Raw genomic sequence first — 72,089 nt, 5'->3', positions numbered from 1 at the left:
AGAGATGGTGCCACATTTATGAAGCTAAAAAGATTGAATACTTTCTATTTCCTTCCCTAATATTCACTAAATCTTCCTCTATCATAACAGAAAATCAATAGGTAATGTCCAAAATCAATAAATCAAAAAATAACAGTTTAGCATACTCTTTATACATGGAGATAAATACCAGAAGAAAAGCCTAAATGAAGTGAAAGTGGGTGACTTGGGGAGTAAGATTAAAAGGCAGGGCAGGGTCTGCTGTTTTTAGTACGATTAGTGCTATTTTTTAAAATCTAAGGAGGGGACTTCCCTGGTGGCGCAGTGGTTGAGAGTCCGCCTGCCGATGCAGGGGACACGGGTTCATGCTCCGGTCCGGGAAGATCCCACATGCCACGGAGTGGCTGGGCCCGTGAGCCATGGCCGCTGGGCCTGCGCATCCGGAGCCTGTGCTCCACAACGGGAGAGGCCACAACAGTGAGAGGCCTGAATACCGCAAAAAAAAAAAAAAAAAAAAAAAAAAAGAGTAACTCTGAGAGCTACCATATGATCCAGTAATCCAACTCCTGGACATATATCCAGAGAAAACCATAATTCAGAAAGATACATGCACCCCAATGGTCACTGCAGCACTATTTACAATAGCCAGGACATGGAAGCAACCTAAGTGTCCATCAACAGAGGAGTGGATAAAGAAGATGTGGTACATATATACTATGGAATATTACTGAGCCATAAAAAAAGAATGAAATAATGCCATGGATGGACCTAGAGATTGTCATACTGAGTGAAGTAAGTCAGACAGAGAAAGACAAATATTATATGATATCACTTACATGTGGAATCTAAAAAAATGGTACAAATGAACTTATTTACAAAACAGAAATAGAGTCACAGATGTAGAAAATAGACTTGTAACAAGGGCGGAAAGTGGGGGGAGGGATAAATTGGGAGATTGGGATTGACGTATACACACTGTTATACATAGGTAACTAATAAGGACCTACTGTATAGCACAGGGAACTCTACTCAATTCTCTGTAATGACCTATATGGGAAAAGAATCTAAAAAAGAGTGGCTATATGTATATGTATAACTGATTCACTCTCCTGTATACCTAAAACTAACACAACATTGTAAATCAACTATACTCCAATAAAAATTTTTAAAAAAAAGAAAAAGTAGCTCTGTGGAGAGGCCATTGTGTAACTGCTGGGGAAACAAAGGAAGGGTTGACGGTGGAGGAGGAAGAGAGGGTGGATCCAGGGTTCCCACCTTGCCCAGTAAACTTGACCATCAGTGCCTGAGTTAGAGATGAGGAGGGGAAAGGCTGTTGTGCTGGCCTCCTGTTTTGTGTAATTTGAGGCCTTCCTTTTTCAAATCATTTGATCTAATGTATTAGGTAAATGATTCAAGAGACCAATTTATTGACATTCATGGTTAATGTATGAGCTCACATCCACTAATATTCATGGGCTGTTATGTAAGAGGTTCTTCATTGTGAGCCATTTGGATTTAAATCTTTTCTTTTTTTTTATAATGGCAAGTTTGATTTTAGTCTAATTTAGTTTTTGCAAGAAGGATTATTGTAATATCATTTTGGCACTTTTGCTAAGGAAAGAGAATACTGAAGGATTTCAAAGTCAACCGTGGTTTTCAGTAAGCTCAGATACCAAGGAACCTAGAAAAGAGGCTTGGGAAAAATGAGACGTAAAGTGAGGTTTGGCATAGAATTTGAATGATGGCTAGCAAAGGCAGACCTCTCATTCTAACACAGAGCAATTGCTAGCCAATGTACCAGGACAACAAGAGTGGTTTCCTTGGCTTTTTGTTTGTAAAAGTATTCTGGACATATCTTTGAATACTGACTGGAAAGTCTGTCTCATATTATTATTATTATTACCTTTATGACAACAATAACAATCATGATTATTTTACCTCCAATAATGTGCAATGCAGAATATAGACTAATACAAAAAGGAGAGAGACATTTCGGCAAATCTGTTTCTTAAGTTTTTGACTCATAAATTATAAAATGATACTCATCAAGCAAAAGCCCACTGGTCAAGATATAAAAAGATAATGGGTGTATGATCCAGCAATCCCACTCCCAGGCATATACCCAGACAAAACTATAATTCAAAAAGATACATACACCTCTATGTTCATAGCAGCACCATTTACAATAGCCAAGACTTAGAAACAACCTAAATGTCCATGGACAGATGAATGGATAAAGAAGATGTGGTACATACATACAATGGAATACTACTCAACCATCAAAAAGAATGAAATAATGCCATTTGCAGGAACATGGATATACCTAGAGATTATCATACTAAGGAAGTAAGTCAGAAAGAGAAAGATAAACACCATATGATATCACTTATATGTGGAATCTAAAATATGGTACAAATCAACATATCTATGAAACAAAAACAGACTTACAGATATAGAGAAGAGATTTGTGGCTGCCAAAGGGGAGGGCCGTAGGGGAGGGAAGGAAAGGAAGTTTGGGATTAGCAGAGACAAACTACTATATATAGGGTGGATAAACAGCAAGGTCCTACTGTATAGCACAGGGAACTGTACTCAATATTCTGTGCTAAACTGTAATGGAAAAGAATATGAAAAAGAAGATATATATGTATATGTATAACTGAGTTACTTTGCTGTACAGCAGGAATTAGCACATTGTAAATCAACTACACTTAAATAAAATTATAAAATAAAATAAAATAAAAAGATAATGGGTGGCAAGTACTTCAGAACCCTAAAAGGGCATCTAATCACCTTCTGTAAGAAACAGATTGCTAAAAGTAAACAATGAGCGTGTTCTCACTTCCCAGAAAGTCTCCTCATGCCATCTTTTGGGGAGGATACTGAAAGGAAGTAAAAGATCAAGAGCATGAGAAGGAAGTTACAACCTAAGCAAACCACTAAACTGTCCCAAATACAGGCAGTTGGTCTGTGAAAATTCCATTGTTATTTGATCATTTTTAAGGGCAATTTTCTTTTTATTTATTTATTTATTTATTTATTTATTTTTGGCTGCATTGGGTCTTTGTTGCTGTGCACGGGCTTTCTCTAGTTGTAGCAAGTGGGGGTTACTCTTTGTTGCGGTGCATGGGCTTCTCATTGCAGTGGCTTCTCTTTGTTGTGGGGCACAGGCTCTAGGCACGCGGGCCTCAGTAGTTGCGGCACATGGGCTCAGTAGTTGTGGCACGTGGGCTCAGTAGTTGTGGCACACAGGCTTAGTTGCTCCATGGCATGTGGGGTCTTCCCCAGTCCAGGGCTCAAACCTGTGTCCCCTGCATTGGCAGGCAGATTCTTAACCACTGCACCCAGGGAAATCCCAAGGGCAATTTTCTTCCTATTTTTTTTTTTTTTACTTAATTTTTTTCAAAGTCAGTTATCAACCTTTATCATGAAAAATTCCCTGAAATATAAATTTATTCCAAGCAACAGCATACACCAAGCCTCACTCATCATTGCCAGGTTTACATCTTAGATTCTGATCACAAGGAACAAATGAAAGGCTGGAGGCTCTTCTTGAACTCATTTTCCATCTGCAAAACCACTGTCTAGACAAATCTTTACCCAGAAAGAAAGCATCATCTTTGTTGCAAAAGCAAGATTGCCTAATAGTGTTACCAGAGCTCTCTGTACCTCAGGTTCCTCATCTGTACTTGCCATGCACAGTTGAATGAATGCCCTAGGGCTGGTGTTTAAAGTGTACTACAAATATTAAGATGAGTTCCAAATGAAACTTTTGGGAGAGTTGAGTAATACAACTTGTAGCTTCCCCTTTAAGAATTAATTTCCCTACAGAATCACTTAAAACCAAAAGGGCTCTACAGATTACCTCTGGGTTTAATCCTTTAAAGAAGCAAGAAACACCGGGATGAATTTAACTGAAACCCAACACTTAAGTACTTGCCTAAGTGCCTAAAATGGTTATAAGCCCTTCCCTGAGAGTTTTTAAGAAAAGAAATTCCTTTTCCTGAAATAGTTCAGGTTTCAAGTGAAGCTGCTACTCAGGAGAGTTAAATTAAATAACCTCTAAAAGTTTTTTCCAACCTTTGGGTTTTTTTTGTAATTCTCTTATGCTTTCCCCCTCTCTGTCTCCTAGGATAAGGTTATCATATTCAAGTCTTGCCAAAAATGTAAGAAAAGAAACTCCTCTTTGATTGGATCGAGAGGAACAATTATACTTCCTAAAATGAGCTTAAGCTAAGAAAATGAAAAGGTTTATAAATAAGAAGTTCAGTACTTCTTTTTTGGTCTCCTTTCATCACTGTGTGATTTACTTTAATAGTAGCCTGTCATTTCAAACTAGATGACTAGTGGCCTGGTCATGGGTTACAGGGCATTTCATCTGTGGTCCCCCATCTTACCCATGAAGAAATTAATATTTAGTCTACTTTTTTAACTCACTGACTATTATTCTCTACCGTAACCTCCTGACCCTTGCCCAATCAAAAAGATCGGTGTGGGCTTCCCTGGTGGCGCAGTGGTTGAGAATCTGCCTGCCAATGCAGGGGACACGGGTTCGAGCCCTGGTCTGGGAAGATCCCACATGCCGCGGAGCAACTGGGCCCGTGAGCCACAGCTACTGAGCCTGCGCGTCTGGAGCCTGTGCTCCTCAACAAGAGAGGCCGCGACAGTGAGAGGCCCACGCACCGCGATGAAGAGTGGCCCCCGCTCTCCACAACTAGAGAAAGCCCTCGCACAGAAACGAAGACCCAACACAGCCAAATAAATACATAAATAAATGTACCCAACAAACAAAAAGATCGGTGCTATTCTGCTTTTACCTACAGAGAAAGAAGAAGGAGAAGATAAAACAAGACCTTGCTATTAGGGGGTGCTGGTTCATTTCTGATGGTCAGACAGGAAAAGCTGTTTTGAACTTTGCCCCATCAGTTCCTAAAACTGCAGCATAGGAATTTATAATTGTAACTGCCCTTTATCTTCCAAGAATGAAACTGTTTTCTCCAGTTGAAATGTAAGGGAATGAATTAATTGGTGTTTCTGGCAGGGGTGCTCTATAATTCCAATTTTTTTTTTTTTTTTTTTTTGCATTACGCGGGCCTCTCACTGTTGTGGCCTCTCCCGTTGTGGAGCACAGGCTCCGGACGCGCAGACTCAGTGGCCATGGCTCACGGGCCCAACCGCTCCGCGGCATGTGGGATCTTCCCGGACCGGGGCATGAACCCGTGTCCCCTGCATCGGCAGGCGGACTCTCAACCACTGTGCCACCAGGGAAGCCCTTGCAAAGTATTTTGAGTATCACCATACAGTTTTTTCCTTAGATGGTCAATTAGGAGGAAGTATGACATTCCCAAAGCTATTCTCTAATTTGGTCAGCAGAGCCTACGAAGAATCTGATCCCCTCTCTGACCAGGTATAATCACAGTGAAAAGTGACTTTCAAGCTTATGCCCATACCATCCTAGATTTCTGATTTGCCCCAGGAGGTTCCCATCACAGTGTTCTGAGTGTTGGCCTTTGGGCCTGACTTCCCAGTGTGCTTGGATTTGAGACTTTCTGCCTGTCCTTTAACTTGTGATTTGCCCCACCTCATGTTTAACGAGGGTTTTTATTCGGAGTGTAGAATCTTAAAGTTTACCCCTGTTGGATTTCGTCTTGTTAGTATTGAAAGATTCCATAAGAAAATCTCAAGGCAAAAAGGGATCCTAATGGACCTTCAAGGAAAGGAAATAGGAAAGAAGTCCAGAGAAGCAAAGAGTTAACTAGGAAGCCTAGTTGAGTGACTTCTAAATTAAGAGGGAAGACTGAACCCTGCATTTACTTTTGCTGCCTCCTAAAACCCCAATAAGTCAACAAAACAGGGATTTTTGGTTTAAGGCACAAACTCGCAAAGATAAAGAGAATGGAGTGGCCATGACAGTAAGAAAATTTTGGCATCTGAAAAGCTGATGGACAAGTGGTAACTAAATTAGCACTTCAGAGAATGCTAGTCCCTAAGCCAGCAGTGGGGAAAGACACAATTCAATGCGCTCCCCCAAAGTCCTAAAAGCTTTAAGAACTGATGGCTTCAGGTTCTACTGAGAGTGAAGAGGAAGATGGGCTGAAACAGTTGATTGGATGAAGGTTGCTATTCAACCCCTGGAGCCCATTCCCTACCCTCTTAGTAGGAAGTGTATTATCTGGACAATAAGGCACCATCGAAGGTTGGCATACTGTTTTCAGAGGATTAAAGGGAATATTTTCAGCTCAGCATCATTCTTATAGACAAAGTGATAGTGGTTTATTCTGTACAGAATCCAACCAGTCCAACAGGAAAGAGCCAAGAACTGAGACTTCAGTGTTCCTCAAACACACACCTCAGCTGGGTCATCATCATAGGTGAAGTCCACAAACAAGCCCCACCCACACCCTCAGAGTTTCCAAACAACCTGCAAGGCTGCCTCTCTTAAATATAAGGAGACTTCTAAGGCTCACCATGCATCTGAGGAAAATCCCCAGTGTGAAAAACAGGTCACAACACACACACACACACACACACAAACTTGGAGGAAACAGAAACTGCAGAGATAAAACATCGCAAAACAATGACTAATAACCTCACAATGTTAAGAAGATGTTACATTCGTGAAATAAGAATATTTAGAAACCATTAGCAGAAATGAAAATCCCAGTAAAAGGTTTAGAAGAGTTGAAGAAATTTCCCTGAAAGTAGAGTAAAGTGACAAAAAGATGGGAAACAGGAGTGTGGAGATAAGAAAATAAAATGATCATTCAAGAATATCTAATATTTGAACAGTAAAATTTCTATAAAGAAAGAACAGAAAAAAATGGAGGAGAGGAAATCTTCAAAGAAGACAGGCCATATATAATCAGGAATCAGGACGTCTGGAAGACAGAAGAAAATGGAGCATTGCTTTCAAAATTTTGAGGGAAAATGATTTTTCAAACCAAAATTCTATCTCATATATCAATTAAGTATAAACATAAAATAAGACATTTTTAGATATGAATAGCCTCAAAATTTTCCCTCCTACGTACAGTTTCTCAGGAAGCTCCTGAAGTATGTACGCCACCAAAACAAGGAGTCAACAATGGGAGGGGAAGTTACAAGAAACAGAAGTTCCAAATCAGGAGGAAGGCAAAGGGTTTCTCTAGAATGATGGTGCAGAGATGTTCTGGGAAGACAGCCGTGCTGCAGGCACAGAGAGCAACCAAGTCAGACTGGAGCATGTTGGAAAGCTCAGGGAAAGATTTCCTCAAGAGGATGAAAATGATAGATGAGGTTGAAAGTGTTAAGAGGAGATTTAGACAATTGTGGAAAGTTTGTGGTTGATTTAATACAAGTATAAAGAAAACCAAGGAACAACAACAATTTTTTTTAAGACAATTATTAACCTCAGGGAAAATAAAAAGTTCTGCAAGAAAGGGTAATCATAGTGTGCTCCCTGGCTCATCTGTGAATAGTATTTACATAGTTATAATAATGAAAACATGGAATCATCCTCTAACCAAGATGGGATGGCATGATGGGAAGTGTGTGTGTGTGTGTGTGTGTATGTGTGTGTGTATATATATATATATATATGGTAGTGGAGGGCAGTGGTGAAAGAGAATTAAATCTTTACCTTTCATGGAAGGAAGTCAACAGATAACGTCTAAAATGGGAATACCAAGAAATAACAATATAAACAATATCTCTAAATGACAATATTTAGAGATAGGAAGATAAATATTAAAAGAAGCAGCTTAGGACTTCCCTGGTGGCGCAGTGATTAAGAATCCGCCTGCCAATACAGGGGACACGGGTTCGAGCCCTGGTGTGGGAAGATCCCACATGCCGTGGAGCAACTAAGCCCGTGTTCCACAACTGCTGAGCCTGTGCTCTAGAGCCTGCAAGCCACAACTACTGAGCCCATGTGCCACAACGACTGAGCCCATGTGCTGCAACTACTGAAGCCCACATGCCTAGAGCCCGTGCTCTGCAACAAGAGAAGCCACAGCAATGAGAAGCCTGCGCACCGCAATGACGAGTAGCCCCCACTCACCTCAACTAGAGAAAGCCCGCGCACAGCAACACAGCCAAAAAAACAAAACAACAACAAAAAAGAAGCAGCTTAAAGATTTGAACGTCGTTGCCTCTAAGGAAAGAAATAGGATTCAGAGGAAAGCAGTATTTTTTGTAACAAGTCTTGTAGAATTAACTCTTTAGGTGCACAAAAAATTGTAATAAAAATAAAAACTAATTTGAAACCAGAATGAATAAATGAAGGGAAAAAAAGGAATTGAGAAAGCCATTTAGCCTTGCTCAGAAAATGCTTTGATGATGAGTGAAGAGGGAATAGAACTCATCCAACACTTCAAAGCCAAGTGGAAAAGGGTCCAGAAATGAAGCAAAGGAATAAAGACCACCACTTGAACATATCATTGGATTTGGAAGAAAGAGGACATAAACCTGTCACCAAGGATGGTCAATTTCACTTTCTGGATGCTTCTTAATTTTATTCACTTTTTTTTCATCCGAGGGGCACTCTGAGAGAAGGCAACTTATTTTGCCCTTCTCATCCTCCTTATAGTATTTCAGGACAGCCAGCTTAACCTTCTTTCTCGCATGCTTGTTCTTCTTGGGAGCGGTGTAAGACTTCTTCTTCCTTTTCTAAGCACCACCACGAAGTCACAACACAAGATGAAGAGTGGACTCCTTTTGAATGTTGCAGTCAGACAATGTAGGTCCATCTTCCAGTTGCTTGCCAGCAAAGATCAGTCTTTGCTGGTCAGGAGGAATTCCTTCCTTATCCGGGATCTTGGCCTTTACATTTTCTATTGTATCCGAGGGTTTGACCTCGAGAGAGTGATGGTCTTGCCCGTCAGGGTCTTCATGAAAATCTGCATCTTGGCAGCAGTACCACTGCAGACAGTGGACCCAAAAGGTGATTTTATTCACTTTTATCCAACACCATCCCTGCTATCCAATTAAGGCAGCCTGCATCACTCTCCCAGGCTACAGCCTCCCTGCCTCCGGGTTCGTCCCTTCCAATCCACCCTCTACATAGCAGCTGGGTAGCCCTTTCTAAACTAGAAGTCTGATCAGATCATCCCCCTGATTACATGCTTTAATGAACTTTCATTGTTTTTAGCATAAGACCAAGTAATTCGACAGGAACTATATATTTTATATATATATATATTTTTTTTTTGGTTGTGCTGGGCCTTAGTTGCTGCATGTGGGCTCCTTAGTTGTGGCATGTGAACTGTTAGTTGCAGTATGCATGTGGGATCTGGTTCCCTGGCCAGGGATCAAACCCAGGCCCCTTGCATTGGGAGCACGGAGTCTTAGCCACTGCGTCACCAAGGGAGTCCCAGGAACTATATATTTTTAACGGTCTCTTCAGCTTCATTTCTCCCCACTACTCAACCATATGAAAATGGTATCTTTTCTCCATTTTACCCCACTCTCTCTCCACTGAGCTTTCACACTCTTGCCCCTCTTTACCTGCCTAATTCCTACACAATCCTTCAGGATGTAGCTGTGCAAAACATTCCCTGATCTCCTAAACTAGGGTGGTTTCCCCTACTGGGAGTTCCTCTAGGATCCCATTGCAGCATTCAGCACACGTATTCCAGTTTCTAGAACTCTCCCACTAGACAGTAAGCTCTACCAAAACTGAGGCAATGTCTGACTTCATGCCCCTGTTCGTCATGACTCAACTTGTTGCAGATGAGAGATTTCCAATTCCAAACAGCTAACACAAATGGGAATTTATTGCCTCATAAGTGTTCAGGAGTGCAGTAGGTCTCAACCATAGCTGGAGCACTCAGCTCTCATCCTCTACCTCTATCCATTCAGATTCTGTCTGTGAATTGGTCTTATTCTCTCCTACAACGGTCAGGCTTTCTCCATGTTGGGATTCAAAATAAGGGGGAAGTCTTCTCTACTGGCTCCACAGAAGAGTCCTGGGAAACACTCAGATTTTCCTTGGTTGGGTATATGCCAATCCCTGAACAACGAACAGAGTGCTCTGGCAGGCCTGAGTTATTGTGGCTAAAGAGACTGGGCAAGGCCTGGGTCTGTTATTAGAAGATGGAAAGGATAGGGACTTCCCTGGTGGCGCAGTGGTTGAGAATCCGCCTGCCAATGCAGGGAACATGGGTTCGAGCCCTGGTCCGGGAAGATCCCACATGCAGCGTAGCAACTAAGCCCGTGCGCCGCAACTGCTGAGCCTGTGCTCTAGAGCCCGCGAGCCACAACTACTGAGCCCGCGTGCCTAGAGTCTGTGCTCCGCAACAAGAGAAGCCACAGCAATGAGAACCCTTGCACCGCAACGAAGAGTAGCCCCCCACTTGCTGCAACTGGAGAAAGCCCGCACACAGCAACGAAGACCCAACACAGCCAAAAAATAAATTAAATAAATAAATTAATTAATTTTAGAAAAAGAAGATGGAAAGGATAACAGTGTTCTCAGAACAACACTTGCCACTGAACCTCTCTGTAGGTGCTCACATTGTGTCCCCTTTATGTGCAGTGTCCTGGTTCATCGGACCTATTCCATGGAGCAGCTTGAGCCATAATCAAGTGGCCAGTCGTGAAACTGAGCAGAGCCTAGACACTTAACAAGCTAGGACTGGGGGCAGCCAAAAATCCCAGCCTTGAGACACCCTAGTTCCAAGAACATTTGGGAGAATTTTTGATCACGGGGTAAGGGAACATGAAACCGTTCCTGAAGAGAAAGAGGAAAAATAAAGAAAAAATAAGGGCCAAAACCGAGAGTCAATGGCAAAACATAACAATTTCAATAACTGCCTAAGCCTAGAACCAACTCTTTCACTGGCTGACAATGCCACATCTCTTGACTTACCCCAAACTAGAATGATGGCTTGTTTTTGTGGCTTCCTTGTACCATAATTAGTTTTCTTTTTATTTGTTTGCTTGTGTGTTGTTTAGAACCTGGCTTATTCAAAAAAAGAAAAAATTTAGGTAGCATGCTACTATAATATGTTCAGAGAGAAACTGAACAGTCTGTGTGGTTTTCTTTACTTCTCATAAAAAGGGATTTCTACTGACTGGGGAAAAAAATTATCCAAGTGGGAAAGGAGTACCATATCCTAGTATGTTAAAGTAAGATTACAAAATTCTCTGCCTCAACAGAATGACATCCAAAGTACGCATTTCGAAGCCAACATTTTGCAGAGGAAAGAATATTATGCGCTATGTAAATACTTAGAGGAAGTTAGATATATTTTTTTAAGCTACAGAGATGAAGGTGGTACTGTTGGAGATACCTCTGTGGTATGATGATGGGCCAAGCTTTGCGACAGAAGCCATTCATTGCAAGAATTTAAAATGCAGCCATAAAATAACCCACAAATACGGAGCGCCTAGCCAGCGGTCATCTCTCGAAAATGCTAAGAACACATTATTTTTCACTGGAGAAGAAAAGGTGGTTATTTTTCTAGCCTGTTAAATAGATTGATGGCTTTTTTAGCAAAAGTTTATTACTGTGAATCTCCTTCACTTGAAAAGCTTATTTCTGACATTTCTCACCTCAACTCTTCGGAGAGATCATTATACTGATGGATTCTTAAGCTTGTGTTATAGGAAATGAAAGCCTAGGAAGATTAAGCCATTTTTCCTCGGTCACTGCTATAGGAACTGGCTGGAGCCATGTCCTTGGATGGCAGCAGCTCTTTGCTGCCACCTCAAATTTTGACCTTCAGTGACATTTCAGAAGGCCTGGGAAGTGTTTCAATGTAAATGGGAAGAAAAATACTTTAAGTTTTGGCATTCCCAAGCCTAGAGCAAGTCTTTCTGGATCCTCACAGAAATCTCAATTTTCAATATTTTGCTTTTGCTCAAAATAATGCTGCATATATTTCCAATAACCATGAGTATGAGTAATGTTTGGTAAATAATGAGCAGTCCCCCACCAACTTGTACAGGTGGAAATGGGCCTGAGGGTCACTCACCATTCTCAAATATTTATAGAACAACAACTGTGTACGTATCGCTATCAAATGCCAGCATCACAAAGTCCCAGCTAGAAAGGGTCCTTCAGGCCAGTGGGGAAATAAGACAATTACGTATGCAAAATGAAATAATAGTATAGGGCCATGAATCATTAAATGATAAATGAATGGATGGGCAGGAACTAGCTAGTAATTTCTGAGAAAGGAGGTACCCTTGAGAATGGGCAGGTATCGTCATCCAGTGGAACCCGGCCACCTGTGTTCAAATCCACTCCACCATCTGCCACCCCTACAACCTGAAGCAAATTATTTTACCTCTCTTTGCTTCAGTTTCCTGATCTGTAATGAGCCAAGATAGGGGTGGGGGATATGTAGAAGGAAAAACTGATACTTTGCCTCGTTTTCAACATGATTATGTTCTTTACAGTCCATAGTCAGATGAACAAAAACCACTTTGACTCCGAGATAAACCAAAAATGTCTGATTCTGTCCCCCCAAAATAAAGAAATCTTGAATATTTCCCATAAACTCCCTTAAAAAAGCAATTCTATCTATTTCATGCAACGTCGTCTGAAAATACATCATGACTTTTTTTGAATTTTTGCATTTTATTTTATTTATTTTTTATACAGACGTCATGACTTTTGAGAATATGATAATCACTCGAGAAGGTTGTTTTTTTACTGTGAACAGATATGTAACCTTGGCAGCTTGGTAGGTTTTATCTCTTTAAGTCCCTGTGTTTGGGTTTGCTGTGCCAGACCTTCTGAAGTTTGACTCTCCTGCATTCTTTGCAAGTAAACTTTTTCTTTCCTTTTTGAAATGCTCCTGTCTCTGAGCCTTCCTTTGACAGTAACAATAGTACCCACCTCTTAAAGCTATTATAAGGATTGAATTAATATTTACAAAGCACTTAGCACAGTGCTAGGCTTTTGTTCAATGATAAAGTGGTAGTAGTATGAGAAGGCTTCCCAGAGAGGAGCAGACTTTATCTGGTCCAGAAAAATGAGGAAGATTTAGATGGAATAGGGAAAGGCATGAGGGCAAAAATGTCACAGCCTGACTGAGGAACCCTGAGTAACCTTGTGGGAATGGAACAAAGGATTCGCTTTGAATGTGGCAAGAGAGACAACATGGCTGGGAGTATCAGTTGTGAATTACACATTGAAGGGCACGGTCTTACTGGTGAAGATAATAGAGTTAGTGATATTGTTTGTGGTCAGTGACATGACCACACTCTGCTGTAAGAAGTCCTTTTGTCCAATAATGCCTTTGGAAGCCAGAGCCCCTGTTAGTCCTGAATCGCTGTTTGAAGTTTAACTTGACTTTGCGAGCTGCCTTCTGCCTTTGCTGAAAATGAAGCAGACCGTTGCTTCTTACCCACTCCCTCCAACCCCGACAATGCCAAAGTCTGCTGTTTCCTGGCAACCTGCTCAGAAGTCAGAATCGAAGCTATTTTGTAAACCAATTAGAGAAGCCACAATTAGCTCCTTTATTATGTCCTAATAGCATTTTTTTCTGCCCATCTTATTTGAGGTCAAACCACTTCAGCTCATCATATAATTTCTGCTAGCGTGTTGAGAGCTGTGCAACATTCATTTCAGTACTGGTTCTAGAACTCCTCTGCCACTGATCATGACACTAATCAAGAAGCTGAATTCACGTATGGACCAGTCTAGAGAACATGACTAATACTCTGTGAACTATGAGTCTGAAGCTTAATTCCCTTTTGCTTCTACATTTTGTTTTCTAACCTCTGAAATTCTATGCTTCCTTCTTAATTTGATTTTCTAATTTTTTAAAAAATCACTGCATCATGTACTGGAAACAAAGAGCTTTTCCAATTTTCTGCCAGTTAAAATCTTTGCCTTTCAAAATCTTTGACCCTACCTGAATCTTCTCATCCTGGGAGTTTTTCTGTCTTGGCTAAGGAGCTCATAAGCTTTGTGAATGTACTTTAATGAATGTAACTATTTACCTATAGCAGTTTTAATTTACTTATTGGCTAGATTAAATAATTTAGTCAGCACGGTATTGGGAAAAGAGCACTGAGTTCTTGTCCTGACTTTGACACTGGCTCATCACATGCTCTCAAACAAGACACCTACACACACTAAGTCTGACTTTTCTCATCTGTAAAACAAGAGGGTTGAACTAGACTAGACAATACCTAACATCCTTTCCAGCATTAAAATTTCATAATCCATGATCTCATGTGCATCTAATCGATCAAGATGTTCTAAGGCAGATCACCTTACTCCGTGGGGCTACACTGACTGCGATCAAAAACTTCTGACAGGGCTTCCCTGGTGGCGCAGTGGTTGAGAGTCTGCCTGCCGATGCAGGGGACACGGGTTCATGCCCCGGTCCGGGAAGATCCCACATGTCGCGGAGCGGCTGGGCCCGTGAGCCATGGCCGCTGAGCCTGCGTGTGCGGAGCCTGTGCTCTGCAACGGGAGAGGCCACAACAGTGACAGGCCCGTGTACTGAAAAAAAAAAAAAAAAAAAAACTTCTGACAAGGCTGCCAATGTTCTCTGCCTCCTGGGGTTCACACCCTAATGCAATCCTCTTCTCTCCAGTGTGAGCTGAACCTCGTGACTCCTTCTATCCAACAGAATACAGCAAAAGTGATGGGACGTCATTTCATGATTAGGTGCAATACTGCAATGCAATCTGACACTAGCCGCCAGGAGTGACTACAGAGTCCACAGATTTAAGGGCACAGACCCCAACAAAATTGCCCACACTTTACATGCCAGCCACAAGTTTGGGCATCCCCAAGCCACTGACCCTTCTGAGCAGCTGGCTCCAGATCCAGGGATTCTCACTACCCTCTAGGGTTCAACAATCCATTAGAACAACTCACAGCACTCAGGAAAGTGCTATACTTAGAATTACAGTTTTATTGTAAAGGATACAAATGAAGGCACACAGAGCAAAGTTGAGGAGGGCCTCTGATGCAGAGTTTTCATGTCCTCTCCCTGTAAAATCAGGACACAGCAACCTCTTAGTACGTCAGTGCATTCGCAAGCCAGGAAGCTCACTGAGCTTCAGTTTCCAAAGTTTTTATTGCAGTTTCATTACTTGTCCTGGGTTGATTTAATCATTGGTTGAGCTCAGTCTCCAACCCCTTTTTCTCCCTGGAGGTTGAGCTAAAAATTCCAACCCTCTAATCTGACTTTGCATCCTTTTCATCTCATAAACTCAGGTATGGTCGAGGGTCCCACCATGAATAACAAAGACACTCCTATAACTCAGGAAATTCCAAGGATGTAGAGGTTATCTTCCAGGAACCAGGAGCAAAGATGAGAAACATTCTTTATTATACTTTAGGTTACAAAAGATGGTGACTTTCATCTTGCTAGCAGATCAAATCTATTATTGGTTTTGATGAAGCAAAAGGCAAGGTATTGAGGGAGGCCTCAGTCCAACAACCCTCAAAGAACTGAATCCAAATTATTAGAGAAATGCAAATCAAAACCACAATGAGGTATCACTTCATACTGGTCGGATTGGCCATTATCAAAAAGTCTACAAATAATAAATGCTGGAGAAGGTGCAGAGAAAAGGGAACCCTCCTACACTGTTAGTGGGAATGTAAATTGGTGCAGCCACTATGAATAACAGTATGGAGGTTCCTTAGAAAACTAAAAATAGAGTTACTGTATGACCAGCAATCCCACTCCTGGGCATATACCTGGAAAAGACTAAAACTCTAATTTGAAAAGATACATACTCTGCAATGTTCATAGCAGCACTGTGTACAATATCCAAGACATGGAAACAACCCTAGTGCCCATCAACATACGATTGGTTTAAGAAGATGTGGTATATATATACAATGGAATATTACTCAGCCATAAAAAAGGATGAAATAATGCCATTTGCAGCAACGTGGATGGACCTAGAGATTATCATACTAAGTGAAGCAAATCAGACAAAGACAAATATTACATGATATCACTTATATGTGAATTCCAAAAAATAATACAAACGAGCTTATTTACAAACAGAAACAGACTCACAGACATAGAAAGCAAACTTACGGTTACCAAAGGGGAAGGAGCGGGAGGGATAAATTAGGAGTATGGGATTGGCAGATACATACTACCATATATAAAACAGATAAACAACAAGGATTTACCATATAGCACAGGGAACTATATTCAATATCTTGTAATAACTTACAATGGAAAATAATTTTAAAAAAGAATATATATATCAGAATCACTTTGCTGTACACCTGAAACTAACACTATATTGTAAATCAACTATATTTCAATTTTTAAAGCCAAAAGGAACTGAATCCAGTCAACAACCATGTGTGTGAAGTTGGAAGCTAATCCCTCCCCAGCTGAGCCTTCAGGTAACACCCTGATTTCAGCCTTTTAGGAAATTATATATAAAATTTTTTTTTTTGACCACGCCGATGTGGGATCTTAGTTCCTGGCCCAGGGGTTGAACCTGTGCCCCCTGCAGTAGAAGCACGGAGTCTTAACCACTGGACAACCAGGGAAGTCCCAGCCTTATAAGAAATTCTGAAGCAGAGGACCCAGCTAAGCCCATCACAGATTTCTGACTCACAGTAACTATAAAATAATAAATATGTGTTGTTTTAATTCGCTAAAATTTTGGGATAATTTGTTACGTAAGAATACACATAACTAATATACTGACTACGTTGTGGCTAAAAGACAGTGATGTCCTGAACGCAGAGAACCTAGAAGGTTAAACCAAATAAATGGATTTCCTAAGTAATGCTAAGTAAATGAAAAAAATGAGATAGATCTGCTTAAGCAGAAAACTACTGGCATGGAGAGATTAAGTGACTTCCCTTAGATCAAACAGGAAGTAGTAAAGTGAAGATTTGAACCCCCAGTGGCCAGAGTCCAGAACCTGTACAATAAAAATTCAAACTGCAAAACCACAAGATAATGGCCCAGGTCCCTTACTATCAAGGCGTTTCTCCCCCATAAGTTCTTATTTATATGCCTTTGTTTCCAAAGAGGATACAGAGTGTCTCAGTAATCCTACAATACACTGTAATAAAATTAAAATAAAATCTAGTGAGGAAATCAGAATGAAGAGACTATCAGGATAGAAAAAATAGAAGGAAGCTAGGAGGGCTTATTCACTGGGTAGAGGTGGGAGCCACAAATTCTGAACTCTGAATATTCAGGATTCTAGAACAGAAGAAAAAAATATGATCAATTACATGATGCACGGTGCTCTCCGAAGTTTAAAGCAATTTGTTGCACAGGAAAAGAACAACTATTAAAATCAGAGAAAATTTTTTTCCTGCAGGCTCTCACAAAGGAAATAGTGTGTAATATAGTCCTCGACAGCCACAAAAACATCTATAGGGAACAAAAATAATGTTAGCCAGCTTCCTGCTGATGGCTCAACACATGCACAGATTTTAGAGTAACTAGAAAAACGGATGCAATGCCTAGCTTCTCTCTCTTTCATTTTTTTTTTCTTTCTCAGTATTTTTTTTTATTCCTCCTACTCTGATATCTGTTCTTTGGTAATTTGAGCATTAGAGAAAAAGCTGTGAAATCTTGGGCTGAAAATGAAAACCAAGTACAAAATCACTATGACCATTACTGTTATCATAAAGAGGAGGAGGAAGAGGAAGAAGAGGAGGATGTAGTTCCCTAAGTAAATCAACTGCTTCTTTCCTTTGGACAAACTAACCCTCCTCCATAGCTGTGTGCCCTGCATTCTGCCATCCCACTAGTCAAAATTTAAATGTGCTATTAGGACACATTAGATTCCAACACTTGTATGTTCTCCGTTTGCAGTTGCAGTATGATACTATTTGATTTCTTTGCTGTGAAAACTAAATCCTACAACAGCCCAGCTGGGAATGTCCTGCCTCTTGTAATGATTTGAAGTCTCTGGATAACCTATTTGAACACTCATTATTTCGTGGATCCCAATGACCCTATAAATGAAGCTATTATATGATTATGGAAGAACTATTAAAAATAATATCAGGAAGCCAAGGGATATAAAACAAAGACATGAGTAATTGCTTTGGCCTGTGATCATTAAATGTTTGGTTTCCATAAAAGGACAAGCACTTTAAATCGAGCTGGGAGAGGCAAAACGCTGTACAACTTCTTCCCAGAATGTCCTTTGGCAGATCAATGCCAATAGTTAGCCATTTAATTTCCATGTGATTGTTAGAATAGACGAGTGATGGGACTTCCCTGGCAGTCCAATGGTTAGGACTCTGCACTTTCACTGCCATGGCCCGGGTTCAATCCCAGGCTGGGGAACGAAGATCCCACAAGCCACCCCCTCGGACAAAAAAATAGACAAGTGATTTTCAGAGGTAAGGACCATCCCCCCACCCAAGATGGGGACTTCTCAGAATTTGGAGAAGTGAACTATGTAAGTTGAAATCACATTATAATGTTCTAATATTATTTTACATTGGAAAAAGCAAAGTGTACATTTTCGATATGAAAATGTCTGAAAGTAATTCTCAACAAGATCTTTGCTGCAGAGGACACAAAGAAGCACTGTTTCTCAAGGTCATAAGAAAGTAGGGGACATGGGGGCATGCCTCACTATGGACATACCCTATAAATCAGTACAGGATCTGAGATTTCTATCGTTATCAACGAGGACACAGACCTAAAAGTTGAGAAACGTGCCAGACAGTTGACCATGAATGATTCATCTTCCTCTCCCTGGCACTTATCATTCCATTTACACAAAACTCCAGGACAAAAAATCCAATCTGTGATTATAGAATGCATACCAGTGGTTGCCTGGAGCGAGAGGTATGAGGAGTGGGAATTGACTGGGAAGGAACGCGAGGGAATCTTTTGGGGTGATGAAAATGTTCAGTTTCGTTTTTACTTTAATTAAAAAATACGTCATTGGGCTTCCCTCGTGGCGCAGTGGTTGAGAGTCCGCCTGCTGATGCAGGGGACATGGGTTCGTGCCCCGGTCCAGGAAGATCCCACATGCCGCGGAGCGACTGGGCCCATGAGCCATGGCCGCTGAGCCTGAGCGTCCGGAGCCTGTGCTCCGCAACGGGAGAGGTCACAACAGTGAGAGGCCCGCGTACAGCAAAAAAAAAATAATAATAAAAAATAATGAAATAATGCCATTTGCGATAACATGCATGGACCTAGAGATTTTCATTTCAAGTGAAACAAATCAGAAAGAGAAAGACAAATACCATATGATATCATTTATATGTGGAATTTAAAATATGACAGAAATGAACCTATCTACAAAGCAGAAACAGACAGACATAGAGAAGAGACTTGTGGTTGCCAAGGGGGAGGGGAGGTTGGAGAGAATGGATTGGGAGTTTGAGGTTAACACATGCAAACTATTATATATAGAATGGATAAACAACAAGGTCCTACTGTATGGCACAGGGAAATATAGTCAATATCCTATGATGAACCATTATGGAAAAGAATGTAAAAAAGAATGTGTACATATGTATAACTGAATCACTTTGCTGTACAACAGAAACTAACACAACATGGTAAATCAACTATACTTTAATTTAAAAAAAATTTTTAAGCCCTTCTCACTGGGCTTCTGCTTTCTGAGATGTATCTGAATCAAGCAGATGGGATCTGAACCACAATTGTTAGTTCAGACCCCATCAGATTCAGAAATATACCAGGCACCCCTAGTCTGCAGCTCCTGCCTTCTCATTTTCTTTGATAAATTCTTGACTTTAACTCCCATTCCATGCTCCCAATTCTGCCATCCACCCTCTCAGCTCTTGGCATCTTCTTTTCTGACATGCAATACATTGGCTTTGCTCCTTAACTCTGCCTTCACTTCCCAATCTGGCTCTGATGCACTACTGTACCTGCTCCACATACCTATGTCCTAACATGTGCCCCCACCAGTAGGTATGGGACAATGACCAGGGGACAATCAAGACATTAGAAATGCTGTATGTGGTGTTTCCACCCAAAGTTTTCAGGCTTTTCTCTCTTTTAAGCTTCCGAATCATTCTAGCTTGCTGTTTAGGGCTTGAGACTCCAAACCATGGTGTCACATTTCGATGAAGCCTAGGAAAGTATGAAGCAGTTATTAACGAGTCATGGACCATCATTTCTTTTGAAGCCTCTGTAGGTAGGAGTCTCTAATTAGTCTTGAATCAGAACCACTTTTGATCTTGAAGCTTTGTAGATCAGGATCTGCCTTGGGGAATAATGTCCTTCAGACTTCACACTGCTGTGGCTCACACTGGTGACAACTCCTCTACCACTGCCCAACCCTTGCAGACATTAAAGAGGTGACCCCCACATTACATTCCAATGACTAAGAACTGTAAACACCCCCCTCCACTCTGCATCATGATCATTTAATCTAATTCATTGGATATTTGTTAGCATCTACTCTGCCAATGCACCATGCCAGCTACTCGAGGCATACAAAGAAAAATGAGACAAGTTTGCTTTGAAAAGAATTACAAATCCAAGTTTAAGGGGGAAAAATCAAAAGTATTAATCAAAAAAAGTGGGGTGACCTATTCCCCACAATGCTTTATGAAAATCACAGAAGTAGAGGCCAGTGCCTGAAAGCCAGAGAAAAGAAGAGTTCTTAAATAGTTAACTGATGAGAAAATCTGAGTTCTAACAGTACTATGAACCTGAGTACACAATTATGCAATCTAAAAACAGCAGCTTCCTCATAGATTATGCCATGGGAGTGGGGGTGGGAGGACACATAAATACAGAAAAGCCAACCCTGTAGCATGCCTAAGGAATAGGTGTGGAGCTTATTTACAGTGAAGACTCTCAGAGTTTCTGATTTGGTAGATCTTAGATAAGTCCTAGGAAACTTCATTTTTAACAACCCGCTCCAGATTCTTCTGATGCAAGTTTCTGACCACAATTCTGAGACACGCTGACCCATACCAACAGGAGATAGGGACAGATCATGTCTAGCTGTCCCAACAGTTAATTGGAATATTGAGATTCAAATATCCTGCTTCCCTGCTATCAACTCATCATCTCTCACCATCCTTCATTAAAATGTTGTCTGAATGTGCGATAAAGGGCCTATAGCAAGTGAAGGAGCCTGACATTTAAGCTTCCTTTGCTTTATGGTAAATCCACTTATGTGAAGAAGTGAACCATGGAGTCAAGAAGGTGGAGTCCCATGGTGAGACTAGTTTCCTTAAAAGAGGAACAAGATAGCCAACTCTCTGCTCTCCACCATGTGAGGATACAACAAAAAGATAAGCATCCATAAACCAGGAAGTGTTCCCTAACTAGACACCAAATCTGCCAGAACCTTGATCTTGGATTTCTCAGCCTTCAGAACTGTGAGAAATAAAGGAGTTTTTTTGTTTAAACCAAAAAAAAAAAAAAAAAGAAGTGAGCCATGGAAACATCTAGGTAAAGGACTTTCCAGGGAGAGGGAATGACCTTGAGGCAGGAGAATGTTGGGCGTGAGGAGAGTAAGAGGCCGTGTGTCTGAAGCATAAGAGTGATGATGAGGAGAGCAGTAAACAATGAGGTCAGATCTGTCATGGGGGCCAGAGTTTGTCAGGTCTTGTTGGCCTTTGTAAGGACTTTAGCTTTTACTGACTAATGGAAACTATGAAGAAGAGAGATGGGATCTGACTTATGTTATAGTAGGGTCACTCTGGCTCCTGGGTTGAGAATAGATGAGGGAAGATGCAGGAACACCAGTTAAGAAGCCATTACAGTAACCCAGGCAAGAGGTGATGGTGGCTTGAACAAGCAGTAGAAGTGGTGAGAAGTGGAATATTCAGAATATATGCTGAAGGTAGAGCCTACAGGACTTGCTGATGGATTGGATGTGGGCTGTGAAAGAGAAGGGTTAAGAATGACTTCAACTCAGGGGTGCAGGGTTTCTTTTTGGAGTAATAAAAATGTTCTCAAATTGATTGTGGTAATGGTCACCCAACTCTGTGAATACACTAAAAGTCATTGAACTGTACACTTTAAATGGGTGATGTATGATATTTAAATTATATCTTAATACAACTGTTTTTTTTAAAATGACTTCAAGGTTTTGGGTCTGAGCAAGAGGAAGGATGAAGTCACCATTCATTGAATGAGGAACACTGTGGAAAGACTAGGTTTGATGGGGCTCAGTTGGGGATACAGTCATTTGGAGATGTACTAAATTTGAGATGACTATTAGACATCCAAATGGAAATATTCCTTAGGCAGTTGGATATTTAAATCTCAAGTTCACAAGAGTGGATGGGGCTGGAGATATGTTTGTTTTAGAAGGCAATAGATGAGACCACCTAGAGAGTGAATATAGATAATAAAGAGAAGAAGACCAATGACTGAGCCCTGAGACACCCCAATATTAGGAGATCGGGGAAATGAAGAGAGAATGAAAGAAGAGACTAGTTGGGTAGAAGGAAAACCAGGATGATGTATGACCTGAAAGCCAGGCACAGCAAGTATTTTAAAGAGGGTAGAACAACCTTCTCAAATGCCTTTGACAAGTCAAGCAAGATGAGAACTAAATATTGGCCATTGGATTTAGCAATGTGTAGCTCCTGGAGACCTTAATAAGAGCAATTTTGAAGATGTGGCCAGGGTAAAAGGCTGATTGGAGTGGAATCAAGAGAGGATATAAGAAGAGAAATTAGAGGCAGGAAACGTGGCCAACTCAAGAAGTTTTGCAGTGAAGGGAAGGAGAGAGATGGAGTAGTAGCTGAAAGGATATGTGAGGTCAAGAGCTGTTTTTTGGTTTTTTTTTTTAAGACGGGAAAACTAATGGTATGTGTGTATGCTGAGGAGAAATATTAGGTAAAGAGAGAAATTTTAATGGAGAGACAGGAAAATTGCAGGAGTGATTCCTTGAGTAGAGGAGGGAAGGTGGGATCTACTAGGGAAGCAGAAAGGTTAGCCCTCTCTGGGAACTAGAAAATTCATCCAAAGTAACAAAAGAGAAGGCAGAGTACATGGGTAGGTACAGGTCAGTGGGTACATGTGGGATGAGAGCTTGTGGAAGTTCTCTTTTGATTGCTTCTATTTTGTCACTGAAGTAGTTAAGAAGCCAGATCAATAACTGAACGCAGGTGGAGAGGTGGAGGAGTACTGAAGGTTTGAGAAGAGAGGAGAAGCTGTGAAATAATCATTAGAAAAACTGGTAGAGGAAGTGAACTTGGGAAATGGACAGTGATTGTAGAGCAGCAGTAAGGTCCACTTGAGGGTCATGATCATGAATTTAAAATGAGAACAGTCAACATGGTTACTTTTTTTTTTTCTTTTTGGCAGCCACGTTCAGCTCTCTACTGCAGGCAGAAGTAAGTAGAGAGTTGGATCTAGCCACACTTTAACCATATTAATACCATAGTTTAGCCAGAAGCATGATAAAGCGAGAAAGGGCAAGCGAGTAGAGGATTTCTACAAGGGACTAAGGATAATGACTATCAATGGAATTTGAGCAGAGTTAGGCAGGAAGCCATGTTATGAGAAGGATGAGGGACAGGAGAAAGACTAGCGTGATCAATGGAGGTAGGTCCCAGTGGGTTCAGACGATTATTAACACTGAGGTATTAGAGAGAGTGAGCTGCAAAGACAGGAGGAGATGGCCAGAGACTGGGATGTCGGAAACATATATAAAAAGTTCCAGTCACTGACGATGACAAGGTCTACCACATGACTATGAGAGTAAGTAGCTGAGATAGAATGGAAGACAAGACCACTGGGGGCAGAGGGGAGGTCAGAGAAGGTGTATTAATCAGGTTTCTTATTTTCTATATTTTACGATGCTTAGACATCTTGGGGCATTTCAACCTGGGGAAGGACTGCCTCTCCCAGGATTTGCATATTCCTAGAGATAGAAAACAACTTGCCTTTGAACATGTCTTTGATATGCACACCAACCAATTCAGAGTCCAACCACCTCCTTTTACCAGCCTCTGTCAGTTCAGAACACTATCCCCTTGCCCTAAATCACCCCAGAGCCAAGTACAGGACAACTAGAGACAACCTGGTAGCCCAGAGCCTGCTGAAATTATTCAAGATATCCAATAATCCTAAACTTGGTCAACTTGCCTATCTCGCTTCACCCATTCCTTCCCCCGAAAAACCACAATAAACGCCCTGGGCCATACTTTCCCCTCTGTTCCTTCTGCCTCATAGCTGATCGTGGTGCTTCCCCACGTGATTTCACATGGAGTGTGTGTGTGTGTGTGTGTGTGTGTGTGTGTGTGTGTGTGTGATGTGGTGGCCCCTTCCTCTTGGGAATTATAAGTAATAAACTCTCCTTTCAAGGTAGTTGTCTCTGTGTCTGTCATCTTACTATACCTGATTAAAACAAAATCCTGGATACATTTAAAAACAGAGCATAGGGCTTCCCTGGTGGCGCAGTGGTTGAGAGTCCACCTGCCAATGCAGGGGACACGGGTTCGTGCCCTGGTCCGGGAAGATCCCACATGCCGCGGAGTGGCTAGGCCCGTGAGCCATGGCCACTGAGCCTGCGCGTCCAGAGCCTGTGCTCCGCAATGGGAGAGGCCACAACAGTGAGAGGCCTGCATACCGCAAAAAAAAAAAAAAGAAAAAAATGAATATAGAAATGGCAAATATAAGGAGCAGCCATATCCTTTGAACTAAGACACAGCAGTGCCGAAGAAACTCCTCCAGGCCTGAGACCCAGACCTTGCTGGAGGGCGCAGCTGTGTCTCACTGGACAGCAGAGAAGTTGAGGTTGTGTTGTGCTGTGCTGGCAAAACTTGCTGGAAATAATCCACCCTCTGAGGCTTTACTGAAAGTGGAAAGCTGTTCTCCGGGAGGTGTCTCACCAGAGGCACTTTACTACAAAACCATCCGAGGGAGGAGGAGGTGCCAGGGAGAGCTGGTGTCCACGGGGTGCCCCTAACTACAATGCAGTGCAGGAGCTGGGGCAGGAGAAGCCACCCACGTGCTTGCTGCAGGAGCCTGCCAAGCAAGCACACTGGAACCAGTAAGAAAACCCTTTCCTGTGGCAACATCTCTCTGGGAAGGAAAAATATTTACAGGGCCCATATCTGTTTTCACAAAGCAGTCAAAAAGGGTGAATTTAGAGCTCAGAGGCAATAAACTGATAATTGGCACAAGCATTTCAAAAGAATTAAGAACAAAAATAATCCCCACTAGTCTACAGAATTAAAGCCCAAAATCCTGTACACACGTGCACTTTCCTGATCTTCCGGTTGTTTACATAGTTGGTGTTATTTGCTCTTACTGTTCCTCTTGTTTGAAATGTCCTCATACCCTTTGTCACTTTTTAATTAAGAAAGCGTCCGCAAGTATCCCAATACCATCATCCTTCTAGGTAAAGCTGAAATGTAACCTCTGCGAAGTTTTCCCTGATCCTTTAAGTTGGAATTAACTACTACTTACATGTTCCTATAATTTTTGTTTACACACTTTTCTAATGGCAGGAGAAAGCTGAATCACTTTGTATGAAAAACAGTCCATGAAATTCAACTTTTCTTTCCAAATAAACTTTAGAAACACTGTATATGAGGAAATAAGGAGATGCCAGTCCAGCCAGCCAGGTCAATGCAATCAGTTCAGTGGATTCATGTGGTAACCAATGTTGCAGTCAGATTCACTTCCTCTCAGGGATGTGAAACATCATTTACGTTAGTATCTTCCCAGTGCCTTATCCATCTAGCAAGCAATAAGCACTTGCTGAATTGAAAGTTTGGTGGGCTAACTTTCCCTAGAGTCAAAGCTTTAAATTAAAAAAAAATGTATCTAATAATAGAATTTCAGACATGTGCCATGACAGGAAACTACTCACCTAGTCCAAAAATGTGTCTTAAAAAAAATAGTAAAAGAAAAATAAAGTTGGAGGTCTTACACATTCTGATTTCAAAATTTATTACAAAGTTACAGTAATCAAAAAAGGGTGCTACTAGCATAAAGACAGGCATGTAGACCAAAGGAATAGAATAGAGAGCCCAGAAATAAACCCACTCATATGTGGTCAAATGATCTATGACAAGGGTGCCAAGATCATTTAATGGAGAAAGGACAGGCTCTTCAACAAATGATGCTGGGAAAACTGGATATCCACATGCAAAAGAATGAAGTTTGACCCTTACCTTGTACCGTATACAAAAATTAACTCAGAATAGAGCAAAGACCTAAATGTAAGATCTAAAACTATATATCTCAAAAAAAAATAGGCAATAGCTTCATGACGTTGGATTTGGCAATGATTTCTTGTATATGACACCAAGGGCACAGGCAACAAAAGAAAAAATAAGTAAGTGGGACTACATCAAACTTAAAAACCTCTGTACATCTAAGGACACAATAAACAGAGCGAAAAGACAACCTACAGAACGCGAGAAACTATTTGCAAATCATTTACCTGAAAAAGGGTGAATATCCAGAACATATAAAGAACTTCTACAACTCAACAACAACAAAAACAATTAAAAGCTGAGCAAAGGCCTTGAATAGTCATTTCTCCAGAGACGACATATGAATAGCCAACAAGCATCTGCTCAATATCACTAATACTTAGGGAAATGAAAACTAAAACCATAAGGAGATATCACCTCACACTCATTAGGATGGCTACTATCAAAAAAAAAAAAAAACCAGAAAATTACAAGTGTTGGCAAGGATATGGAGAAATTGGAACCTCTGTGCACTGTTGTTGGGAATGTAAAGTACTGTTGTTGCTATGGAAAACAGTATGGTGGTTCCTCAAAAAGTTAAAAATGAAAATACCATATGATCCAGCAATCCTACTTTTGAGCACATATCCAAAAGAACTGGACGCAGGATCTTGAAGAAATATTTGCATACCCATTTTTATAGCAGCATTATTCACAGTAGCCAAGAGGTAGAGGCAACTCAAGTGTCCGTTGATGAATAAACAAAATGTGGGATATACATACAATAGAATATTATACAGCCTTAAAAAGGAAGAAAATCTTGACACACGCTACAACATGTATGAAACTTGAGGACATTATGCTAAGAGAAATAAGCCAGTTCACAAAAAGACAAGCACTGGAATGATTCCATTTACATGAGGTGTCTAGAATAGTCAAATTCATAGAAACAGATAGTAGCATGGAGGTTGCCAAGGGCTGGGGGCAGGGAGGAATGGGGAGTTGTTGTTTAATGAGCACAGGGTTTCAGTTTTGCAGGATGAAAGTGTTCTAGAGATTGCACAACAATGTGAATATTCTTAACACTACTGAACTGTACTTTTAGAAACGGTTAAGATGACAAATTTTATGTTATTTTTTTCTTTACTGCAATTAAAAAGGAAAAAAATACATGGTTAATTAGAATCCATAGAAACCCTCAAAACTCTTTTTCATTAGTCTATGAGTTCACCCTTCTTTCTATATGTTACAAATCTGCTAACAAATAGGAAAAAACAATGTCTGGTTTTAGTTTCCTCTTTTCACATATAAAGTCCATCTTCCTGTGGAGGTACCACTGAATAGCTTAGCCCCCAGCATACCTCACTGCACCCAACCCAATCCTATCCTCTCAGAACACATCTTAACCAGGAAAGCAGATGGATAATGGGGCCAGGATAATGTACAGTGACTATACTACATTACAGTAAATTGACTTGAACATCTTTAATCTAAGGGATTCTAAAGTCCACCCATTTGCTATCTCAGCTCATCCTCATATGAACTTTGTGAAATAAAGAAGGAAGGTAATATTATTCTCTCATTAAATATGAAACTAGAAACACACAGATATTAAGATGCGTAGGTCCATCCTGTACAAGAGATCATTATCCTGCAACGATCCTATGGTACACGGATGGTGTAAAAACTACATTTAGAAGTCAGAACTCCCAGAAGTTCAAATATCTGTTTTAGTTACAAGTATTTGTTTTGATTGGGAAACATCTCTAAAACAAGCATTGGTTTCAATAATTGAAACAAAGCAATCATTTGTTTTGAAACTTTCTCTTTTAAAAAAAAATATGTAGGGAACATAGGGGCACAGATCCAATATACATAAACAGAAGACAAGTTAAATGGGCTTACTGGCAGGAAGTGGTTTAAATTGTTTCCAAAGTTTTATTCTGTTGTTTAGATCAGGGGTCAGCCTGGCCTAGATGTTAACTAGTTGACCACATGTGGAGAGATAAGGGAATAGGAAGACTTTTCACAGGTCCATTTCAAACAAAACAAAACTGCATATAACTCGTGGATTTATCCAATAGACGAAGGGAGTGATGATTCACTTCTTAAAGGATTTTCTTTTTTTTAACATTTATTTATCTTTGGCTGTGTTGGGTCTTCGTTGCTGTGTGTGGGCTTTCTCTAGTTGCAGTGAGGGGGGGCTGCTCTTCGTGTGACACGTGGGCTCAGTAGTTGTGGCTCGTGGGCTCAGTAGTTGTGGCTCATGGGCTCTAGAGCGCAAGCTCAGTAGTTGTGTCACACAGGCTTAGTTGCTCCGCGGCATGTGCGATCTTCCCGGACCAGGGCTCAAACCCATGTCCCCTGCATTGGCAGGCGGATTCTTAACGACTGAACCACCAGGGGAGCCCCTAGGGGTTTTCTTTATAAAGATAAAGCACGATTCCATTTACAGAAATTCAATCTCAATCCAACCTACCAAGAAAGTATATAACTCTAATAAAGCAAGGTAGAAAATGAACTCATTTCAGATAAAATTGTAACAGGTTCTATGAAGATATAGCAATACCCTAGGTAGAAAAATGAAATTACAATATATTAGTGGAGATAAAGTTAACAGATTACAAATATGCACATACTTAGGCATAATTGAATGCTAAGCAATCCTAGGGTAGAGGAACTAAAGAAGTAACGTCAAAGAATTCTATGATCTGCAACAATGATGGGTAAAATGACCAATAGTTTACATACCCATGAATGGGGAAAGGATGCCAATTCTAACAAGCTAACCACTACCACCACCTCCAGTTCATCTCCTTGCTTTAGTTGCCACTCCCTTTCCTTTAGCCCTTAGTCATGCCTAGCTTCTGCTGCAGTTTCTACCATGCAACAATTAGATTCCAAACCAAAGCAGGAAAAGAAAGGACACATTGTAAACTTAAAGATTAAAGACCCAGGGCTTCCCTGGTGGTGCAGTGGTTGAGAGTCCGCCTGCCGATGTCCCCTGCTGGGACACGGGTTCGTGCCCCGGTCCGGGAAGATTCCACATGCCGCGGAGCGGCTGGGCCCGTGAGCCATGGCTGCTGAGCCTGCGCGTCCGGAGCCTGTGTTCCGCAACGGGAGAGGCTACAACAGTGAGAGGCCCGCGTACCGCAAAAAAAAAAAAAAAAAAAAAAAAAGATTAAACACCCAGAACGAAAGACAGAAAGCTTCAAAATTTAGTGATTTGTGCACCTTTAATCCTTGTCACAGGATAGTACAAGGATACGTAATGTACAACGTGAGAAATATAATTAACACTGCTAGAGGTGATATATGAAAGCTGTTAAGAGAGTAAATCCTAAGAGTTCTCACCACAAGAAAAAAAATGTTTCTATTTCTTTAATTTTGTATCTATATGAGATGATGGATGTCCACTAATCTTATTGTGATAATCATTTCATGATGTATGTAAGTCAAGTCATTATGTGTACACATTAAACTTATACAGTGCTGTATGTCAACTATAGCTCCAGAAAACTGGCAGGAAAAAAAAAAAGATAGTACAAACTCTCATATGCTCTTCATCTGGATTCAGCAATTGTTAACATTTATCATATTTGCTTTATTAATCTCATTCTCTACCTATCTACATATTGAACCATTTAAGAGCAAATTGAGATATCATGCTCCTTTACCCCTAAACACTTCAACGTGTATTTCCTAAGAAGAAGGACATTCTCTTATGAGACTGCAATAAAATTATCCAAATCAGGAAACTTAATATGATTACAATATTATTATCTAACATATATTCTATATTCAGATTTTGCCAATTGTCACAGTAATGTTCTTATTGCTCTTCTTCCTACTCCATGATCCAATCCGGGATCACCCATGTTTAGTTATCTTGTTGCTTTCATCTCTTTTAATCGGGTAAAATTTCATAGTCTTTGTCTTTCATGACATTAACCTTTTTTAAGACGACGGGATAGTTACCTAGATTTGTCTACCTCAAATACAGGTTATGTATTTTTTGGTAGGAATACCACATTATGTTATGTCCTTTTTAAGATAACACATCAGGAACTGTATAATATCCATTTCCCCCCATAACTCATGATGTTAATTTTGATCATTTGGTGTGGTGGTGTCCACCAACTTTCACTATTGTAAACCTTTTTATTTTGTAATTGATATGTAATTTATGGGGATTATTTTGAGACTATGTAAATATTATATTCCACATCACACCTTTACTTTCTAGTTTTAGCATCTTTTGATGATTCTTGCCTAAATCAATTTTTTTTTTTTTTTTTTTTTTTGCGGAACGCGGGCCTCTCACTGTTGTGGCCTCTCCCGTTGTGGAGCACAGGCTCCGGACGCGCAGGCTCAGCGGCCATGGCTCACGGGCCCAGCCGCTCCGCAGCATGTGGGATCTTCCCGGACTGGGGCACGAACCCGTGTCCTCTACATAGGCAGGCGGATTCTCAACCACTGTGCCACCAGGAAAGCCCCTAAATCAATTTTTTATTGAGATACAATTCACGTATTATAAAATTCACTATTTGAAAGTGTACAATTCATTGGTTTTTAGTGTATTCACAAAGTTGTGCACCGATCACCATTATCTAATTCCAGAACATTTTCGTTACCCCAGAAAGAAACCTTTCACCCCTTAGCAGTCATTCTCCTTTCCGTTACCCCAGAAAGAAACCTTTCACCCCTTAGCAGTCATTCTCCTTTCCTTTGCTCTTTCCAGCCCCTGGGAACCACTAATCTACTTTCTGTCTTTGTCGATTTGGCTATTTCAGACGTTTCATATCAACGGATTCATACAATATGTGATCCTTTGTGTCTGGCCTCTTTAATTGAACATGTATTCAAAGTTCATTCATATGGTAGTTTTAATCAATCCCTCATTCCTTTTTACCTAAATCAATTATTACTATGGTTCTTGAAAAATGATGATACTCTACATCATTTCATCGACACTTACTAGTTAACATAATTTTTATCTCCCTTTATCAGGAAAGCACTTTAAGAAAATTGGAAGCATTTTAAGAAAATTGCACGATTAAGTTAATTTTAGACAGGGTTCCCTTGCCCTCAAGTCGTTTCCAATCTTAGAAGAAAGGGCTTACAAAGACTATCTTTCTTCTCTGCTTCCCACTTGAACAAGCAGCAATGTGACTCTCTCCGCCTGTCATCCACGGGCTCCTCCCCCTTCTCCAGGTGCCCCTCCCCAGCGGCTCAAGAGGCGGAAGTGACGCACCGGAAGTGTCCCTCTTCCCCTTGCAGTGGGAGGAAGGAATCAAATCCCCAAGATGGCGGCGGCGTCGGAGGAAAGGATGGTGGAGGAAGGAGGCGGTGGCCACGGCGACGGCGGCTCCCCTTCGGCCATCGGCTCTACCCAGCGACTGCCCCCACCTCCCCTGCCCCAGCCCCCGCAGCCGGGGTCCCAGGCTCCCCCGGCCCCGGCGCTGGCTCCGGACCAGCTGCCTCAAAACAACACGCTCGTGGCGCTGCCCATCGTAGCCATCGAAAACATCCTCAGCTTTATGTCCTACGACGAAATTAGCCAGCTCCGCCTGGTGAGGCCCCCACGGGACCCCCGCCGCCCTCTCCGCCGGGCCGAGGTTTGGGGAGGGCCCGAGAGGGAAAGAGCGTTCCCCGGGGAGGGAGCCCCTTGGGAGCCGCAGCCGGCGCCAGAGCACCGAGCGCGCCCCTCCCGCCCCAAAGTCTCTGTCGGGGCCGGTCCGCGGGTCTTGTCCGGATTTTGCCCTTGCTTTGGGGCTGGGGGCGACTGCCTGCGGGAACTTGGCCTTGGGGGGCTCCGTGCCCCCCACCCGGAAGCGGGGCCGCGGCCGGGGAGGCAGCGGGAGCTGGGCTTCCCACCTCCTTCCGACCTGAAAGTGGACGCCGGAGGGGTCTCGCCACCTGCCTTTTGTATATCACCCTCCAGCCCCCGGCCGGAGTTGGGGGGCCAGCACTCCGAAGTAGGCGAGATGATCCCAACCAGGTTTGGTTTGTCTGCGAGAATAACGTATTGTTCCCCCGCCCCTCCCCGCCAAGTTTTCTTGTTGCAGAAAATAAAGTCGGATCGGTCGTTCCTCCCAAAAGCCGGTAGAGGTTTGGAGGAATTGGAACGTAGCCTCAACCCCAGCGCCCTAGTTGACCCGTAAAGTAGAGCCCTGAGAAGTGACTATTCCGGCTTTGCCTCACCCCTGATACTTCCCACCCATAGTGAAGCAACTTGCCCCTTGAGAAGGTTGTTTTTTTCTTTCCTGCAGTTCGTTTTCTAACTAGTGATTTACGCCCACCCGCCAGCTTTAGGAGAGGTTTTATACCTTAAAATCGCAGTAGTTCAGTCCATGATTTATGAAAATAAATTGCCATTGGGATTTTCTTCATTCCAGAAGTTTCACCGAAGGTTTGATGAATATCTTAGGGCAGTCAGGTATTTTGCTTCCTTTCAGTGAATTTAAGTGGTAAGGAAATTGAAGGAGGTGGACATTTTGAAATGATTGCAGACCGATTCTGTGTGGAAGCTAAATCTGTGGTCGTGTTGTTTTTAAGAGGACAAAGACATATTGCTGAATGTGCTGTGTATAGCATTTTCTTAATAATCAATATGCCATATTTTAGGTGTACACCTCCAATCTAAAATTGATTATAATTGTATTTCTGAAAGTATACTTATTTTTTAAAGGAAGCTTGTAAATATTCATTCAAACTGGTGGACAGTTGTTGGGTTTTTTTCTTGTCAACATAGCACATTAACCATGCCAGTCTGCAGGATGGAAAATTCTTCATTTGAAAAGTGATATTTCAAAATGATTGTCCCTTAATTTCCAGGACATGTCATCCAGAATTTCTTGTAGAATCTTAAATATTCCTTCAAATTTTTATAAAGGATGATGTTTGATCAGAATTCATGGTATACATTCCTGGTGTCTGGAAATTGGCCATAGCATTTGATTGAATTGAGCCTTTCAGCCAGACAATGCCTTTGTAAAGCTTGGGATGTTCACAGTTCTGTTTTATAAGTGTTGAGGAGAACTGGGTGCGGGGGTTATTCATTTGTTGGTCATTTTATTTTTTAAAAAATTAAAAACGTTTTTAAAGGGGGGGAAACCAGCCTGTCCTAGGGGACAAAGTTAAAAACACACCCCACAATTTATTAGTAAATGACATCTCTTTCAAGTGAAGTATTCAGCTGCATTCTTAATTTGTAAGCAGTTATCTATTCTAGTGTTTTAAAGATACACATTTGTTTCCAAGATTTTTTCCATAAGGAGTCCCTTACCACCCCTCCACTCCTACCCCCCAAAAAGATTCTGCTGCCAGTTTTACATCTTAAAGATGTTTTTTTCCTCTGCTTTTGTAATGGGGAACTATTTCTTTTTCCTTTCTTAATGTTAATGGATAATTCTTAGATTAAATGGATAATCTTTTGTGGGGATTTGGAAGTGTCTTTGGTTGTAGATTGATTGGTTTGATGTCATATGGTACAATTCAAGTAACATGAAAGATTCTTTCTTGCCACTAGATGTCAGCATTAATTTAATTACGATCGTTTAATGAAATTGGCTGCCTAGAGATAGTGCTTGTTAGGTCCTTTACATGCCTTTTCTCATTTAAGTGACCATTTATACCTAAATGCTGTTTGCCAGGAAATCAGTAGCAGTGTGTGTGCTGCTATCTGGCATATAAATTACGTAGTTCCTTGAGTGGAGTTAGGTTGGATATAATTGGAAGAGAGTGATATTAATTAAGAACAGAATTGGTTTCCATAAAGCTAAATGTCAACTATTCATTGGTGGATGAGCTAGTTTATTTTTCAGGTGTTTCTTTTTTTTCTTCCTTCCCAATTTACTTGCCTTATTAGGACCTCAGTCATAACTATTGTTAGCACCTAAATTAGAGGACAGGTGCTTGATCCACGTGCTTAACTACTCTGTATTTTCTTGAAAAGATTTGCTCTAAGTTGAAATGACTAAAATAACATTTTTCAATTACTTGTGCAGTTTAGTTGATAATTTGCTTCCTGTTGCCATGAATTATTGAAGTTTGACTCTCCAGTTCAGTTATTTCCAAGGGACTGTCCAAATGCCTTATTAAATTGGATTTTGTTTTGCTTTTTCTGCCATTGACTATTTGCTCCAAAAATGTACATGGAACTTGGAAATCCTGGTTACAAAAAAATAACTCTTTAAATATTTAACTTCTCCAATATATTTAAAATTAATTGGATGAACACAACTTTTGAAATGACAAAACATGTACTTTGAGTTGTTCTGCCAGTAAATCACACAAATTTGTGCTGATGCAGCATTAGATTGTCACCTAGGCCTCCTTGGCAGGTATGAGAGTTTTTGAAACAAGTGGCACAGGTTAAGAAGTGAGGTCCTACAGCTAGTTACAGAGCAGATCAAAGCTAACTTTAAACGTATAACTTTGACTCATGAGTACAGTGTTGTCGCTCACTGAAAAAATGAGTATGGGAGGCTTTTTAAAAGTTGTCTTAGGGAATTCCCTGGTGGTCCAGTGGTTAGAACTCCCGCTTTCACTTGCAGGGGGTTGGGGTTCAATCCCTGGTCGGGGAACTGAGATCCTGGAAGCTGCGTGGCACAGCCAAAAAAAAAAAAAAAGTTGTTTTAGAGAGATCCTATCATACTTTCTCCTCTGTGATTCTGTTGGAGCTCCTATAAATTTAATGGAATCCTATTAGTGGTTCAGGACAAATTTGACTAAAAGTTAAATTCAGAAGTCCTGCTTATTATCTGGAATGAAATTTTCCATTTGGTAACAAGGTACATAAATATATGCTTTTGTCCCAAGATATTTCTCTGAAGCACTCTATCTAGTTAAGTCTATTACCCATTTCTAGTTCCTTTCACATCTTTTCTTCAAATGTGTTTGAAAACTTCAGTTGTAGAGAGGGTTGATTGGTAGAAAATACGAAGGAAAATGGGAAACCATTACTTGTTTTTTTAAGTACGCAAGCTGTCTTCCTCCTATCTCTTGCTCTATACCAGCAGTTCTCAAATTTTTTTGTCTCGGGACCCCTTTACACTCTTAAAAATTATTGAGGACCCTAAGAGCTTACCTTTGAAAAGTCTAGAAAACACAAGAATACGCAATGCATAATTCCCTTAGCTGTCATCACATGTCATGTTACCTCTAGAAAATTCTGCTGTATCTTGTGAGAGAATAAGCATGAAAATGGCAAATAACATCTTAGTATTATGAAAATAGTTTAGCTTCGCAAACTCTTGAAAGGATCTTGGGAATCCCAAGGGTCACATACTTTGAGGACCACTGCTCTGTATCGCTGTATTATAGAAAATACACTCTGCGTTGCTGGGTTTTTTTTCCCCCCACCATGTCATCATCAGGTTATTGATTTTATTAACAGGTACTTAAGTATAGGTAAGAAATTATAATATTTTGGGGACAGTTCACTCCTGCACAGTCTCAAAGCAAAGGTGTTCAGTCAGTAACCCTGTCCACAGTATCATTGAGACAACGTAAACACCTTCCTTGAGCACATTTACAAAGCACTAGGACAACAAATGCATAGTAGTAAATACAAGAATGTTGAGGCTAATCAGGAGAGGCTTCCTCAAGATCATGAATTTTCATCCAGTCAGAGATATAAGAACATTCCCAGCAGAAAAAAGGCATGTAATTATCCTAATTGTTTTGCTCAGGCTAATATTAAAATAAATTTACATTTTCTTTCCAAGTGAATATTTAGGGAGGACACCCAGAGAATTTTTAATTTGTTGTCATTTTATCAGCAGACGATTGAGAATTAACTCTGTCTCCCTCTGTATATAGTATTGTATCTTAAACAATCCATGCCAGGTAGATAGAATTTTTTTTATAAAAGATTAAAGTATTCTTACGAAAGAGGGGGCAAGTTGTATCAATATTTTTAATAGGTAAGGGAAATTAAGAGGAGTTCACTGAAAAAACAAATAGGCCTGGCTCATTCATTGTTCATTTTTTAAATGATTTTATCACCTGTCATTAACTGTTTGCCACATTTGCTGTATCTCTTTCACTTGTATGCTTATTCACCATTAGAAAGTAAGGTGCAAATATAATGACATTTACCCCTGAATACTTCTTCTATATAATCACAATATCATCACTTCCAAGGGATTTAATATTACATTTTATATTCAGATTTTTCAGTTGTCCTCAAAATGTTTTTTTATACCTCGGAGGGGTTGGGGAGGTAGTTAAGGTTCTTAAATCTAATAATACATTAGACTCTTTAATCTAGAACATTCCTCCCACTTTTTCACTGTTTTCATTCTTTCATGACTTTTTGAAGAATCCAGCCTAGATGGCTTGTCAAATGTTCTACACAGCAGATTTGTCTGATTGAGAGGATTATAGGAAGATCTTGGTTTAGCTCCATCCCTAAACTTTAGTAGTGTAGTAAGAACCCCCCACTAATGTCCTTAAAGAAGTCCTACTTTCTAGACTAGTGCCAACAGTTTCTATAGCAGTGGAGTATTATTTGAGACTCTAATCAGTTGAGAATAATTAGGATAATCATTTTGATCTGTATAGTTACTGATCACTAAATTTAAAAAGATACAAATCAGAAGACCTGGATTCTTTTTTTTTCCCCCACATAGCTTGGTTTTTATTGAGGTGCTGTCCTAGGCACTTCTCCAATCCTTCCAATAATCTTGTGCAGCCAATACAAAAAAATGAGGAAACTGAGAGTAATCCATATTAGATTAAAGTCCATATTAGACTGATACATATATATGTATATATATAAACAATAAGTATTTATTTGCTAGAAGACCCTGATTCTTAATTTCATTTTTTGCCCCTGAGTAGCTGGATGACCTTGGACAAGTCATATAAATTCTTAAGGCCTCAGTTTTCTCACTGTAAAAATAAAGGACGGGTTCTGGTGTCTACATCCCTTTCAGTTCAAGGGTCTAATAAGCAGCCTAATCTTTGATAATAGCTTCCTAATTAATTGGAGAAAAACATGAACTGTTCATTTGAAAACTGTAGAGCACGAAATGAGTACATAAAAATGTGATTCCATTACAGTATTTCCTTGATTCCAAGGTATAGTTTCATATTTTAACCTTTTTTTTTTCCTCTCTTTTTTTGGTCGCACCGCATGGCATGCGGGATCTTAGTTCCCCAACCAGGGATAGAACCCAAGCCCCCCCGCAGTGGACGTGCAGTGTCTTAACCACTGGACCGCCTGGGAAGTCCCCATTTTAACATTTTTGAAATGAGAATGCATCTTGATCAAATTGCATGTATATTACTGTGGCAGTGCTTTTTTTTTCTTCCAGAAGAGATTTTATTAAATTGATAACATATCTTAAAGTCTTTACAGTGTCTTAAACAAAATTGAAGAAGCCCAGCATACTATATTTCAAGGCATCTAAGATATCTGAGAAAGAAATGCTGGCAGTTATATTGTAATATATCATATATTGGAAGACCATTCCACTGTCAGATGTTAAAAGATGAAAAATGTACATCTTAGAATCAACTAAGATTTGATATTAGAGATTAGGTTTAACAGGAAAAGTGTGCATTTCATGATTTATGGCGTATGTGTCTTGCATTAAGAAGGGCCATAGTGGCACAACAAAAAAGATTTCTAAATAAACACAAGTGAAGAAAAATTTTTATTACTGACCACTTAAGTTAGAAAATGATAAAAAGAATAAACATGGCATTTTAAATCTTGAAGTAATTAACAAAGAAAAAACCAAATCTCTTCTTCATACTAGAGCAGCAAATAACAGAGGGGCCGAGCTAAACGTCTTCATTGTAGACTGATTTGTTCCATTAGTTCCCTTTTGTTTTTATAGTATATATTTTCCTAATCTCTAAATACACTGATTGTTTTTGACATAGTCATCATCTTTGTATATCAGATTCTAGAATTTTATTTTTCTGTCTTGGGTAAATTGCCAAATTGCTAGGATTTTTGTTTTGTTTTAATAACTGGAGAAATGAAATTTCTTCCCTTTAGCCTTGGGAAATAATTAAAATATCCCCAAATTTAGAGCTACACTTTACATAAGATAATTTTGTTTTGCAAGTTAACATACATTGTCAGCAGTTAACATTAAACTGCTCACCTTGGGGAAAATTAGTGGATTGCTGTTTTTCAGAGGTCACTTTGCTTCCTTCTGAATCCTAAACAAAAGATAGATATTATGCTCTGTCGTGTCTTTGTTTTTATGCTGTCGGTCGGTCAGTGCTTATAGAACATTTATGAATGGAAAAATACCACATTAAAATCTGTTCTTTTCCTACAATATTGACTAATGCTTCAAATCTTTTTGGCTTTTGTGGTGCTATTCTAGTTTGTCTGTCTTTGTGACCTCCTATTTTCTAATTTTTTTTTTTTTTAGTTGAAGTATAGTTGATTTACAGTATTCGTTTTAGGTGTATATTTTCTGATCTTTTTTACCAGCTTTTAGCTATAATGGTCAGTTGAGGCTCCATTTATAAGCCTTTATTTTCTTGTCTTTTACTTCATTTGGGATTCATCTGCAGTGGTTTCAGCTATCTTCACGTGAAATTTCCAGAACCATATCTTTAGTCTTAACATTACAGTTGCTTCCAGAAAATGACCAATCAACTGTACCAATGCTAGATCTCTCCCAAAATGGGTGATCTTTTTCCTTTTAAACTTACTTCTTATTACTGTTTGATTTTCCTGCTCAAAACCTGAGAGATTTTATTCCTCTCAGCTTTGCCTACATATCTGATCTGTCTTCAGAAGTAGTTTGCTTGCTAATGGTTTATTCCTTCCAGGCTTTGTGCCTTTGTTCTGTCAGTATTAACTTGGCAGTCCTTGTCCTGTCTTCCTTTAAAGCCTGGTTCAAATCTTGTATCATGTGAAGTCCCTTGGTTGACCGTATCTGATTATTTATTCATATTCTCATCCCCCAGTCAGTTGTATACGCATACTAGTCACTCATTCCATTGCATTTCTAGATTATTAAGAGATACCTAAATTCTATTATTTAGCTAGATTCAGTGCAGCAAAATTCTAGTATAATAAAATAATTTAGAAACTACCTTGGAAATTAGTACAGCAGTAATTGACCTTAATTTTTCACTTTGTAAATAAACTTTTTTTTTCAGTTTTGAGATGTAATTGATATATAGCACTGTATAAGTTTAAGGTGTACAGAATAATGATTTGACTTTAAAAAAATTAGGAAATCATCACCACAGTGGGTTTAGTTCCAGTATTTAACTCAGAAATTATCAAAGAGGTTACAGAGTCCACAAATAGAAAAAGTATTTTTCTACAAAGTTGTGTTAGAGGGTGTCTCACATCAAGTAGTTTTAACAACGTTAACAACAATGCAACCCCCAATTTTTATTCCTCAGAGGCACCACTTTCAAGTCTTTGGGTTGTTTGTCTTCTATTTGATAATATCTGTTGACTTCCTACTACGAAAGATGAGAATTTAGCCTGCTTTATTCCCCCTCATCACACACAAAAAGACATACTCTCTTTTCCTTCCTCCAGTAACATGATAAAATTTCTTTTTTCCTCACATAAAGTTCAGTACCAGTGTTCATGGCAACGTGTTTACGCAGGATTAGGGCACTGGTTCTCATTTGTGGTCCAGGTTTACCAGAGGGGTTTCCAAGACCCTTTCAGGGAGTCTCTACAATATAAAATATTTTCATTACTTTACTAATATATTATTTGCAGTTTTCACTCTCATTCTTTAATGCAGAAGAAGCAGATATGAAAATTCACTTGTTTCTGTTAAACCACGGATCAGAGATTTGTAAAAATGTAACTCATTAAATATTTTGTTTTAGAAACAGTTACTTATGTTAATACATATTGGGTTGTATTTTTCTTCAGTAGACACTGAACAAATGTTTATAACTTACTAGTTAGAAATAGATTCCACCATATTTTAAAATACAATTTTTTAGAATTACTCTTAGTATCAGTACTTAAACCTTATTATGTTTTCATTTACTTTGAAATGAAAAGAACTGTTTACCTTCATACCTTTCATTTGGCATACTGGGATTTAGGGAATAGCTAGTATTTAATGTTAGAATATCAAAACCATTATTAGCTCAACCCAGTTTACCAGAATTTTTGTCCCTATAATCTCAGGAGAAAGCAAACTTGTATCAAAAGTTTCATCAGTATTTCATTTCAAGTATTTGTCAAGCATTTGTTTTTAGGTGCTATGAGAGATAGAAGCATAAGACAGCCCTTGCCTAATTGACTTAGCCTTGATGTAGATTTATCTCAATAATATCTCAGTGTTGCACTTTCAGCAACACCTATATAGTGAGAATTAACGTCCAGGTTGATCACTTTGAGTCACTGCAAAATACTCAGGAAACAAAGAACAAATGTATTTTGTGTAGTAGGTTTCATTAAGATAAAAAAGATACTGGGATATCTCAGAAATATAAGAACTAAGTATATGAAGCAAAGTTTTCAAATTAGTGGTAAGTTAAACAAAATTTATTTAACATAATTTTTATATAGCACTTTATAATTTACCAAGTGATTTATTAGTGTGTGTTATTTAATCCTAATAACATCCCTATATAGTAGATACTATCCATATTTTACAGATGTCTGATTCAGGCTTTCAAATAGAAGCTGACTTGCTCAAGGATGTATAATGGTTGGAGTCAAATTTAGGTGTTCTGACTTCAGATCCTGTACTTTTATTGTATAAAGACACCATGTTTTTAAAGGATTCAAAGTAGTTAAGTTTCTGCTGTACATGTTGAAATATTTTGGAGGATATGACAGTATCTAGTATAGGCTTTGGCCATCATAATCTGTCATACTTAACCCAAATCACTAGAAGAAATAATTAAAAACTCTCATTCTGGTAATAGATCATAAAAACTTTGTGAGCAGTTAGACTCAAGTTTGAATATGCTTTTGGCCAAAGGAGAATTTTCTTATTTCAAACTATTAAAAACCTTCAAATATGTTGTTTTAATGATCATCAGGATTATACTCTCTGACCATAATAGCAGGGATACATCCAGAACATTCAACAAATACCTAAAGTGAGACTCAGCACTTCCACTGCAGGGGGCATGGGTTCAGTCCCTGGTGAGGGAACCAAAATCCTGCAAGCCATGTCTCACAGCCAAAAAAATTAAATATATATATATATATATTTTTTTTTTAAGGAGTAAAGTATTCTTTACCTACACATAATACTAATTTTTAAATGCAATATTGTAATTTACAATGAGGGATTCACCCACATATACTGATTCAAAGATTCATATAGCAAACTGGGGAACAATACTGGCACAGAATTTTGAACCATCAGTTATGAGCCTAATTTAATTGTTACCAATTTGGTTTTTACTTTTTAAAATTCTTCTTTCTCATTCTCTCTTCCCATAGGTTTGTAAAAGAATGGACTTGGTCTGCCAGAGAATGTTGAATCAGGGATTTCTAAAAGTGGAGAGGTACCATAATCTATGTCAGAAACAAGTTAAAGCACAACTCCCAAGGTATGTTATGGTTAGCATTGGCAATAATTTACAATTGGGGATTTTGTTTGTTTCTTGATTTTTTTTTGTTTGTTTGTTTTTAATCTCACTAAGGGTTTACTTGGGTTAAATGGTTTCCAAATTTTTGTAGCAAAGGGTACACAGATCACAATAAATCATTTTACTATCGTTTGTTCAACTCTCACCATTATCTGTTCAACATTTTGGTTCAAACTAGGGCATTTAGGCAAGAAAATGAAATAAAAAGTGTCCAGATTGAAAAGGAAGAAGTAAAATGCTCTATTCACAGATGATATGATCTTGTATACACATGATGTTGTATATAAAATACATTAATTATTAGAGCTAGAAATGAGCTCAGCAGGGATACTGGATACAAGATTAGTACACAAAAATCAATTGTATTGGGACTTCCCTCGTGGTCCAGCGGTTAAGTCTTCGTGCTCCCAATGCAGAGGGCCCAGGTTCAATCCCTGGTGAGGGAACTAGATCCCACATGCTGCAACTAAAGAAAGATCCCGTGTTCCACAACTAAGACCCAGCACAGCCAAATAAATAAATAAGTAAATAAATAAATGTATGTATGTATAATCCTATGCACCAGCAATAAACAATCCAAAAATGAAGTTAAGACAATTCCATTTACAATAGTATCAAAAAGAATTTTAAAAACTTAGTAAAGAATATAACCAAAAAAGTATAAAACTTGTACATTAAAAACCACAAAACACTTTTAAAAGAAATTAAAGAAGACTTAAATAAATGGAAAGGCATTCTATGTTCATGGATTGGAAGATTTCACATTAAGATGGTAATACTCCTCAAATTGATATATATATATATATATTCAGTGCAACCCCTGTCAAAATCCTAGCAGTCTTTTTGCAGAAATTGACAGGCTGATCCTGTAATTCCTATAGAAATGCAAAAGGCGCAGAATAATCAAAACAATCTTGAAAAAGAGCAAAATTGGAAGACTACCATTTCCCAGTTTCAGAACTTAATACAAAGTTACAGTAATCAAGAGTGTGGTGCTGGCATAAGGATAGACATACAGGGACTTCCCTGGTAGCGCAGTGGTTAAGAATCTGCCTGCTGCGCCCTGGTCTGGGAGGATCCTATGTGCTGCGGAGCAACTGAGCCTGTGTGCCGCGGCTACTGGGCCTGCGCTGTGGAGCCCGCGAGCCACAGCTGCTGAAGCCCATGAGCCTGGAGCCCGTGCTTTGCAGCAGGGGAAGCCACCGCAGTGGGAAGCCCGCACACCACAGCAAGGAGTAGCCCTCGCTCACTGCAACTGGAGAGGGCCTGTGCGCAGCAATGAAGACCCAACGCAGCCAAAAATAAAATAAATAAATAAAAATTTTTTAAAAAAAGGAATCTGCCTGCCAATGCAGGGGTCACAGGTTCGATCCCTGGACTGGGAAGATCCCACATGCTGCGGAGCAGCTAAACCCATGTGCCACAACTACTGAAGCCCGCACGCCTAGAGCCCGTGCTCCACAATGAGAGAAGCCACCGCAGTGAGAAGCCCACGCACCTCAATGAGGAGTAGCCCCCGCTCGCCACAACTAGAGAAAGCCCACATGCAGCAACGAAGACCCAATGCAGCCAAAAAATAAATTAATTAATTTTTTAAAAAAGGATAGACATACAGATCAATGGAATAGAATTGAGAGTCCAGAAAGTGAACCCTTAAATTTTTAGTCAATTGATTTTCAACAAGAATGCCAAGAAAATTCAATGATGAAGGATTCGTGTTTTCAACAAATAACACTGGGACAAAAGAATGAAGTTGGAAACCTTTCTCAAACCATATACAAAAATTAACTGAAAATGAATTACAGGCTTAAGTGTAAATGTTAGTGCTGTATTATAAAACCTTGAGAGGAAAACATAGTCATAAACCTTCATGAACTTGCATTAGGCAGTGGTTTTTTAGATACGATACCAAAAGCACAAGTAACAAAAGACAAAAGTAGACAAACGAGAATTCATCAAAGTTTAAAATTTCTGTGCCTCAAAGGACACCATCCAGAAAATGAAAAGACAGCCTGCAGAATGGGAGAAGACATTTGCAGCTCATTTATCTGTTAGAGGACTTATATCCAGATTGTATTAGAAACTCTTATAACTCAACAATAAAAAGATAAATAACCCCAATTTGAAAGTGGGCAAAGGATTCAATAGAAATTTCTTCAAAGAAGATACACTAAAGGCCAAAAAGCCCATCAAAGATACTCAGCATCATTAGTCTTCAGGGCATTGCAAATCAAAATAGTATGGGATACTGGTTTACACCCACTAGGATGGATGGCTAAAATTTAAAAAGACAAATGTTGGGAAGGAGGTGGACAAATTGGAATTTTCACATGTTACTGGTGAGATTATAAAATGGTGCAGCCACTTTACAAAACAGTTTCTCAAAAAGTTAAACATAGAGTCACCAAATGACCCAGCAGTTTCACTCCTAAGTATATACTCAGGAGAAGTGAAAATATGTCCACACAAAAACTTGTACACACATATTCATAGCAGCATTGTTCATCATAGCCAGAAAGTGGAAACAACCCAAAGGTCCATCAACAGATGAATGGATAATCAAAATAATGGTATGTCCATATAATAGAATATTATTCAGCAATAAAAAGGAATGAAGAACTTCTGAGACGTGCTACAACATGGATGAACCTTGAAAACTATGCCAACTGAAAGAAGATAGACACAGAACACCACATAATATTATGATTATGATTCCAATTATCTGAAGTGTCCACAATAGGCAAATCCATAGAAACCGAAAGTAAATTAGTTCTTGCCAGGGGCTGGGTAATGGGAGTGATTGATAATGGTTATAGGCTTTCTTTTTTTTTTTTTTTAACATCTTTATTGGAGTATAATTGCTTTACAATGTCTTGTTAGTTTCTGCTGTACAACAAAGTGAATCAGCTGTATGTATACATATATCCCCATATCCCCTCCCTCCCTATCCCACCCCTGTAGGTTGTCACAAAGCATCAAGCTGATCTCCCTGTGCTATGCGGCAGCTTCCCACTAGCTATCTATTTTACATTTGGTAGTGTATATATGTCGATGCTACTCTCTCCCTTCATCCCAGCTTCCCCTTGACTTTCTTTTTGTGATAATGAAAATGTTCTGAAATTGGATAGTGGTGATGGGAACACAACTGTGAATATAGTAAAAACCACTAAATTGTACCCTTTAAAAGTGAATTTTATTGTATGTGAATTATGTCTCAATAAAACTTTTTAAAGTTTAAATGAGCTGACTTTATAGGCAAAAATATATGGTCTCTTGTCTTTATGTCCTTGTGTAATTCTTTCATTAATTTCTCTAATAGCCATTAGGCCTGACAAAGCCAAAGAACAAAACAAAAAAAAACACTAATTTTTTTCAAATATTTTATCAGTGAGTATTGGATTAATCCTTGGCAAGGATTTCTAAACACAGTGATTCATTTATCATGACAGTTAAACAAATTATGACCCAATTGTAGATTTCTAAATTAACATGTAAATGTTAGACTTACATTAAGGCATTTTGTTTGGTTAACATTGTAGTCCACAGTACTTCTTTTAATGGTTGCCTTTATTTTTTTTTTCGTAGGAGAGAGTCAGAAAGGAGAAACCATTCATTAGCTCGTCATGCAGACATCCTCGCTGCTGTTGAAACAAGGCTGTCTCTCTTAAATATGACTTTCATGAAGTATGTGGACTCCAATCTCTGTTGCTTCATCCCAGGAAAGGTAAAATAGAATCCCTTACCTAGAACAGCTGGGTTGCACTATGTAAACTTTAAATTATTATAAAGTTACAGAGTGATTTTTTAAATAGAATTATTTCTACTTCTTTGAATGCATTTCTATGAATGGGTTTGTTTAGCTTCTGTGCAATAACATATACATATGTATCATTTATGTGATCTTTATATTTAAAATTATGATTTTGAAATATACTGTAGAAGCGCTACTATTCTTTAGGAAAGCTTTTTAAGGGTTCACACTCAAGAAAAAATTTTGCGCTTTTACTTTTTGTTAAGATGCCAGAGATACACCGATGAATAGGATAGGTATTGTCCCTGTCTTCAAGATTGTTATGGTTTGGGGGAGGTGGAGTAGAAGAGACAAGCTGGTTTGGTTTTGTTTGAGAAATGTTTCGTGAAGACAACTTACAAACTGCCAGGTTTGACAAGAATAGATAATTCCTGTGCAACAGCATACTCAGAGCTAAGTCATAGTGCTGTTTAACACAGAAATAAGTATATTGTGATATATTTATTGTTACTAAGTTAATAAAGATCCCAGCGTTCAACATGCTACTCATACCTTCACTAGGATCTTGCTTCTTGAATTGAGTGTAAATTCAGAATGAAATAATGTCTATTATCTTTTTATGTCCAAGAGATGGAGGTAGAATTAAAGGTCATTTTGCTACTTAGTTGATACTGGCAAAAGGTTCCCTTAACATGGTTGGAACTAATTAATACCTAGTAAAATTTGAATGTTCTCTTTTTGTTATTTCCATAGATAATTAACATTGGCAATATTTTTAATGTACTTTCTCTATTTTCAACTTTCTGTGACATCTGTTGGGAGCCAGAGGAGTCCTGTTTCTTTTCTTTTTTTTTAATTTTTTTTTTGCGGTACGCGGGCCTCTCACTGCTGTGGCCTCTCCTGTTGTGGAGCACAGGCTCCGGAAGCACAGGCTCAGCGGCCATGGCTCACGGGCCCAGCCGCTCCACGGCATGTGGGATCTTCCCGGACCGGGGCACGAACCCGTGTCCCCTGCATCGGCAGGCGGACTCTCAACCACTGCACCACCAGGGAAGCCTTCCTGTTTCTTATTTAAAGTATACTTTGGTATAGCTCACTCCCCTCACTTTAGCTACCGATGCTTCTGCACGGTACTATAAAAGGGTGACCGGTTAGAAACTTTAGATTCTGATTCTTATGCCAGATTTTATCCAGGTCTGATTCATAGGCCTTAACTCTTAGGTGTTCCTGGGATGTTCACTGAACTAGAATAGGTTGTCTCCTGTAGCCTTGTAGTTTTTATTGAATATCATAAGGTTATGAATAGTTAAGACTCATCTCCAAGCTTCATAACCTTAGAGACAATTCAGTCAGTTGTTAACGAGTGTTGAGTAGTTTGCAGCAAAGTCCATATGGCCTGCAAAGCCAAAGATATTTTAGTACCTGACCTTTGCAGAAGTTGCCCATCTTTTGTTCTAATTTATCAGGATCATGTGATTAGAATGATATTTACTATCTATACAAATGAAGTTGAATCTAGTTGAGTCCTGCTGGTTTTTTGGAAACCACTTGTTTTTGCTTTTAATTCTAGTACCAACTGAGGTGGTGGTAGCAGTGGAGAATGTCTTCAGCTTTCAAGCTGATGTGTATCACCCTGGGCATTTGCTCTGGACAGCTCCTTAACTGAGACCTTTACCTTGCCTGCAGTGGAAAAGTCTTCTATTTTTCCTTCATTGTACCCATTTCTTCCAAAGATCTTATCCTGATTTATTTTTCTCCTACAAATCTGAACTTGACTGGAAAAACAACCCCCAGAAAACAAATAATTTTTGTTTTTATTCTCACCTTGGCTTCTTCTCTTTCTTACAGGTGCCATCTATATAGCTTATACCTTGCCTAAAACAACACTGTATACTCAAATTATTACTTTTTATTTTTATGTAGCTGGTACTTTTTAGCTTAGACTAAATCTAAACTGCTAACTTACACAGTTTGCAGTATTTGGGTTGTTTTATGATTGTTCCTTTTTGAACTTCTCATCCTTAAACTTTCACATTCTATCCTCAGAACATAAGGATGTGGCATTAATTTTCTCATCCTTAAGTGAAGACATTCTATAAAATAATTTTCTTTCAGTTTAGCATATAATCTTTATTTGGTATGTGATTTCTGTAGTATTTTATTCTTGGTTTTCCCAGGATCTTGCTCCCGGGTTATACTTAAAAGTTCAGGTGCTCTTATACTTTGTAAGAGAACTCTTTTTGTGGTTTTGTATAGAATATATCCATTTTGTTAAAATTCAGGTCTCCAGTAGGGATTTCATCTCACAAATTATTTTTCACAAGTTACTTAAGTCAATCTGGGTAATATCCACATTACTTTAAATTAGATTGCCTGATATGTAACAGAATTTTGGACGTTTAACAGTGGGGAAAATTTTTTTCTTTTAATTATTCTCTGAAAGAACAGTTGAATTTGTTCATAAAATTAAATGGCAGGATGAAGACAGAAGATTAAATATATGTTTACCTCTTAATTTCTCCCAGAACTCTAGTCAGTGGAGTGGAGTAAGTGATCTAATTTTTAAAAGGAAAAAAGATAAAGACCCATGAAAATGAGGTCAGAAAGTAGACAGTAGCAACAGAATTTTGGAAGCTGAAGAGTAGATGAATAAATGGTAACTGACTTAGCAGAACTGAGAAAGTTAATTCTTAAACTGGGAGTGGGGGAAGCTGGGAGGCAACCCAGTATGCACAACTGAACCTCTAGAAAATTCTAGGTCGAAAGCTCCAAGCATTTCTGAAAATGGGGCTAAAACAGGAAGGTTGGTTGAGAATCTATATTTAAGAATGATTTAAACCTATAGGTCCCTTCTCCAACTCTAAACAAGCTAGATCATTGCCCTTCTACTCAGTGAAAACCTAAGGCTTATTCACTGGAGGGGTTTAAAATGGAGTCTCTTGACAAGGAAACCATACTAATAGCAAGGGCATTAAAAGAAAATCTATCTAAAGATTTCAGACGACTTGGGAGTTTGCCACTATGGGCTATGGCAGGGATCAGCAAACTTTTTCTGTAAAAGGCCAGATAATAAATGTTTTTGGCTTTGTGGACCACATGGTCTGTGTCATGAATACTCAACTCTGAGAAACAGCCGTGATTCTACATGTGGTAAATGAATGGGTGTGTGCTTGTGTTCCAGTAAAAACCTTATTTACAAAAATAGGCACAGGTCAATTAGGGCCATAGTTGCAGACTGACCACTACATTGATGTTGCATTCATCTTTTCTCAGAACTAGAGTTTAGATTCTTAGCTTATTCCTGTATACATTTCTCAAGTCTTCTGTCTGACATATAGAAGTCAGACTTTTTATAGTAAGCTCTTGGTCAATATCAGCAGTTCACACATACTGAAAAACACATGTGAGCAGAGGCCAACTAACCATTCTGGGAGATGACAGTAATGAAAAAAAGACATGAATACTTTTCTTCTCTTCACCATTACTAACAGCCCCAGTAACCCTTTCGTGCTTATTGAAACACAAAAGTCAGTGTTTTCACAGTGTAAATGATTATGTAAGATCATGAAGCTAGATTTCCCTGAACAAACATAAAATCTGCATATTATGTCTTATTGGTTTGTTTTTAACGTTTTTGATGAAGAATAACTGGTGGTGGTCACTTTCTTTATTCCTTTTTTGGGGGGTAACTTTTTGTTTTGATACATTTTCACATTTACACAAAAATTGCAAAAATCTTACAAGGAATTCCCATATATCTTTTATCCAGGTCAGCAATTATTTACCTTTTGTCTCATTTGCTTTTATTCTCTCTCTGCATACGTATTTTATTTTTTTCTGAACCATTTGAAGATAAATTGGAGCTACTGTGACCCTATATTCTTAAATATTTCAGTGTATTCCCTAAGAACTAGGACATTTTGTTACTTAACCACTGTACAGATATCAAACTCAGGGAATTTAACATTGATTCAATACACTTATCTAATCAGTAATCTGTATTTAAATTTCATTTCTTATCCCAATAATAGTTTTCCTAGCTATTCTTTTTTTTTTTCTTTTGGCTGCGTTGGGTCTTCGTTGGTGTGCGTGGGCTTTCTCTAGTTGTGGCGAGCGGGGGCTATTCTTGGTTGCGGTGGGCAGGCTTCTTATTGCGGTGGCATCTCTTGTTGTGGAGCATGGGCTCTAGGCGCGCGGGCTTCAGTAGTTGCAGCACGCAAACTCAGTAGTTGCGGCACATGGGCTCAGTAGTTGTGGCTCACGGGCTTTAGAGTGCAGGCTCAGTAGTTGTGGCACACGGGCTTAGTTGTTCCATGGCATGTGGGATCTTCCGGACCAGGGATCAAACCCATGTCCCCTGCATTGGCAGGCGGATTCCCAACCACTGTGCCACCAGGGAAGTCCCCTTAACTATTCTTATTTCTGAGTCCAGAATTCAATCTAGGATTACACATGGACTTGTTAATCCTCTTTAATGTGAAATAATTCCCTACACTTTGTGTTTCTTGAGCTTCACATTTTTGAAGGTCGTAGGTCAGTTATTTTGAGGAATAAATATCCTTCAATTTGAGTTTACCTAATGCTTCCAGAATGTTGTATTTTTGTTTCTCTTAAAATTGGTTTTAATGTGAAGACATTCTTAAAAATATCTATTACTTGGAAGCATTTCCTCCTTTCACTATGCTGGTCCCCAAGTAAATATATACAGTCCACGAACCTTTAAAATGAAAAAGAAGAATCAATCTATTCTCATTGATTTTTTTTTTAGGTCTCTGCTCTTATCCCCCTATACCCCACCTTTCCCACCATCTTGGCTAACTAGAAGTTCTGATCAGCTTTTTGTGTGCTCCATTATTAAGTATAAGCAAGGAGTAGAGAATTGCCAGACTAATATGAAACACAGAATGAAACAAATGGGGAAAAATACACCTTTGAGAAAGCAATACAAGGATATGAAACTTAAAGAAACTGTGACTAATAGTCTAAGAGAAATAAGAAAATATATAGTCAAACACATGCCATATAAGGAAATATTTACAAATATGGAAGAAACAATTTTAAGTAAAAGGGGCGGAAAGGAAAATTAAGGAAATCTCAAGTGGAACAAAAAGACAGAAAATGAGAACATATGAGGTTCAGTATTTTAATAGGAGCTTTGTTTGCTAAACAGTAGATTAAACAAGATAGAAATTCTCTCATCTACAGTATTAGAAATACTTAAATGATATTCATAGTATGTCATTTATTACTGTGCCAATTTAAACATAAGCATGATATTAGTAAACTGCATGTGTTACAAATATGATAGCTGTTCACATTTGGTTTCTTACCATACTTTTTTAAAACTTAATAATAGTTATGAAAATATTTTTATCTCAAACTTGGGTAGGATTTGGCATGTGGCATATTATTTGAAAGGTGTACAAAGAGCCATTAAAGAGTTTAGGTAACCTGCCTAAAACCTGTGATCTTTACACTGGACACAAGACTCACACATTACATTCTTGTTGCTAAAGTAATTTTCAGAAAGTGATTAAACCTACTCAGAAATTGAAATATTTTAAAAATCAGGTAAATACTATGCTTTCTTAATATGTGCCTCTAAAGCCATTGTAGCCACTGATGACTCTGAATGCTAGAAGCAGTTTGGTTCTAACATGCTGTGTCCTTTTTTCTTCACATTGTCCTTTGCTTATAACTTTTGGACAGAGGAAAGAAAAAAATATATATATATATATATATTTTTTTTTTTTTTTTTTTTTTTTTGTGGTACGCGGGCCTCTCACTGCTGTGGCCTCTCCCGTTGTGGAGCGCAGGCTCAGCGGCCATGGCTCACGGGCCTAGCCACTCCGCGGCATGTGGGATCTTCCCGGACCGGGGCACGAACCCATGCCCCCCTGCATCGGCAGGTGGACCCTCAACCACTGCACCACCAGGGAAGTCCCAGAAAATATTTTTAATTTTATTGAAAACATGGATGAGTCCATTTAACTAAATAACCTCTATATAGTAAGCTTTGAAAACATTGTTTCCTAATGGAAGACTTGAACAAATGGAAAGAGATACCTTGCTTTCACACTATATTTAGAAGGCTGAATACAGTAAAGATAAGATTATTTCACAAATTGGTTTACAGATGTGATTTAGTATTAGTAATCCCTATGGGATAGTTTGATATGAAATTAATTCTGAAGAATCAGGGTTATGGAAGAGGATTCACTGCATAATAAATTTCTTATAAAAAACTAGAATAAAGGCATGGTACATAGTAGCACTACATACATGTTGATTTCCTATGCTGTCACCCATCCATCCACATCATCCATCTCCTCAGTCCACTCCTCCTTTAGTCATGTATACCCTCCTCCTGCTCAGACTTCTCTTCCCCATTGAAATTCTGCTTATTTCTCATTGCCAAGTCCTTCATTAGGCCTGCTCAGTTCTCTCAAACAGATCTTATTTCTCTCTACTTTCTTTTTCACACAGCACTTTGCTTGTACATTGAATTTACTCAGTTTGAGCTAGCCTTTGCTGTGTATGGGTCTTTCACTAAGTCTTCTTGCACTGGATAAGATGTATGTTTTATTCATGTTTGAATCATTATAACAGTCATTTCTAGTCTAGCTCAAATATACTGTAAATATTCTTCTGTCTGCCAGTATTTATGTACATAAACATAACATAAATAGATCCATTAATAAAGCTGTGGATAAATACTCTTTCAAGTATTATGTATTTTTAAAAAATTCCTCTCAATAAAAATTCTGTTAACTGTAACCTTTATATTCAAAATCCGGCCTCTAAAAATCATATTCTTGTATTGATTTTACCCCTGTGGCTTGCCCCTAAACAGTTTTATTTAGATGTGTCAATATTAAGCAATTTATGATATTTGACCATCTCTATCACTCATTTAACAGACTTTTATTGAGTATCTGCTCTGTGCCAGACACTGCTAGACTGTGGGGATCTGACAGTGAAACTAGGCATGGTCTCTTTAATTGAGCTTACTATATTATAGGAAGACAGACATAAACAAAAAAATGTAGTACTTAAAACTTGTAATGTGTATTCTGAAGGTAAAATAAAGGATTTGATGAAGATGTTAACATGATTTAAACTGAAAGAGGGTTCAGAAAAGACTGCTTACTCTGAGAAAGTGTTACTGAGACCTGAAGGATGAGTAAGAAATTTGGGGCTAGAGAAGGTAGGGGAGATATGCAGGGAGAACATTCCAGAAAAGAGATCATAATGTGCAAAAACCCTGAGCAAAAAAGAGAGAGGGTTTGATGTAGTTTGAAGAGCTCATGGTTACTTTGTATCTGGAGCTGGAGTATACGGGCGTTGAGGCCAGCATAAAATGATACCGGAGCGTCGCAGTACTGATTTATAACACACATGTAAACGCTGATAAACACAGAGCTACTGTGGGTCAGTTAATATCCTAGCACTAGTACATAGACTCTCTGTCAATATGAAGGACCTTTAAAAAAAATATTACTACTTTAGCTTATATATTTTGTAATTAACAATTTTGTAATCATATATAAATATTAGGTTTTTTTTTTTCAAAGCATTGAGCTTATGCTAGCTTCCATAAATTTTTACTGTTTGGAGATACAGATATAGGTTGCATGTTTCTAACCCTTGAACTTAAACAAGCCAAACTGACTCAGACCTTGAAGCCATTGCCATTGTTATTCCTGCCTAAATGCTTTTCTTCCCAGATCTTCCAGTTCCTCATCATCATTCAGCTTTACCTTAAATATGTCAAAGAAGCCTCTCCTGACCAGTAAATGCTTACAGGTTAGGATTTGTTCACATAATTAAATTGTAAGCCCAAGACAAAGTACTGTTTTCTTCATTTCTTTTTTTTTTTTAAATATTCATAATAGTTCCTAACATGGTAGTTCAGTAAGTTTTTATTGAAAAAAAATGTTATTTTCTTTTGGGATGAGTTCATAATCTAGTAGTAATGCCAAAAATAAATGTATCACTTAACCACTAGTGCCTCAGGATTCTGCCTTTGACTATCCTATTCTGTATCTTCTCCCTTAGCAATGTCAGTCCCTGTTACGCCATTGGATACTGAGGCCTCTTCATCATTTAGAGTTTCTCTCCTGATCTCCTAACCTGTATCTCCAGATATGCCTGCCTGTCTAGTATCACCTGCATGGCCCATGTAATTCAAAACTAGCATATCTCCTCTCTTATTACATTTGCCTACATATACACCACCTTAGGCCAAGCCAATTCCTAGTCATCTCTCCAGGCCCACTGATGTGGCCTCTTCTGTGAAGTCTTCTCTGATTCACGATAAAGACACATCCTAACAGTTTAATTTTGCTGACATTTATTTAGCACACATGATGCTAGACTGACAAGGATCATCTCATTGCCCTGAGAGTCTAGAACGTGTTAAGGACTGTAATTTGTCCTGGTACTATTCTGCAAGATTTTATGTTTCTCTAGCAGTACTCAGCAGCCTGAATGAAGGAGAAGAAAAGGCCAGTTATAAGATTCTTCCGTAGTTGGGTACTGGCTAGGTAAGTGCAGTAGTGGAAATGAATGGGATTCAAGGTGGTTTGAGATATTTCGGTGACAGAATGGTTTGGCTGATTAACCCACAAGTGTTGTGAGGTGAAGACCCATTGGAACAGATGTCATCCAGACTGGAGATCTTCAGAGATGTGCATTATTATCTTCAGGTCTACGCTGAAGCCATAGGAGAAAGTAAGGCTGACCTCACAGGGATTAAAGCTGAGGGCAGAATGCTTAAGGAAGGTTCAGTTACCATTCCAGCAAGAGAATTAGGAATCAGGATTGTCAGCTTTCTTCTCCATGTATGTATGCCTTGTGTTTCCCCATTGCAATTATTATTAAAATGAAAAAGGATCTCTTGCTACCCTTTGGTGATAACAAGAAAGTGGGCTCTGAGGAGACTTGATTCCAATCCACAGCAAGTCTAAGAGAAACAAAACTTCAAGGATAGAGCACATAGTGGCGGTGTGAAAGAGCGAAGGAAATCAGGCTGAGTCCCTGGGGCTTTGGGAAACAGATTCAGACTAGAGTGAAGTAGGTTCAGAGGATTGGTAGAATATGGGTTTGGGTAATTCCCCCACCCCGACCCCTACTTGCATACAAGATCTAATCTCTTAGTTTAGTCTTCTAGTTTCTTTTTCTTTTGCAATTTGTATATCCCTCTTTACGTCACTTCTTTACGCATCTCTCTCCCCAGTTACACTGATTTCCTTCAGGGCAGGAGCTGTATTTTAATCATCCTGATTCCGTAGCACCAGTACAGTACAGAAAAGATGCTTAAATAAATATAATTATGAAATGTATAAAGTATTATAACAAGCCCAAAGCCATGTGTTACAGATGGTAATGTTATCAGTGGTCAGTATATCAGTTAAGTCACCTGTAGGTCTTTATAGGAATTGCAAAACAAGCAGTCACTTTGCTCCCTGTTTAGCTGTTTTCTTTCAAAAAACTAATAAATCTAAAGTGCTAATGAGAGCTCATTATTTTAGGTGATTGATGAGATTTATCGTGTGTTGAGATATGTCAATTCTACCAGAGCCCCTCAGCGAGCTCATGAAGTACTTCAAGAGTTAAGGGATATTTCCTCCATGGCAATGGAATACTTTGATGAAAAGATTGTTCCAATTCTAAAGAGGAAATTACCAGGATCAGATGTATCTGGAAGACTCATGGGCTCTCCTCCAGGTATCTTTTGTTTATAATACGTTCAGTTTATAATGATGTTCATACATAGATTTGTAACTTGCTTTTTCCCCCCCACTTAACTGTGTATCTTGAACTTTTCTGGGTCTGTAACTGTATCTGCAACATAATTTTTAATGACAGATTGGGCTACAGACCATAATTTATGTAGCTGATCCACTACTGTTAAGCACATTTGTTTCCAGATTTTCAGTATTTGAACTATACTCTGAAGAATAATCTTGTGGCTAAATCTTTGTACATATCCACAACTTTTAACTTGGCATAAATTTATCAGAGCAAATTGCTGAGTGAAAAGCTATGTATATGTGCATGTTTTTTTATGTTTCTGACTAGTTAGTATTCATTATCCTTTAACAGAATCAAATATACCAAACAAAACCCAAAAAATTCTTCATGGAAATAACCAGTTAATTATTTCAGCCCCTGGAGTATCTGGCTGCTACTTTAGAAGACACGGTGCATAAACCTGTCTTGAACATTGTCGGATCCTAGAGATTTGTGTCCTTATCTACTGAAAGAATGAATTGTTCAGTATCTTCAACTCTTGCAAATATTTTAAATCTCGGAACAAATTTTTAGTAAAATATTTTGTTCAGATTAGTTAGCTCCCTGGAGTACTCGGTGGGGTAACTGAGTGGCTGTCTGTAATTTAATAATAAAGCTTACAGCATCTCAGCATTAACACATCTATTATTTATTGAGTACCTGTTATGTGCACAGCACTGTACTGTGTCCTGTGGGGACTAAAATGAAGTATAATAGATGGTGTCTTCTCTCAAGAATCTTATTATTTCAGAAGGTAAGACATATCCAGACTCAAATTATCATAGGCAAGAGAAGTAGTTTAAAGGAGTGTCCATTTAAATGTCAAATGAGTAGCAGAGAGAATCTTAAGGAAGATAAAATCACTGTTGGCTGGTCTGATTGAGACTTCACAAGAGGTGAGAATTGATCTGAACCTTGTTAGTTGGCTAAAGGTAAGCAGAGAGAGAAGGAAGAATGCATCAGCCAAGGAAAATATTCTGAGTATTTAAATGTATAAGGAGAAAATTAGCAAGATGGATTTTAGTGTGTGGATGGATCCATCTGGTCCTTTTAGAAAAGCTTCAGGAGATAGGGTTTTTAAAAAGTAGGTTATTAGTTTAAAATAGTGATTTTTATGCCCATGTTACATTCTATTATTCCTAAAACAGAATAGTTCCAAAGCCTTCCTACACCATGTCAGAAGTTCTTCCTGATCATCACATGTGAAGTAACCCACTTTTTGATGGTGTCCCTGTTGTTTGGCTAATGTTGAAGCCTTTGCATATAACTAAGTGCAGAGAGGATTTGCGAACATGATAGGTCTGTACTTCTAACTCAGATGTTTATGTTTGCTTGTGTGAAATAATTCTACTCTAATTTTACTACTTACATTTTCTTACTAGGTCCTAAAAATGCTTTATAATGTTTTAAATCCAAGTTTATGCCATTAAATGCCCATCTCCATTTGCTTGCATTCCACATATTGCCACATGAACATGAGAATCAGAATTCAAACTCATTTATAGTTAAGACAAGGTGTCTGATTAATCCATTAGATCAAGTAGATTGCAAAGAAGAAATTATCAGAAGTGATATTATAAAGGATATTCTATTTTTGAGTAAGTTTAATTAATGAAGTATTACTGGTAGTGAGGCATTTTAAGTGATTGACCATGTTAAACTATTTCTCCACAGTTCCAGGACCTTCTGCAGCCCTGACAACAATGCAGCTCTTCTCTAAGCAAAACCCGTCAAGACAAGAGGTTACCAAACTCCAGCAGCAGGTTAAGACAAATGGTGCTGGGGTGACTGTTCTCAGGCGTGAAATTTCTGAGCTTCGCACCAAAGTGCAAGAACAGCAGAAACAGCTTCAAGACCAGGACCAGAAACTGCTAGAGCAGACCCAGATCATAGGTGAACAGAACGCACGGTTGGCAGAGCTGGAACGCAAACTGCGAGAAGTAATGGAAAGTGCAGTAGGAGACTCCTCAGGGTCTGGGCAGAATGAAGAGTCTCCTCGGAAACGCAAAAAGGCCGCAGAAGCCATAGACTCTCTTAGGAAATCTAAACGTCTCCGGAGTAGAAAGTAAACCAGAATGTGCTTCTAGCTCCAGAGGAAGCCCTGACTTCGTAGCTTGAGCAGTTCTGCATATCAGGACACTGTGAGCAGCATGGTGTCCCTTAGCTCTAGGCTTTCAGAACACAACGTAAACTTGAACTCTCATGGTTGGGACAGTCTTTTCCCGCTTCTCCTGGTTGAACTGATGCACAGAATCCTTTTATTTTGCAATAGATTTGTACTAACCAGACCTATCCTATCATGTTTTGAGAAGTTAACTTCATTTCTGTGCAGATAATGTTTAAAGCAAGTTTATTTGTTTCTGCATATATGCACATTACATAAGGATCTTAAACCAGTCTTGACGGACTAGAAGTTAAGTTTAATACATAAGATGTCCTGTTCACTTGAAAGAAAAGACCTACTTTTTAAATGGACAGTATCTTGTTTTTTTTAAAAAAGTTGACTTTTTGTTATAAGTGACCTTTGTCTGGAATGTCTGAAAAGTAGTAAATGCTTTTTGGTATTGAAGTAATGGGTAACTAAAACGGACTTCCATAGTATTGGCTGTAGAAGGGGCCTCTACAGTATTGACTATATATTTTTATAAACTACTGGCAAGGGACTTACCCAGTTGTTATATACATGTTTTCGGTTCACTTTCGGGGCCATGTCCTACATTTGCATGGATGGATGCATGCACTGCCTAGTCAACTCACTTAAAAAGCTCTTGCACTGGTATTGATCTTGAACCTCTACACTTCTCCACTCTTTAGAGCAGCGTCTTAGTTCATTTAAGTGCTTAACATCTTCCACCAAAACAGCTTGCCTCTGGGGGCAGGGTGGTATTTGTATGTCCATTTGTCCTCCAGTTTTACAAGAATAAGAGAGTATTAAAGCCCATTGCTTTATCTATTCTCTCTCGGGTTCAGGTACACTGGCTAAGGCAGAACCCCAAATTCTTTACATTGATGTCAGACTTCTGGCAACTAGTACTCTTCCTTACTTACTCACCACTGTGTATGCTCATTGATCAAATGTGGTCATGACCAGTGGTGTGAGTAGGGAACCCAACCTATGGGATGCAGTTTTGCCATTGAAAGAAAGTTCAGTGAAGAAAATGATACTATGAAAAAGCATTTTGATCGTTTCATTTCTGGGGAATGACCTGATGGAAGCTTTCTAATATTAATTTCAAGCTTTCCTTATCCTGCAACTTTAAACAAAAGCTTTAATTTCGTTTGCACTCCTGTTTTGAGCTTGTAACTGGAAAAGCATGTCTTGCACTGTTCAACCTTCTAAGTGGTCACTTTAACAACCTCCAAATTGTGTACAGTGGTTATTTTCCCCACTTGTATATTTTTGAAACAGTCAACTATTACTGTCCTAGTTTTATTTTAATGTACTAAATTATGTAGTCATTATTTGCCTGTTAAGTTCTTTTAAACAACTGTTGCCTTGGGCTTCAGTTATTTAAGGTAAACTTAGGTGTAGTATAGAATACTATCCCTTTCCAGGTGGGAGTTTGACACCTGTATAAAACCTAAGGTTTTGGTAAGTACCTTAGTTGAATAAAAGCACAAGGTCACTACCTTTTTTTATCTGTCCAACATGACATGGTTATGCATCCTTGAGATTAACCTCACCAAATGAAAATTTTTCTTATCAGTTTTTAACATTGTCCTTACATAATATTGTCCTTAGATTTTGATCAATTCTTTGTCTAACTTTGAAACTCCATTTACAATGTAGTATGTTTTCAATGAAAAACCATAAAATAACATCCAAGTGTTTTCATGGTTTGTTGGGAAGGTAATTTTAAAATAAACAATTTCCAAAAAACATTTGTCAGCCAAGGTCATCCATAAAAGTCCCTGTCTGGAACTCATTTTCTCAGCAGGTCTCATTTGTTTAATCATAGGATTTAGCCATATTGTCACAACTTTGGAGGAGGCCTACTGGAATACTCATGGCCTTTAATAGTCTGCTTTCCTGGTAATAGGAAGACTTTTAAGTAACAGAGTACATGTTTACAGGCTTACAAAGGGATATAACCTCAGATGATCTTTTTAATAGTTGTTAATGAATTATTTAAAGTTCCCTGGGTCTCTTTTTAAACTACATCTGGACACCCTAAATGTATGTATAGTCTCAGTTAACATGAGTATTTGGCTTCCATAATAAGCACTCACTATTAAAAGATAGATTTTCTGTTTCAAAATTCAAATTTCTACAGTATACACTTGTAGTCATCTGCCCATAATGTTAATGAGTTGCACTTGTTAATGCACGAATGTGGCGTAACAGTAGGCGATAAAGCACTACAGTTTGTTTTAAGTCTTAAATCTTAACTAGCTAAAACATGTTAGGATGTTGCCTTGGCCCATTTGATAGCTGTTATACTTGCATTTGGGTAGTATAACGGTATTTAAGTTTCAACAAATGACAAAATATTTCCTTCACCTAAAACTGACATATGTTACAGGAAAATTATTGTAAATTAGCCTCCCAAGAGAGAAACCATCCTGCCCTGGATTATAGGTCGGTAATTTAAATGCTGTATATTAATACTGTGTTGTCCTAGAACAACATTTTATAAAGTATTCCTGTCATCTTCCTTGGCTGTCTTTCAGAGGAGACTTCTCTAATAAGTCGTCCCACTTACGAATTGATGATGGTGCAATACTACAAACAGGTACCATGTGGAAGGGCCTATGGAAGAAATGGAGAGGACTGCCTCCTCACCCCCAACAGGATTCTCAGCTTATCTCCCACGTGGACTTGGCTTGGTTTTCACATATTCTGAATTATGTATTATTTTAGAACATGAGGATATAGAACCTGGTTTTTGTTTGTTTGTTTTGAGCTCCTCTTGATGTACAGAGCCTGGAAATAATGGGGCAAACACAAATGTAATCAGAGTAATCATACTGTTTTAAAAACTTGGGGTGCCATCAGGTCTAAAGCCACTGGTTTTGGAAGCAACTTTTTTTTGTAAAACGTGTTTTTGGAGTACTGAACTTTACAGGGGCTTGCCTTAATCTCTAGTAGTTTCAAATGTAGGCGCTATTATTCTGCTTGTTAAAATGTTAAAATATTCTATGTAGCCCCTAAGGTGGGTAGAACAGAGTATAAGTAATGCCTAAATAAATAAGCTAAAAGGTGTCACTACAGCTGGATTTTTGAGCGAAAATGGACATATGAACATAGGCTATGTGTAATAAAAATAATGGCACCTTAAGATTGCACTATTTTATGCATTATTTTATATGCCATTTCATAGCCTGCACTTTAATCTCCAAAGAAACAATGTATGATGTCCCAGTTCCTTATTACTAACAAACTTATTCCTAAGACAGGGCACTTAATTCTATTTTACTATATACTGAAGTAGTTTCTTGGAGGTAGATTCCTCTTTTGAGTTCTCTATTTCCTTAGCCATAATATTTTCTAGGATCTAGGAACTCCCTATCTTGTCTATTTCCAACAGTATATAATTTTAATTTAATGTAATGTAAAATCTCATACTTGGTGATCAGCACATTCTTATATCCTGCTCTAGCAAAATGAGTACCATTTTTTAACACCAAACCTTCTAAAAATAATCATATGCTGTAAGTGAGATTTGAAGCCAGGGATAAAGGCATTCTCAAAGGAAATGCCATGTATGATGCAGTCTCTTGGAAATGGCTGTTTCTAGCGTAAAATACAATTTGATAGGCCATTCAGTGATTTGACTTGGGATCGGAATTCCTTTTAACTAGTCCTCAAAAAGTTAATGAGTAAAGAACTACTTTAAAATAACAAACTTCTGTAGCCTGCCATCTGAGGTGAATTATTTTCAAGAAATCCTATATAATCTACAAAATGAAATTAGCAGTTAGTTGACTGCTGCCTACCATGATTTTATTTTTAATAGCAATACATTTATATTTGTGGTAAACACTATAGGCGTAAGTAATGGCCTTTTCCAGCTTCCTAAGAATCTTTGTTAAATTTCTGAAATTGAAACATTAAATTGAAATTTTTCCTGTTGTGTCTGAAGAGAACCATAGGATTTAGAAGCATATTGGTAATCTATTAGGTCCATTGCCAAAGTATACATCAAAGCTATACCAAAAGTTTAGACGTGTTTAAAATTACTTTATGTGGTACCATGTCTGTTTACTTACGGTCATGAGCAACAATAAATTACAATAGTTTACCTTCTGGAATTTTAATTGTTATAACCTAATTCAATTACTGGAAAGTGAAAAACACCTCCCGGGCACACGACAGGGTACGTAAATAAATGTGTTTTTACCAGTGTTACTTGTTTTCTTTGTATTTCGTGCACAAAGATTATGGAGCTGTTTGTCTAACAAATGCCATGCTAATAGCTACCACCTCTTAAAGCAGTATATTGTGTTAGTTTAATCCTTATAGCCACTTTATAAAGCAGGTTTTACTCTCTATAAGGAAGTTAAACTCAGGTTAAGCAACATATCCAGAATGTTATACAAGTAAGTGCCTAAGTGGGATTTGAACCCAGACCTACCTGCCTCCAAAGCTTATATATTTCTGCTACACTCTACTACATTCTAAAACAGCTGGGACCTATGAGACTCTAGATTACATTAATTCTTTAAACTCAATAAATATATAGAAGAACATTTCATACATCTACCAGAAGCAGTCTATGCCAAAAATCACTAATGTTAAGAGTAACATACAGGGGCTTCCCTGGTGGCGCAGTGGTTGAGGGTACACCTGCCGATGCAGGGAACATGGGTTCGTGCCCCGGTCCAGGAAGAGCCCACGTGCCGCGGAGCGGCTGGGCCCGTGAGCCATGGCCGCTGGGTCTGTGCGTCCGGAGCCTGTGCTCCGCAACGGGAGAGGCCACAACAGTGAGAGGCCCGTGTACCGCAAAAAAAAAAAAAAAAAGTAACAGAGCTTAAAATCATGAAGACTAGGCTTGAAGGAGGCAACTTTTGTCCTAAAGTTCTTTGACAATGGATTTACACTAGGCATATAGGTAAAAGAAAATATTTTTAAGGCTTCTAAGAACCTGTAGCCTTAAATAGGCAGTCCTGGCAAGAGATGTAGCTGGAGACCACTAGCGCATGTCCGTAGTTGCCTTACTATAATGTTGGCTACCAGTCAATACAAAAGTAGCGACCACCAATTCTCTCGTCCTGCCGGGGAAGAATACTCGTTCTCTTCTAGTTCTCTTTTCAAAATTCCTTCCAGCTCCAAGACTATTCAAAATTTCAATGCAATAAAATCATACAAATCAATTTCACCTCTGTTTCATAAAGATGTAACTAATAGGGAATTACTGGAAACGAAATTTTCTGAAGAAGAACACACTCTTCTTTGATACATACTTTACCCACTCACTTTGTTTACAACTTAGAAAAGAGATCACAGATGAATTTATGCTGAAAGATGAGGGTGACACCTGTGGTATCAGTTACCCCAACACCATCACTGCATTCTAGTCATCAAGATATCACAGAAACATAGGGACTTCGCTGGTGGCTCAGTGGTTAAGAATCCACTTGCCAATGCAGGGGGCAGGGGTTCGATCCCTGGTCCGGGAAGATGCCGCATGCCGCGGAGCAACTAAGCCCGTGCGCCACAACTACTGAGCCTGGGCTCTAGAGCCCGCAAGCCACAACTACTGAAGTCCGGGCGCTTAGAGCCCATGCTCCGCAACAAGAGAATCCACCGCAGTGAGAAGCCCGCGCTCCACAACGAAGAGTAGCCCCTGCTCGCCGCAACTAGAGAAAGCCCGCACACAGCAACGAAGACCCAACGCAGCCCAAAATAAATAAATAAATAAATATTTTTAAAAATTAAAAAAAAAGATATCACAGAAACCTAGAAAAATAAAAACAGCTGCTGTACCTCCCAGTCTTCAGAGGGTAGATCAGGGTGGAGATCTTTATTCCTATCTCCTTCAGGTAGTTCAGTTGCTATGCAAAAAACATATTGTTGGGAAACCAAGAATCTTTACCAATATTGTTGCTTTAAAGATAAAAGGAGGGCTTCCCTGGTGGCGCAGTGGTTGAGAGTCCGCCTGCCGATGCAGGGGACATGGGTTCGTGCCCCGGTCTGGGAAGATCCCACATGCCGCGGAGCGGCTGGGACCGTGAGCCATGGTCTCTGGGCCTGCGCGTCCGGAGCCTGTGCTCCGCAAGGGGAGAGGCCACAACAGCGAGAGGCCCGCATACCGCAGAATAAATAAATAAATAAAAAATAAAAGGATATCTCTTTATTTATGAACTCCTCATGTTAATTCCTGAAACAATTCTTACAGGCTCCATTAAAGATTATTTTTCTCATCCAGAAAATGTGTTTCAACTTGCTTATATTCCTCAGGTTTTGGTGAGTCACTTCCTGAAAGCAAAATTATAGGAAATTGTGCGGAGAAAAAAACAGTGGTGGATGTTTGAGCACAAAGTACAAATTATGACTGGAAAGGAAATACAAATCAAGGATGAACTTCCCAAAATTCAGTAAATTTTGTTCATAGAAATACATTCAACCAAAGAGCTTTCTCAACTTTTATGTTTTCTTTAAAATTTTTTCCCTTGGGTTCGTTAGATTGAACAAAAGTCAGTTTCTACCTGGAATCTGAAGCAGCAATGTAAATAGTAATATTGGCTCTGGGAATGCAAAACCTATGGCATGCTTTCTGTCTTAGGACACAGGGAAAACCCCTGCCTTCTCAAGGCTAAGCAGAAGATGGGGAGGGGGAAGCAGAAGCAGGGGACCTAAAATGCTTGTTCTTCCTTTGAAGTGTTGCAGCAAGCTTACAAGAAAGTGCCTTAGCTCTCTAGATAACCAGTTTCTATAACCCTAGGTGCTGCCATAGCAGCTGCTTTCCATTCCCAAAGCAAATGCAGCTTGTGCCTTCCTTGTAAGAGGACAATAAAGGAATGAATGTCAAGGGGTTAACAGTGCTCAGCACATAGTAAGCAGGTAATAAGTAATAAACTGTGGTAAATATATATATAGGGAGACTAAGGAAATAGAGATACAGAAGATATATTGCATCGGCTGCATGTATTTCCTTCAATCCTTGCTTTAAGCATATTTAAATTTTTTTTTTTAAGCACGGAAAAAGATTAGCTATTACAGGCTTTCTAGCCTCCTGGGGAAATTTATTTTCAATATTTTAAAACTTTTATTTTCAATATTTTTAATATTTCACAGGACTTTTTACACTGCCCGGCAGTGCTTCCTTGAGAGCCACAGGAGAGAAACCAGTCTTTTTCTTTTTTTAATATTTATTTATTTAATTTTATTTTTGGCTGCGTCAAGTCTTAGTTGCAGCACGCAGGATCTTTTGTTGCAGTGCACAGACTCTTTGTTGTGGCACATGGGCTTCTCTCTAGTTGTGGTGCAGAGGCTCCAGAGGGTGCAGGCTCAGGAGTTGCAGCACACAGGCTCTCCAGTTGTGGCACGCGGGCTTAGATGCCCCATGGCATGTGGGACCTTAGTTCCCCATCAAGGGATCAAACTCCGCATTGGAAGGTGGATTCTTAACCACCAGACCACCAGGAAAGTCCCAAGAAACCAGTCTTGAAATGCTCATCCTTCTCCACCTTGGGCTGAGGGCTCTGATAAGGAAGGAGGACCTCGGCCTGAACCTGGTAGAATAAAGAGAGGAGCCTCTTCAGAACTCCACTCCCTTCACCTTAAGACACAACCAAGTAAGAGTCAAGCATATGTGCAATGGAACCAGAATTGAGTGCCTATTCCCAGCTCTACCAGTTATGAGCTATGTAATACCAGCTTGGGTGGTTAATACTTGGAGGCTCAGTTTCATCATCTGTAAAACACTTCCTACCTCTGAGAGTTGATACAAAAGCCCAAAGGATTCAGGGAAGGTGGTGGAGTAGGAAGAACCAGGAATCTGTCTCCCCACGTACACAACAATTACACTGGCAGGATCTGTCTGATGTAATTATTCTGGAACTCTGGGGTCTATTGAAGACTTGCACTTCCAAGGAAAGACTGGTGGTTAATTTGGGTCAACTTCAGGTCTTAGCACAGGAGCAGCCAGCCACCCGTCCCCCACCCATGATGGGCTAAAAGGACCCTGTCCCCCAAATATTTGGAATCTGTGCTCTGATCACTGATCACTGCTTCTGATCACAGAGGTGCAGACAAAGATTGCAGGAAGCCACTGTTGTAGCGCCCTCCATTGTTGCGAACCTCTCTCCCACCAGCTCTCCCACCACCTTCTAGGAGATTTAAAGAGCCAGCACCCTTTCCACCACCACCCCTTCATCTTTCTCTTTTTTAAAGTCTGGGAGCCAGACATTAAAGACAAGGACATTCAACAACCACTTTATGTACTGGGAAAATTAGAAAGTGACCAGGTATGCTGAGGGAAAGTCTCAAATAAAGACCTGAGAGGACATTAAGTTTACACCTCAGGCAGACCCTCAGCACAGAGATAGCCTACAACAATCAAAATAAATAAATATACAAAAACAACTACCAAAATCCAGCAAATCCTGGGCATGCAGGAGAATATGATTCCCAGAGTTACCACATTATTAGATTTAAATATCTAGTTTTCAATAACAACAACAACAACAAAATCACAAGGCATACAAAGAAACAGAAAAGGATGGCCCATTAAAGGGGAAAATATAAATCAACAGAAACTGTCCCTTAAAAAGGACTAATGAGGGCTTCCCTGGTGGCGCAGTGGTTGAGAGTCCACCTGCCGATGCAGGGGACACGGATTTGTGCCCCAGTCCGGGAAGATCCCACATGCCATGGAGCGGCTGCGTCCGTGAGCCATGGCCGCTGAGCCTGCATGTCCGGAGCCTGTTCTCCGCAACGGGAGAGGCCACAACAGTGAGAGGCCGGCGTAACGCAAAAAAAAAAAAAGGACTAATGGCAGATATACTAGACAGATTTTAAGATAACTTTTTAAAAGATGCTCAAACAACTAAAGGGAGATATGGAGAAAGTGAAGAAAATGATGCATGAACAAAATGGAAATATCAATAAAGAGATAGAAAACCTAAAAAGAAAAAGAAATTTTGGACCTGAAAAGTAAATAACTGAATGAAAAAATTTACTAGAAGGCAGATTTGAGCAGGCAGAAGAAAGAATTAGGAAACAGAAATAGGACAAGGAAATTATTGAGGAACAGAAAGAAGAAAATTGAAGAAATGAACAGAAACTAAAGGATCTGTGAGACACCAACAATAGGCCAAAAAACACATTGCGGGAGTCCCAGAAGGAGAAGAGAGAAAAGAGCAAAGAGAATATTTGAAGAAATTATGTTTGCAAACTTCATAAATTTTATGAAAGACGTGACTATAAACATCCAAGAAGCTCAATAAACTCCAAGTAAGATGTACTCAAATAGACCCATGCTGAGAGACATATAATCAAACTTTCAAAAACCAAACACAAAGAGAGAACGTTGAAATATACAAGGGAGAAGTAAATCATTACATACATATCCTCAATAAGATTATAAGCAGATTTCTCATCAGAAACTTTGAAGGCCAGAAGGCAGTGGGTCAATGTATTCAAAGTGTTAAAAGAAAACACTGTCAACCAAGAATCCTATATCTGGCAAAACTGTCCTTCAAAAGTGAGGGAGAAATTAAGACACTACCAGATTAAAAAAAAAAAAAAAAAGAAAAGCTGAGGGGTTCTGATTTCACTAGATCTGCCCTGCAAGAAATGCTCAAGGGATTCTTGCAAGATTAAATGAAAGGACACTAGACATTAACTCTAAGCTATATGCAGAAATAAATATCTCAATAAAATTAAATACATGTGCAATTATAAAAGCTAGTGCTACTGTAACACTGATTTGTAAGTGCACAGTTTTCCACATAAATGACAAGATTAATACATTAAGAAAGAAATCACTAGTCTATCACAGGCTTTGAAAACAAATTTATGGTTACCCAAGGGGAAAGGTGGGGGGGGAAGGGATAAATTAAGAGTTAAGGATTAATGTATACACACTACCATATATAAAATAATCAACAAGGACCTACCACATAGCACAGGGAACTCTACTCAATATTCTGTAATAACCTATATGGGAAAGATTCTGGAAAAGAATGGATATATGTATGTGTATAATTAAATCACTTTGCTGTACACCTGAAACTACCATGACATTGTAAATCAATCATACCCCAATATAAAATAAAAATTAAATTTAAAAAATCACTAGTTTAGGGCTTCCCTGGTGGCGCAGTGGTTGGGATTCCGCCTGCCGATGCAGGGGGCACGGGTTTGTGCCCCGGTCCGGGAGGATCCTGCGTGCCGTGGAGCGGCTGGGCCCGTGAGCCGTGGCCGCTGGGCCTGCGCGTCTGGAGCCTGTGCTCCGCGACGGGGGAGGCCACAACTGTGATAGGCCCACGTACGGCAAAAAAAAAAAAAAAAAAAAAATCACTAGTTTAAAAGCTAGTATTATTGTAAGTTTAGTTTATAATTCAAAATCTTGTTTTCCACATAATTTAAGAAACTAGTGCATTTTAAAAAATTATTAGTTTATGTTTGGGGGCACACACTGTAAATATAAAGAGGTAATTCTGTGACATCAACAACTGACAGGTAAAGGGATGGAGCTGTTAAGGAGCAGAAATTTTGTATGTTATTGAAGTTAGGCAGGCATAAATTCAACTTAGAGTGTTATAAATTTAGGATGTTAAATTTAATCATGGTAAACACCAAAAAAACCTACAGAATATACACAAAAGGAAATGAGAAAGGAATTAAACATTTCACTATAAAAAAACTGACTAAACACAAAAGAAAAAGTGTGAGGAAAACAGCTAGAAAAATGCCAAAAGTAAGTCCCTCCTTATCTGTAATTATTTTACATGTAAATGGGTTAAACTCTGTAATCAAAAGACAGAGATTTGCAGAATGAATTAAAACGCATGATCCAACTATCTACTGTCTATAAGACAATTCTGATGCAAAGACACAAATAGGTTGAAATTCAAAGGGTGCAAAAGTATATTCCATGCAAATAGTAACCAAAAGAGAGCAGGGGTGGCTATTCTAATATCAGACAAAATAGCCTTAAAATCAAAAAAGTTTACAATAGATAAAGGACATTATAAATTAGCAAAGGTTTCAATACAGTAAGAAGGTATAACAGTTATAAACATTTACACACCTAGTGACAGACCATTAAAATATATGAAGCAAAAACTGAGATAATTGAAAGGAGAAACAGATATGTGAAAATTAATAAAGGGAAACCTTATTTTAAATGGAGTCAGGAAGCCCTGAAGGGGAGCTCTCATGAACATACCATTTGTCACAGCTTACTTTACACTCTTGGACAGGAAGAAGTTTACTACCACATCAGAAGGAAGATTTTCTCCTTGTCCAGCAACAACTCAGCCAATGAGAAACCACCACTCCCTGAACTTTCCTGCAGTGGACTTTTGTTCAAAACAACCCTCCCATGGGGACTTCCCTGGCAGTCCAGTGGTTAAGACTCCACCCTTCCACTGCAGGGGGCATGGGTTCAATCCCTGGTCAGGGAACTAAGATCCCCACATGCCACGTGGTGTGCCCGGAAAAATAAAATTAAAAATTAAAAATAAAACCCTCCCAACTCCCCTCTTTCCTTGGCTTCTCTTCTTTGTTCTCTGGTTGCCTATGATTCACCATAGTTTGCATGTCCCCAGCTGCAATCCCTCTGCTATTCCTGAATAACTTGATTCTACTGGCTAAAAAGCTTGCCTTTTTGTTTTAAAGGTTGACAAATTGTTCTACAGGAATAGTTGGAGACAACAATAGTGCACTTACAATAGTGGATAGAACAGCCAGACAGAAGGTAAGTGAAGAAACAGAGGACTTAAACAACACAACAGACCAACTGGATCTAACAGACTTATACAAAACAGTCTATCCACCAATAACAGAATACACATTCTGCTCAATACACATCATTCTCAAGTCTTTTCCAGGATAGATCATATTTGAGGCCACATATTAAGTCTCAAAAGATTAAAAAAAATAGATTACACAAAGTATTTTCCTCCAACACAATAGGATGAAGTTAAAAATCAATAACAGAAGGAAAGTAGAAAATTCAAAAAATTATGGAAATTAAACAACATACTCTAAAACAACCAATGGATTAAAGAAGAAATCACAAGAGAAATTAGAAAATACTTAGAGACTAATAAAAATGAAAACAAAACATACCAAAACTATGGAAAACAATGAAAGTGGTACTAAGTGGGAAATTTATAGCTTGCATTAAAAAACAAGAAAGATCTCAAATCAACAACTTAACTTTACAACTTAAGGAATTAGAAAAAGAAGAATTAAACCCAAATCTACCAGAAGGAAGGAAATAAAGATTAGAGATAAATGAAATAGAGAGTAGAAAAACAATAGAGAAAATCAATGAAAAAAAAAGTTGGTACTTCAAAAAGGTCAGTAATACTTAAAAACATTTAGTCAGAGAGATGAAGGAAAAAAAGAGATAAGAATTAAATAACTAAAATCAGAAATGAAAGTAGAGACATTACTACAAATCTACAGAAATAAAGAGGATTATTTATAAGAGAGTACTATGAGCAATCATGTGCCAACTAAAGACTAAACCACACACAAAAAAGTAGAAAATGTGAATAGACCTATAACTAGTAAGGAGATTGAATTAGCAATCAAAAATCGCCCAAAAAGAAAGGCCCTAGGTGTGATGGCTTCACCAGTGAATTATACCAACATTTAAAGAAGAGCTATTACCAATTCTTGTCAAACTTTTGCAAAAAAATTGAAGAGGAGGGAGCACTCCTCATTTCATTCTATGAAGCCAGAATTACCCTGATACCAAAGCCAGATAAAGACTTAAGAAGAAAAGAAAACTACAGCTCAATATTCCTTATAAACATTGATGCAAAAATCCTCAACAAAATACTAGCAAACTGAATTCAGCAGCATATTAAATGCTTATACACCATGACCAAGTGGGATTTATTCCTGGAATGCAAGGATGGTTCAATAATACACTGCATTAACAGAATGAAGGGGGAAGTAACACATAATAATCTCACCTGACACAGAAAAAGCATTTGACAAAATTCAACACCCTTTCATGATAAAACACTCAACAAACTCAAAATAGAAGGAAACTACCTCATTATAATAAAAGTCACATATGAAAAATTCACAGCAAACATCATATTCAATGGTGAAAGAATGAAAACTTTCCATCTAAGATCAGGAACAAGGCAAGGAACAAGAATTTCACCACTTCTACTCAACATAGTGCTGGAGGTCCTAGCTGGAGAAATTAGGCTAGAAAAAAGAAATAAAAGGCATCAAAATTGGAAAGGTAAAAGTAAAATTGTCTCTGTTCATGTATGATATGATCTTACATATAGGAAACCATAAGATCACATACAGACACACACACACACAAACTGTTAGAAATAATAAACAAATTTAGCAAAGTAGCAGGATTCAAAGTCAACACATAAAAATCAGTTGCATTTCTATACACTAATAATGAACTATCTGAAAAGGAAATTAAGAAAACAATTCCACTTATAATAGTGACAAAGTAGGGGCTTCCCTGGTGGTGCAGTGGTTGAGAGTCCGCCTGCCGATGCAGGGGACACGGGTTCATGCCCCCGTCCGGGAAGATCCCACATGCCGCAGAGTGGATGGGCCCGTGAGCCATGGCTGCTGAGCCTGCGTGTCTGGAGCCTGTGCTCTGCAACGGGAGAGGCCACAACAGTGAGAGGCCCGCGTACCGAACAAAAAAAAAAAAAAAAAGAATAAAAAAAATAGTGACAAAGTAAATAAAATACTTAGGGATTAACTTAATTAACCAAGGAGGTGAAAGACCTGTACAGTGAAAACTACAAAATACTGATGAAAAAAGTAAAGAAGATGTAAATATTGGAACTCATTCTGAGTTCATGGGCTGGAAGACTTCACAGTGTTACCATGTCAATACTACCAAAAGCGATCTACAGATTTAATACAACCCCTATCAAAATCCCAATGAAATTTTTTGCAAAAGTAGAAAAACCCATCCTAAAATTCATATGGATTTTCAAGAGACCCCAGATAGCTAAAAACAATCTTGAAAAAGAAGAGCAAAGCTGGAGGACTCACACTTCTGATTTCAAATCTTACTACAAAGTTACAGTAATTGAAACAGTGTGGTACTGGCATAAAGACAGACATATAGATAATGGAATGGAATAGAGAATCCAAAAATAAACATTTGCATATAAAATCAATGATTTTTGACAGAAGTGCAAAAACCATTCAAAGGCTCTTCAACAAATGATGCTAGGAAAGCTGGATATCCACATGCAAAAGAACAAAATTGGATTCTTCCCTAATACCATATACAAAAAGTCACTCAGAATGAATCCATGACCTTAATGTCAGACCTGAAACTCTTAGAAGAAATTGAGACAAAACTTCATGACACTGGACTTGGCAATGATTTCTTGGATGTGACACCAAAGGCACAGGTTATAAAAGAAAAAGTGGATAAATGGGACTTCATGAAAATTTTTTAATTTTGTGGATCAAAAGACACTATCAACAGCGTATAATGGCAACCCACAGAATGGAAGAAAATATTTGCAAATCATGTATCTGATAAAGTGTTAATATCCAGAACATTTAAAGAATTCCTAAAAATCAAACGAACAAAAAAACCAAACCACCCTATTCAAAAATGGGCAAAGGACTTGAATAGATATTTCTCCAAAGAAGATGAATAAATGGCCAAGAAGCACATGAAATGATGCTCAACATCACTAATCATTAGAGAAATGCAGATCAAAGCTACAATGAGACACCACCTCACCACACACCTCACATTAGGATGGCTAGTATATAATTTTAAAAACATTTCTAATACAGAAAAC

General features: G+C 38.8%; 1 protein-coding gene across 1 annotated transcript; it reads left to right on the top strand.

The window, feature by feature from the left end:
• Window positions 1-31,344: 31,344 nt before the first annotated feature.
• Window positions 31,345-57,366, top strand: FBXO28 (F-box protein 28; the record flags this gene model as incomplete). Its single annotated transcript, XM_079697920.1, has 5 exons — window positions 31,345-31,611; window positions 41,457-41,566; window positions 45,191-45,329; window positions 54,890-55,085; window positions 56,826-57,366. 5 exons carry the CDS (start codon window positions 31,345-31,347, stop codon window positions 57,218-57,220), a joined length of 1,107 nt encoding a protein of 368 aa, XP_079554046.1. The 3' UTR covers window positions 57,221-57,366.
• Window positions 57,367-72,089: the final 14,723 nt, after the last annotated feature.

Source organism: Hyperoodon ampullatus (assembly GCF_949752795.1).
Source record: "Hyperoodon ampullatus genome assembly, chromosome: 2".
Classification (NCBI taxonomy): Eukaryota; Metazoa; Chordata; class Mammalia; order Artiodactyla; family Ziphiidae; genus Hyperoodon; species Hyperoodon ampullatus.
The sequence above is the reverse complement of the archived record's forward strand: the minus strand, read 5'-3'. Positions and strand labels throughout refer to the sequence as shown.